Here is a 72089-nt window from a genome sequence, read left to right as displayed (position 1 = left end):
AGAAAAAATTGATATGTTGGGTTTCAGGTGGCTTACGTTTACATTTAAAGGGAGGTCGGCAAGAGGCAAGCTATATGTAGCAAAGAATGGGCCGTCGGTACTTGGTTGGTTCGACCAAAAAAATTTACTTATTATACTGGATCCGAACAGTATAGAGAAGGTACTTATAATGGATGAGAGTAGCAAAGTGAGTGATGTCTTAGTTAAAAGATTCCCGGGAGTATTTGGGAATAATCTAGGAGCCTTGGAAAGGTTTTGAACACAAAATTAAGTTGAAGGAACAAGCGGAGCCTAAAGTGCATAAAGTCAGACCGATACCCATGTTAATAAGAGATGAGGTTAATAAGGAGATTCAAGGATTGTTATCAAAGGGTGTGATCGAAGAGGTGGAGAGTTCGGAATGGGTTTCTCCGGTTGTGATCGCACGTAAGAGCAACGGAAAAATCAGTTTGTGTATTGATTTGCGCCATTTGAATGATAACATTGTCATTGAAAGATTTCCCCTTCCAAAAATCAATGAAATGGTTTCTTCTTTATGTGGGACGAGTTGGTTTTCCACGATTGACTTGTCAGCAGCGTACCACCAGATTATGTTGTCACCTGAATCTAGAAATCTAACGGCTTTTATAACACCATTTGGGTGCTACCAATTTGTACGCATGCCGTTTGGGTTAGCCTCGGCCGCTGCGGTGTTTCAGCGGTTGATGCATAGACTTTTTGGAGAAATGAAGGGAGTAAGTTTCTTTCAGGACGACATCCTGGTGGCGGCAAGGAATGAGGAGGAGCACAACCTTGTTCTGGATAAGGTTTTGAGTATATTACAGGAAGCAGGGTTGAGCGTAGAACTTAGCAAATGTAAGTTTGCACAAAGGAGTGTGTCGTATCTAGGACATGAGATAAGTGAGGAGGGGGTGAAACCCAAACCGTCATTAGTAAAAACCATCAGGGATTTGCCTGCTCCGTGTAGCAAGGATGAAATTAGATCATTCCTGGGGATGGCGGAATATTGTGCAAAGTTTATACCGAATTTTGCTAGTAAAACCTTCAACATACGCTCTCTTCTCAAAAAGAATGTGAAGTTTGCATGGTCAGATGATTGTAGAAAAGAATTTGTGAGGATAAAAGAGGATTTGAAAAATGTTGATGCTTTGGGCAGTTTTGATCCAAATTTAGAGTGTTTGTTAACAACAGACGCAAGTGATAAGGGATTGGGGGCAGTGCTGTCACAGAGGATGAGCAGAGCTCGCTCATAGGGGCAATGAGGGTGTGGTAACCAAGAGGAAAAGGGTTCTCCCTGGGTGGTTGAGTGAGTACGTTAGGAACTAGTTGTACCTTAGTTAGAAGGGGGTCAGGTATTGTGGATTGCTGTTTTTTATTTTGGTTGCTGTTTTTGTTTTGATGTTTTCCTTTTCAAGGGAGGGGGATGTGTGGTGTTCGCTGGTATGTATGTGTACTTCCTTTATGTCTTTTATCTGGAGCGTGGGGTAGAATGTGCATTGTTTATATCCTACATTCCAGCCAGGGCGTCAGTTGCTACTGGAGTCCTGAGCTGAAGGTTGTACTGTCTGGCGCTCACCTGTTTCTGCCAATAAACTTACAATTAAGATTATTCTGGCATTCCCTCATCTTTACAATACATAGATGAACAAAAAATCAAAAGGAGTAATGAATGAAAAGAAACAAACACTAACAATGTAAAGTACTGACCCATGACTTCTAACACTGAAGTCCATTTTTTATGGGATGTGCACAGTTGATCAAGCAAAACACAATCACTCACAGTGCAAGCGTGCCAATGGTTTACCCATTGCCTCATGATGTGCGCTGAGGTAGATGGAAGCACAATGCGAATGACAGATGAAGAGGGCTGATCCAAAGCCACTTTATATTTGCATTTGCATGAATACCAGCAGTGGACAGAGACATGGGGGTGGGTGCCTATCACTCCCAACAGTGGACAGAGACATGGGGGTGGGTGCCTATCACTCCCAGCAGTGGACAGAGACATGGGGGTGGGTGCAGAGGAATACCAGCAGTGGACAGAGACATGGGGGTGGGTGCCTATCACTCCCAGCAGTGGACAGAGACATGGGGTGGGTGCAGAGGAATACCAGCAGTGGACAGAGACATGGGGGGGGTGCAGAGGAATACCAACAGTGGATAGAGACATGGGGGTGGGTGCCTATCACTCCCAGCAGTGGACAGAAACATGGGGGTGGGTGCAGAGGAATACCAGCAGTGGACAGAGACATGGGGGTGGGTGCAGAGGAATACCAGCAGTGGACAGAGACATGGGGGTGGGTGCCTATCACTCCCAGCAGTGGACAGAGACATGGGGGTGGGTGCAGAGGAATACCAGCAGTGGACAGAGACATGGAGGTGTGTGCCTATCACTCCCAGCAGTGGACAGAGACATGCGTGTTATTGCCTATCACTCCCAGCAGTGGACAGAGACATGGGTGTTGTTGCCTATCACTCCCAGCAGTGGACAGAGACATGGGGGTGGGTGCCTATCACTCCCAGCCGTGGACAGAGACATGGGGGTGGGTGCCTATCACTCCCAGCAGTGGACAGAGACATGGGGGTGGGTGCCTATCCCTCCCAGCAGTGGACAGAGACATGGGGGTGGGTGCAGAGGAATACCAGCAGTGGACAGAGACATTGGGGTGGGTGCCTATCACTCCCAGCAGTGGACAGAGACATGGGGGTGGGTGCAGAGGAATACCAGCAGTGGACAGAGACATGGGGATGGGTGCCTATCACTCCCAGGAGTGGACAGAGACATGGGTGTTGTTGCCTATCACTCCCAGCAGTGGACAGAGAGCTGCCAGGAGCTGGCTGGGACCCCACAACAATGTTGCGACACCAGCCCGCCTTTTTTTGTCCCATAGGTAGAATGGGGAAGCTCCTGGAATGTGCTGGAACCTTCTAGAAGGGAGGTGTGGTTTTACTTTTGCCGCCTTGGCTAGAGGTCACCTGACCTAGGGCTACTTAAGTGAGGAGGGGACTTTTTCCAGTCAGTTGGCCAGTGGGGTGAAGCAGAGCTGGAGAATCCATGCAGGAGTTTTAGGCAGTAGGGCCTAGCCAGGGACTTATGCCTCTGAGAGTGACAGGGCTTAGGTGCTGCCTCTTAAGTGAGTGAGGGATCCTGTGAAACCCACTGATCTTGCCCAGCAGTAGGAGCACCCAGGGAACCTCTGCCCAGCCTGACTAGGAAGGACCTAGTAGCCAACTCATCCCCTACCCCCCAAGGAACAAAACCCCAAGGGCGCCAGTATCATCTGCGCCACAAAGACTGAATACGGAAACTGCAAAAGCGGAATCCTGAAACTTCATGCCAAAGCTAAATATTGCAACTTCATGAAACGACTGATTGCCAGACTGCTGTGGATCGACCAGGTACTGGCGCTGTGTCTCCTGCGCTGCCAGACCTGGCCTGGGACCCCCTGCACGGATCTGCCGTCGAGCGCGGAGCTGGCCGAGCCCCCGCTTAACTTGTGACCCCCCCCCTGGTGCGAGGACCCGCAACGCGATCACCGCCGCGGCCCGTAGGCCTCAGGGGCGTGTCAGTGCCAAGTTGGGGCCTGCGGAGAAGCCCAGGGCCCTGCCGCTGCCGTCGCAGCATGAGGAGGAGGAGCGAGTGTCCGTGAGTGTCCCGCGCCGTTGCGCGCATCTGACGAAGGGCCCGGAGCGGAACCGAGCGACGAGACAAAGGTAACCCCCGGGGGCTGGGAGGTAGCGCGGCCGAGTGGCGGCCTGAGACTCGCCCCCCCCCGCTCCCCTGGAGTCGTGGGGAGGCCCGGTGCGCCCCCTGCCGAGTGGGAGCAACACCGCATGCAGAGACTGTGACTTTCCCCTTCCATGGGATTTCCCTCCGTACTGTTGAGTCTCCCCTCCATGGAATTACCCTCTCCTGGGGTCTGCCGTTCGCAGGACTCACCAGTGCTCCATGCGCTCTGTGTCTAAGTAGCGCTGCTCATTCAATTGTATACACCAGTGCTCAATGCGTTCTATGTCTAAGAAGCGCTGCTCATTCAATTGTATTCACCAGTGCTCAATGCGTTCTATGTCTAAGTAGCGCTGATCATTCATTTGTATTCACCAGAGCTCAATGCGTTCTATGTCGAAGTAGCGCTGATCATTCATTTGTATTTACCAGTGCTCAATGCGTTCTATGTAGCAGTAGCGCTGATCTGTCATTTGTATGCATCCGTACTCAATGCGTTCTATCTCTAAGGAGCGCTGACCCCACATGTTGTATTCGCAAGTGCTCAGTGCGTGCTAAGTCCAAATAGCGTGTAACCTCAGTTTGTGGTCTCAAGCGCTCCATTCTCCAGTTGAGGTCCCAAGTGCAAGGCGCTCCGTGTATGAGCGGCGCCTCATCTCTAAAGGTTGTCCAGGAGTGCAGTACGCTCCGTGTACCAATAACGCTTTATCCTCAGGGTAGGCTTGGAAGTGCGCATGGTATTAGGCAGGCGGGTAACGCATTCTCCGTACGATATGCCTAGGAGTGCCTAGTCCTTAAGGTAAACGATCAGCGCTTCAACCTCAAGTTATGCTCAGGGGTTCCTAAGGTTCCAGGTATACAAGAAGAGCTGTAATGCCACGATATGCTCATGTGCCTTTGTTTCTTCGTAGACACCAGTAGCGCCACGTGTGCAGGCCCCGGCCCGCAGCACTAGGGAAGTTCACACTGCAGGGATTGCTGAGGTAACCATAATGAGATGCTGTAATGCAAATGTTAATGTGTACAAGTTAAGATACATTGCCATACAAGAATACCGTGTGTGCTCCTTTGATTAGATAAAAGATGCTGTAATGCAAACGTTAATGTGTACAAAGTTAAGATACATTGCCCTACAAGAATACCGTGTGTGCTCCTTTGATTAGATAAATCTGATTAATTTGCATTCACCTTACTGTGTGGCGTCCCTTATTGTGTGCGTTTACTGCTTCAGAGGATGTGTGTGTTGTATGGTCGCTTAACACATAGGCCTTTGGGTGCCCGGCCATCGTGTCACGTTACCCCCTTAGGGCCTGGAGACCCCAGGTCTTACACTATCACTCCCAGCAGTGGACAGAGACATGGGTGTTGTTGCCTATCACTCCCAGCAGTGGACAGAGACATGGGGATGGGTGCCTATCACTCCCAGCAGTAGACAGAGACATGGGGGTGGGTGCCTATCACTCCCAGCAGTGGACAGAGACATGGGGGTGTGGACATCATCATCAGATGACTACAACTCCATGGGTGTATGTACGCATCCCTAATTTTCAACTATGCTTATAGTGCCATAACAACACATCACTGACAGCAGTGTCCCACTCCCAGGAGGATGGATGTCTTTCCCCCACTGCATGACACACCATATGTGGGTGTGAGGACAAATGACACATGCATATCCACCCCTGGCGGATGCAGCACAATACACACACTGAGATCATGCCACAAGACTGTATAGTCATTGCAATGCCTACTAAACTAAGAGAGCCAAAGGGAACACACACTGTCACGCACATCCCGGGCCTGATAGGAATGTGCAGGTGCTGGGACAGCCACCAAGATGTTGTCACTCATGGAAGGAATAGGATGGAGGTCCCACAGATACAATGCCCACAATTGTGAGTCAGGTGCCCAAATACCATGAAGGCATTTCAACAAACTCAATACACAAGTACAGTGACTAGCAAGGATGGCACAGACGATGCAGCCGGAGACATTGCTGAGCACGCATGGCCATAGTTGAAGGGATCCGTCACCAACAAAGGAAATCTAGACACAGGTCAGCACTCAGCACAACAATTGTGCAACTCTCTGCAGGGAAGATGTCAGGTGCCACAGAGGAAGGGACACTCCTTGGTACAATGTCTCAAAACACAAATAACACACACGACCAAACATACTTTGCAGAGACCTCATGATGGCACGCAGATACCATGGTCCACCTCATGACCATCAGACTAGAACATTTCTCAGAAACATAACACATTACCACAACACCAACTCCTGGAGCCTCAGCACCAACATCAATACCTGAAATGCAATAGTGTTCAAAGGAAAAATAAAATTCTTTATTCAGCATAAAACAAAATTTTGGAAATAACAATATATACAAAGGCCAATGGCCAGTCCAGAATAGAAGTCCTTGGGGGGACACATGGGCACGCGTCTCCCCTAGCTTGCCTGCACAGTGGAACCCTCAGGTTCGTCGACTGGGGGGGGGTCATGTGGGGAAGGACCAGACACCGCAGGGACAGGAGGTGTAAGGGTAGGTGTGGTGGGTGCAGGGCTGGACGCCTCCACCACAGGGGGTGGGGCAGCGCAAAAGGTGGAGATGAGCTTGGCGCTGCACACTTCTGCCAGGTCCTCCAGAGTATCCCCTGCACCGGAAGAAGCCACAGGCACAAAGGAGGGGGGGGGTCCGAGGGATGGGGTGCAGCACTTCTGGGGGAGGGGGTGGACATGGGGGGGACTCAACTCCCCTGCCCGTGGAGTCCCTTGCCCGCTTGTGGGGTGGTGACACAGTGGGGCTGAGGGCCAGCACAGACATGTAGCTTTCCTTGTCTGACTGTGTGGCAGGGGAGCCAAGGGGAGTGCTTTTGGAGGTCCTGGGTCGTGAGGCATGCGGACTCAGACTGTGGCTGCGTGTATGTCTGTGTGCCCCAGACCCAGTGGGTGTGCCTTTATCCCCCTGAGTGTGCGTGCCAGGAGGTGTTTGCTTGCCCTTACTTGGTGGTGTGCTGCCTGTGTCTGGTGGGGTGCGTGCTTGGGAATGTCTGGGTGTGCACGGGACAGGTATGGGAGTGGGAAGTGTGGATGGGGCTGGAGTAGGGGGGGGGACAAAGTGCTGCAGGAGACTCACTGCTGCCGTCAGTGAAGAGTCCGTGGACCGCAGAAACATCCGTTGGTCAGACATCATTGCTGACATGCCCTCCATGAACGACACCATCTGTGTCAGCAGTCTGGTGTGGCCATGGAGGACATTCAGCATCGATGTCTGCCCAACCTGCAACTGCCGCTAGATGTCCACAGACTCTGCAGTGAGGGCAGCAGGGGTGACAGGGGCAGGGGGTGTGGTGCCTGGCTCGAAGGAGACATGGTGGTGCCCTGCACGGACAGAAGGGACCGGAGCAACTGGGAGGGCGGTGATGGGAATTGAGGAGGCAGGAACAGATGTTGGGCTGCTGCCAGGTGTTGTAGCAGCCTCCGCCCCCTCGATGAGGTCAGCCTCGGACCCGTCAGCATCGTAGTTGGGCTCGCCACCAGACAGGTCCTCCGACTGACTCCCCTCGCCCTCCAAGCCACTTGCTACCGCCGACTCGCCAGCACTGGTGCCACCGGTGCTGGATCCCTCCTCCAGGTCCGTGCAGGTGTCTCCCTCGGTTTCCTCTGATGATGCTGTGGGCAAGGTGAAGATACAGAAAAAGAATCAGTCACCAGTATACATCTGACACATGAGTCCAAACAAAAAAAAGCCCAGTGCATATCAGGCAATGCATCATGAGTAACATCTAGATGATTTCGCCCATATGTAAGCCCTGTACTCCCCAGTTGGTTGACCCACCATGCCACTTGGAAACAAGGAAAAATAGGACACTCCAGCCAAAAACTTGTCTGAGAAATATACTGAGAAGCTGGTGTCTGGGAACAGTTGAGCACAGCAATACTATGAAGTCATGCCACCTCTTGTTTACCGGGAATGAAACTGTATTGGTGCACCCAAGGCTAAATATCATACCTCAATGCTAAAGGTGTCCCCACACTCAGGGACCTGTAAGTACTTTGGAAACCCAAACAAAATACATGTTGATCCCTTGGGAATCACACCACTTTACACAATTGACATGTTTAGACTGTGTGAATGTGCCACTTTGTGAACCGAACACACATGTGCCTGTATAAAAGAAGTCTCACAAGGAGGTGCACACCAAACTGCATTTACCTAGTCATCGTATAAGCTGCCAGCCTTATTCAAAGAAATGGTGTTTCAGAAAGTACATATACATGGGACCACGGCGGTCTGGATGATTTGACACTCGTAAGTTGGTATCACCAACAACCAAGGAGTTACACAAATTCCACCACACTGTGGGAACATGAATATGTATAATCTGAAAAACAGTCTTATTCGAACTGTGCCCTTCTTTAAAATGTGCCAGCATGTTCCCTGAAATTGTAAAGGTGGTTTCTTGTGCACTTCCTTGGGAGACATCGGTCATGCAGGCACATTATTGTCCTTCACAACAAAACATCAAACTCAAGCATTGAAAACATGAAGACATGTTGACAAGTGTAGTGAGTGCCAAGGTACAATACTTTTTGACTAACAACTTGAATCATGCCACCTGTCAAATGGCCATCCGTACCATGATGACACAGTTGGCAACACATCTGACCCACTGCCTGTCATGTGGAGTGGCACACATGTCCAAACACAGGTCAATGCATAAGCTAATGGCCCTGCAATTGTGTTGGAATAAGGCATACCTGCACTGAGGAGACACCCCCATGGCAAGCCAGAATGTCCACACAGATGTCAGCACACAAAGACAAACTACGTAGCATCTGGGCCACACACTGGTGCCAAAAATGGATGAGCAGGAATCGTGTATTTAAACTATTGACACATGCTGCAAAGCACAAACATTAAACCCTGCATAACATGACTGGGTCACTGCATGTTGAGTGTCTGTCCAGACAATTATCACACACAGGTCAGACCTGGCAAGGAGAAATAAGGTTTGGACATGTAGGCATCGCCCGCACAAACCCCCCATACCTGAGACAATGTGATTGAGACAGATCAAGAAGTGACACCTCTTAATCAGGGTCTACAAAAATGTGCTGCAAGAATTCCAAAATGTACTCCACATCACCTCGTGAGGCTGCCAACACATATTTGTGACAAACAACCATCAACAGATAGTTGTGAATAGACACATAGGCACTGCCCAGTGTGAGTATGCACAAGCCAAATGGGGTCTCCCTGTACAGTGGACACATGTAGCACACTTTAGATAAATACAAATGAGGCCAGGGAACAATGCCACAGAGGCCAACCTATGCTGAACACACAGAGAATGGGCACAGTGTTGGATGGCACACATGATTACGAGGCAAGGGCGTCTCAGGGGACTGTAGTGGGCACACTGCTCCATGGTCCTGGAATGATCTGACTGTAACATGAGCAACCGTTCTGGCACTATGCATATCTCCCACTCATGCCCATCATGTCTGAGGCCACAACATTGGTCATGCATGCTGCAAGTGTGTTCATTTGAAACCTCACACTCCTATATTGAGACTCATCATCAGTGCCAACAAATAGGGACCCCCAAATGACTGATCAGGACAGGGCACAGGCAAGGTACCAACACATGTCACAGACCACCCCCACACATGATGCAGAAAGCAATATGCACTTGGATTAACTGGCAGCCTAGATGACCATGTGCAATAGTGATTACACACAGACCAGGGAACACATGTCATGGAGGGGAAGGGAGGAATAACAGCACTGGTTGACTTGGGGGAACAGGATATGCACTGCACATATAAACCCTGGCAGTGTATCCAGGCGAATGAGCACTTCCAAAAGCTGGTGACACAGAACAAACACTCATGTACCTACCCCCTCCTTGCTGCTGTCTCTCCTGTAACTGCCTATCCATGTCAGGGAAGACCACCGCCAGGACACGCTTCATCTGGTGAGTCAGGCGTCGGTGCCCGCTGTGGGGGCGTGGAGGTGAGTGCCCCAGCTGGACCCGGGCGATCCTCCAGGTCCAGCACCGGATGTCCTGCCACCGTTTTCGGACTTGGGCTAGGTGCCGACTGCGACCATCCGCTGATCTTACGGCCCTGATGGCCCGCTTCCTGATCTCCCCCTTCTCGTAGGCAGTTACCTGTGAGGATGACAAAGTGAGACAACATCACTACACCTGCTCCATGTCAGAGAGACACACATTTGAACATCTTTGATATGTTGAACAGGGCATAGGATGCTGCCAAGGAATAGCATCTTTGTCAGATGGACATTGTCCTCTGTGGAAGCCCCAATGCACTACATGGCATTGAAAGTACACAGGTGGCATGAGGGTTGCGACACACTCCATGATCATGGCACACACTGTGCATCACAAGCAACACCAGGCTGATGGACAGCACCTCCAAGCAGTTACAGCAGAGTACACAGACACACACAGGCACAGATCAATCACCTGGCATTGGCAACAGCGGGTACAAACCTCACTCTGCACATGTGCCACTTGCCTGTGGGGTGTCACAGGTGTGGGGCTAGCTCAGCAAGTCAGACACACAGCACGGCTTACTTCTCACATCAGATGGGTAGAGCTGTAGCCTCCTCCATGCAGCTGTGGTGCAATACTTCAAATAGACACTCACCCACATGACAAGGAACATTCACACACATCAATGTCCAGGGGGCGTACACATCACTTGGACACTCTCACCACAGCTCCACTCAACTCACACACATCTGTGGGTACAGTCACCTGTCACACCGGGGGGACCCCAGAATCACCTCAGGAATATATAACAAAAATGCCACAAAGGATTAGCCAGGCTGAATGTGTCATGCACTATGCAGTGAATGTCACAGTAAGGACAATGCAAGTGATGAGTGCACACAAGAACTACATCATGCTCTGCATGAGAGACATAAGCCATTCCCCCCCTGGGACCCACTCTAAACAACATTGCATGTCTGTCACACCTGGACACAATGCCAGAAGTGACAGTCACAAAAAAGGTGCACAGTCAAAGGTAGTGGAGACCGCACTCACCTGCTCCCCTGGTCTCCCATACAGGCTGGGGTACTTTGGGAGGATGACATCCACTAATGCCTCATTCTCCTCCTGGGTGAATGGCTGGGCCCTCTCCACAGACCTTGACATGGTGCCAGAGGAAGCACAGACCACAGCAATGTTGTCGACAGGAAAGTTGTGCAGGCAAGTGCCCTCTCATGGGTTCTGGCTGACTTATATCTGTCTTGCTGAGGGGCATTCATTTGGAGGAATACATAGTGATTGGTCAGATTCATTCGCATTTTACGTTTACTCCAATCCCTTTTCACATACACCAGTGACAGCATTTGCATCGTTCAAATTTTGAGCATCATGTCAAGTCAACAACCTCTTTTCAACATTGTATTTTGTGGCCAACTGACTTTTCCAGGACACCTGATGGAAAAATTTGAACTGAAAACTCTGTATCCATGACAACCAGCATGCATTTAGTGCCTAATACTTGTGCCTTATGTGTCCCCTATGTAATTTTCGAATCCACACACAGGTAGGGTGCGTTTTACATGTACCCCTACGGCACCAGTTGCACAGTGCGTTTGACACGTACATGTACGCACTGGTATTACACGTATGTGTCGGCACTGGTAGTACACGTACGTGAAGGCACTGGTAGTACACGTACGTGTAGGCACTGGTAGTACACGTAACCATACGTGTACTACCAGTGCCTACACGTACGTGTACTACCAGTGTGTACCCGTACGTGTACTCCCAGTGCCTACACGTACATGTACTACCAGTGCCTACACGTACGTGTACTACCAGAGCCTACACGTATATGTACTACCAGTGCCTACACCTTCGTGTAGGCACTGGTAGTACACGTACGGGTACGTGTACTACCAGTGCGTACCCGTATGTGTAGGCACTGGTAGTACACGTACGGGTACGTGTACTACCAGTGCCTACACGTACGTGTACTACCAGTGCGTACCCGTACGTGTACTACCAGTGCCTACACGTACGTGTACTACCAGTGGGTACACATACATGTAGGCACTGGTAGTACACGTACCCCTACGTGTACTACCAGTGCCCACACATACGGGTACGCACTGGTAGTACACGTACCCGTATGTGTACTACCAGTGCCTACACGTACATGTAGGCACTGATAGTACACGTACGTGTAGGCTAGGGGTGGGCGGAATTTGCGGAATTGCGTTACGCAAATCTCCGCGAAACGGTAAAAAATCTCCGCGAACACGCAGAAATTTCGCGAACACGCGGAATTGCTTGTTCGCGATGCTTTTTTCCTGTTCACAATTGCTGTTTGCGTGCTCGGGGAGAAATATCTCGCGAACACGCATTTTGAGATCGCGAACAAGCAAAAATTTCGCGAAATCGCGGAAAGCAGACTTTTTAGCAATTTCGCGCTCTCCGCGGAACGCGAAATTACGCAAATTCTGCGAGCGGAACGGAATTTACTGCAAGGCCTAGTGTGGGCACTGGTAGTACAAGTACCCGTATGTGTACTACCAGTGCCTACACGTAAGTGTACTACCAGTGCCTACACGTACGTGTACTACCAGTGCCTACATGTACGTATACTACCAGTGCCTACATGTACGTGTACTACCAGTGCGTACCTGTACGTGTAGGCACTGGTAGTACACGTACGGGTGCGTGTACTACCAGTGCGTACCCATATGTGTAGGTACTGGTAGTACACGTATGGGTACGTGTACTACCAGTGCCTACACGGACGTGTACTACCAGTGCCTACACGTACGTGTACTACCAGTGCGTACACGTACATGTAGGCACTGGTAGTACACGTACGGGTACGTGTACTACCAGTGTGTACCCGTACGTGTAGACACTGGTAGTACATGTATGGGTACGTGTACTACCAGTGCCTACACGTACGTGTATGCACTGGCAGTACACGTATGTGTACTAAGGTTGTACACGTATGTGTGTATGTTCCGTACCACGCGTGCTCCTACAGCACCATTACTATAGTGATACAGACCGTGCTTGTATGGTCCGTACCACGAGTACTCCTTTGGCCCCACAACTCTAGTGATACGGACCGTACACATGCCCTCAGAGCATGTGTACAGTGCGTTTCACACGCGTACACTGGTGATAGGATGTGCACACAAAAGGAATGGAGGTCTCAGACTCGCACTAGGATGTACATCAAGTCATTGTCATTGCAGTCCTACATGTGCAGGGCCTAGGTGTGTCAGGCAGTGATATTGCACATGTCTCCTCATTTATTTGCACAATTGATGTGTGATGACATGTGTACACATGTCATGTGTGATGGGGCACTATGTGGCACACTTCCCCTTCACACTTTGCACATGTGTGCATGTAGTACAAACGTGTCAAGCACAGCATCACTGGTATGGCACAGTCACCACCACCCGCAATTGTCCCCTGATGCCAGGGACAGGGATACTAACAACTGACATTTAACAACCAGCGTGCCCCAATGTGACTATGTCATGTGTGTGTCATGTGTTCCCATGAGCATGCTGTTGGTGTTCCATCAACTGCATCTGCTGTTGCTGCATCCAACATGTGTCTGTGTGTAGATGGGCATGGCACACATCTACGCAAACCATGCCACATGTGGATTCCCACGTAACGTGTGTCTGTATGCATCGAACATGATATTTAGACATGAGGACATACCTGCATCGTCTCAATGTCTGTGTTTTCTGTTTTCACGTGTACCCCTTCATCGCAATCTGTGTGATCTGTACATTTGACATTCCATGTGACCTGTGCATCTAGCTTGCCGTCAGGTGTCTGTGTGAGATGACATCCCTCAAATGCAGATATGTGGATGTATGTCACTCTTGTGATGTCTCTGGCTTTTCACTTACAGTGGCCCACAGCTCGTTTCAGGGCATGTCATGTAGATTTGCCAATCAACGGGTGTAGCTTGCTTTTCGTTGGAGTATCACCTGACTGGCATCCGTGTCTTGGATGTATTGCACAGACCAGACTCTGTATTTAGCAGATGTGTATTAGCAGTTGAGAATGTGCTCAGTTCATTGACATTGATGTTGTTATGTTCTCACTCTTCGTTCTTCATTCCAATTTTCTGAAGGGCACCGCCTGTCCCCAGACCAATGCCAGACTTGGGTGCCATGAGGGAACGTGACTGCATATGACATTACAGATTCACTCAACAGTTGATTGAGGACCTGACAAACAGGCTGGCACCACACCTCCAACCGCGACACAGGTATCCTACTGCGCTGACCCCAAAGATGAAGGTGATGGCAGCCCTACATTTTTTTGCCACAGGTACATTTCAATTTACCATAGCTGATGTTGCTGGCATGTCACAGACGACGTTCAGCCGTGTCCTGCATGATGTTCTAGGAGCCATGTTGGAGCACCTGGATGAATTCATCCATTTTCTGACTCCTGAGGAGTGGACAGGTGTCAAGGGTGATTTCTATGCCCTGGGAGGGAGGCCTATGTAATTGGGTCCATTGATGGGACACATGTGGCTTTGGTACCACCAAAGGCACAGGAGGTAGCCTATCGCAACTGTAAACATTACCACTCTATAAATGCCCTTGTGGTGTGTCTTGCTAACATGCTGATTTCCCATGTCTGTGCACGTTTTCCAGGGTCAGCACATGATGCCTACATTATGAGGCGTAGCAGGGTGCCACAAATGATGCTGCGGCTGCACAACGAACGAGCATGTCTTGTTGGTGGGTATACTCTGTTTGTCGTGTGTTTTGCGGTATCTTTGTATCTTACGACATCTCCTGACCCACTTTTTTACATGATGTTTCCATGTAGGGGAATCTGGCTATCCCAACATGCCATGGCTGATGACACCTCTTCCCAACCCAAGATCAGCTGCAGATCACCGTTACAACAATGCACACGGGCAGACCAGGCGAGTGATTGAGAGGACGTTTGGCCTCCTGAAGAGCTGATTCCGGTGCCTTCACAAGACAGGCGGGTCCCTCCCATATGCACAGGCAAAGGTCTGCAAAATCTTCCTCGCCTGCTGCGTGCTGCACAACATGGCAGTGGAGAAGGCAGTGCCACTCATCCTGGAGCAGGATGAGCAGGAACACCCACCCGTGGAGGATGAAGGGCTTGGTCACGAGGCAAGTGACAAGGAGGAGGAGGAGGAGGATATCCGGAGTCAGCTCATACGCAACTTCTTCTCATAATGGTGAGTCACTGGGTCTGAGTGTGCACGCTTTGATCCTTGTGTGGCATGTGTTGCAATGTGTGTGTCCAGCTGACTGTATGCTAAGTGAGTCAGATGTGTGTTCTGATGTGTCACTCGAGTGATGATGTCATTCCACACATTTTTGCTGAGACACTAAATTTTCAATTCGCATGGTGACAACATTATTTCTGTAGTGTAAATGACCATGTATGCGGATAACAATCTTTTAGCTGACTTCTTGTGTGTCTGTCATCCACAGGTTCTTGCGCATGTTGTCTGGTCATGTCATCGTTGGCCTCCTGCTACTCCTCATGAGTATTGCAACGTGTGCTGAATCAGCGTTCCATGCACGGACATGGGGAAAAGTAATTTAGGGTAAGGATTGCAGCAAGGCATTTTGGGGGTGGTATGTGTTTGGAATGTGTGGGGACTGCTCCTATGCATGTTGTGTTACCATGCATACATGTCGACTCACCATGGGGCACATGACATGTAGCATGACTCCCATGAATTGATAGTCAACCTTCGTGACAGTCCTCTGTAATAGTTTGTGGATTCTGACGAAGGCATCAATGTGTGTAAAACTTCCCTCAGAAACATACGGGATGCTACGGGTGGACATAGTGTGGAACATCCCCATAAGAGGCTCAATGGGGAATTGCAGCCTCTCCGTGTGCAGCAGGGGGTGTTTGGCTCATCCCCTTAACTTGTGTGCCAGTTCATTTGGATTTACAACATCTGTGTTGTGAAGGGGGTGTCCAGTGTAGGTCCCACATGTTCAGCCAAATGACCTGTGAGTCTGTTCATATTGATGCAGTTCCCTTATTGTGAGTCTGAGTAATAAAGGTGTCACTCACCCTCCACGGTGCCTCATCTCTGTCAATGCAGGTCTCTTGCCACTTTGCATGCGGCATCTCTGGCATAGTTGTCAAAGATTGTGCATATGAGTCTATGTGTAGTTTGGCAACATGCATGCAGTTCTTCATGGGTTAGAATCTCTATTGTGCATGAAGTCCATGGTTGTATATGTATTTGGGCATGTTTGTCCCCACAACGGGCCGTCAACGCCTGCTGAGGGTGTGTCTCCTGTGCGCAGCTCGGCCTTCTGTTTCCTGATCCTGTGTCAGTCATCTTTGGTGATTGTGCATCCATTTTCTCTAGGTGTGCCATAGGTAACCGGACACTCCTTCCATTACATACGCCTGTTGCAGTTGTCCTTTCTGACATCCTTGTCTTTGTGTGCTACTTTTGGCATAGTTTCCAGGACATGCTGCCTGCTGCTGCGGCCCCTGCAGCAAAGGCCCACAAAGTTGCCGGATTTGGCAACACACATGCCTCAAGGATGCTCCTCCCTTCCTCCCTCCACCTATTAATTTGGCTGTCATCAGCTTTTCTGTGCCACTGTTGCGGCCACGCGGTGCCAAAGGCAGGACCGCCAGCGCATGCAACATGCACATTGCACGACCCTCATGTCCTTGCATGACCCACATCACACTACAGTCTGATGTTGCAGCCACCCTCCAAGCAATGTCCATCCGAAAATCAACTGCCTGCTCTCAGGCATACCCTAAGCACACACACGACACCTTTGCATGCTGAGTGTGCAACTCCAACTGCCTACACAGCGCTGCCCCGCCTTCCAGGCCCTGTCACAAAAAAACAGGTCATGTCCCTCCTACTCTACACCGGCTCCGTACACCAGCAAGGTGTGGGACTCAAGCCTTCAGTATGTAGTATAGTGGCGTCATTTGGCACATGGCCCAGGGCTCATCTCTCAGCATGTCAATCTTCAATGTGTCCAGGCCCCCCCCTCTCCACCATCACATGCGCACACAACCTCATCATCAGCTCGTATGCCATTGACAGCCAGGTGCTCCTCACCCTCACCAAAGACGCAGCCATTGCCAGTTCAAACATTCAAGAAGGCATGAGGTCCATTGATGAATGGCTGAACATGGCAGGACGTGTACAGGACTGAGGTAATCATCTGAGCATTGTCCCCTTACAGCTGGGTCAACTCCTTGTGTCCCACCCGCCAGGGCCCTACACAGGCAAACAGTGCCCATGCACACAAGATGGTGTGTATCATGGATTTGTCGCTCACATTTGCCATACAAATCACCAGCATCTGTACCTCATGCTGCAACACCCTCTGCATGATGCACATGATCCACAGATAGATCCACTCCAAGGAAAGACAGGCCATCCCCCAGGTCCACGACAACAGCCATGTCAACTACTGCCCCGCCCTCTACGGAGCAAGTACATCCAAACTCACGGTAAACTTGTCCACATCCAGGGTGCATCTGCACACCTCAGCTTCAACATCCTGCACCCCAGCCACATCACCCTCCACCTGAGATAGCTGCAATGGATCACCGTCTGCTGCAGGATGACCTTCAGACTCCTCAACCACACTCAGGAGGCAGTCCACAACCCCAGACCCCAAACAAACCTTGGACGTCTGTCATCCAAGACCCAGTTGTGCCAACTCCGTGCATCCAACCTTGCCCTGGCCACCATTCTTCACATCCTCCGTACTCCAGCATGCAGGACATAGTTCTCCCACCTGGCCAAACATACCTGGTACTCCCTCCCCGGGAACATCCACATGAGCCATGACCTCTAGGCCTTAATGATACTCTTCCAAATTGGTCTGTCCACACAGTATTGCAAGTCCCCCCTCAGCAGCTTGAGGCCATCACGGGTGAGTACCGTGCGCCATGCCTGTATTGGATGATACATTGTGACACATTTGTGTCCTGTACCAGACTCAGTTCCACGGGTATGGATGGCTGGAGTTAGCTCCACACACAGGCATAGTTTGACATTTCCCCACACGTAGGTTGTGTACTCATGCAAAATGACTGCAACATATAATTAAAGAAATTAACTTTTATTCTCGGTGGGGGGGTGTTTAGTGTGGAAAAATAGTAGGGGTGGGCGGAATTTGCGAAAGTGACTTTTGCAAATTATCGTGAAAATTTTAAAAATGTCCGCAAACACGCGGAAATATCGCGAAGATGCGGAAGTTTTTTTCCCGCCCGTTCGCAGTATATTCTGCGTGGTCGCGGCTCCCCCAACTTACCCATGCGGTTGCTCACGGGCGTGGCCATCTTGTTTTCACTCTTCTCGCGGTGCATGATCGCGAGAAGAAAGACGTGATCGCGCGACCAATGACATTACTGCGGGCGCGAACTGTCGCGAGACAGCGCAAATGGCTACCAACAATCCAACATCTCGTGGAGAACGCGACCGGATCGGGAAAACTTGTCGGTGAACGCGGGGATTCAGGTAAGGCGATCGCGCGCGTGCAAGAATGTATTATTTTACAGCGCGAGCAAGAAACAAATTATCGCTAAGCTGCGGAATGCGGACATTTTGACATTTTCACGCTCTCGGCGGAATGCGAAAATGTCAAATTATCGCAATTTCCGCGAGCGGAACGGAAATTTAGCCCAGGCCTAAAAAATAGTTGCTATACAGTGTGCATAGAATCCAAAGTTCACAGGGGGAGATGGGATCCTTGTCATTTGAAGTCATCAGAGTCCAGACCACAGTGTTTGTCATCATTAGTCAGACTGTGACCAGCAAGTCCATGTGGCAGAGAATGTCAGTGGATGAGGTGCTGCTGTTGCACATGAAGGCCAGGTGCCAGGCCAGGTGACCTGGGAGATATGGATGGTCCACTGCCTCTCACGGTCTTTTCCGTGGATGACCCACCTTCCTCGGGGGACCCTCAGATGCAGGCCTTGATGATGCTTGGGACGCTCCGTCGGAAGAATCCTCCTCCTCCTCCCTCCCTGTGGCTGGTGTTGGTCTTCGCCTGGGGGCACAGTGAGGGTTGCCCATGTTGTCGGCGATCCGACGGAGTGAACAGCTTATATCCGTTTGCACCGCCAGGAGCTCAGCCAGTCTTGCCTCCATCTGTCCTTGGTGTTGTTGTTGACTGGCGTGTTGCTCGGCCTGCTGGTTCTTAATCTGTGTGAGGGTCTCCACTACCTGGCTGATGGCCCTGGTGTCACGCCGTATATGTCCAGGATGTGGCGTATGTGTGACATACTGGTCCCTTCAGCTGGCTGGTCAGGTTCTCGCCTCCGCCTGCCTCCACTCCCACCACCCCTGCCCACACAAGCCTGGCCTGCCGTTGTGGGCACATCGGGTCTACAGGACCCCTGAGGGATGGCATTTGCGGGGTTGACTGCCTCCTCCTGGGTGCCCGGAGAACCTTGTCCCTCCAGGTCAGACTGGCTCAGTTGTTCAGTGCGGGCAGGGCTCCTGGGTGTCTCCTGAGATGTGGCAGGAATGGGGGTGGTGTTTGGCACAGATGTACCTGAAGCAGGTGCTGCAGGGGCTTGGGCACCAGAGGGTCCAGGTGGGTTGGGGTCATCCACGGAGTGTTGAGAGTCATCGCTGCCGGTGGGATCAGCTTCCTGCCGAGCCTGGGACTGTGATTCTTCCCCCCATTGTTGGTGGGAGATCCATGATGTTGCCCTGTGTGTGAGAGAGAGACAATGTTAATGCTGTTTCATGCAACATCCATGTTTCATACATATTCAAGTTGGCACAGTTCCTCCAGGTAGTTGTATGTGCCTAGCATTCCTCTAAATGTTCACTTGTGGATGGGTATGTTGCGGGGGACAGATTGATATGTTCTTATGAGTGTTTGCCATGTAGATTTATAGCTGTGATGCTTCTTTGGCTATGGATTGATCTTGTTGTGTCACATGTCTATTGTGAGAGTGGGTAAATCCATTGCCTGCCCCAGGGGTGTGTGCTTGTGTAAGGGGTGTGTGTGACAGGGCCTGCTGTTGGGTGTAGTTTGATTTGGCATTGGGTCTCCCAGGTGATGTGTCTGTCCCCTCATGGAGCATGCTGGCATGACAGTGAGTGTGAGTTCCTGTCCTAGATATCTGAGCTTGTGGTGTTGGTGTTTGAGTTTACAGTGGTCACAGGAGGGCCTTGGGCTGCCTACAGCAGGGCAAAGTGTCAGCTACCTTGTCTGTACTTAGCCAGTCCCTGTGCATTGAGCATGGTGCATGGGTATGTACCTGGGCCATATGGTCTGAGGGCAATGATGTCTGCTTCTGAGTTGAACAGGGTGTTTTTTGAGCCTCACCCTCCCAGCATCACGGACATCCAGTCTTGTGTTTGTGGTTCGTGTAGCCTGGGACATGGCCTTGCTTTCTGAATGGGGCATGCACATGTTAGTGGCATGAGCGTTGTTTTTGAATGTGGTTGTGTCAGGTGAGGGCTTGGGGTAGTTGCGTGCATTTGGTGTAGTTGGGGTGTGGATGCCATTACCCCCATGTTATGTAATGTACCGGTCTGCGGGGCAGCCCACCTCCAGTGATGTTGCTCTGGGCGTAGTCCTCGTTCATTTTGCGCTTGACTGCCCTCCGCAGATCGTACCACCTGGCTTGGCATTCATTCCTGGTCCTTCTGATAGGCGCAACAGCATTTACCGTATCGACGATCCTCTGCCACAGGCGTGATTTTTTGGCTATGCTGGTCTGTCTGACCAATGTTCCAAAGAGCTGTGGCTCGACTCTGATGACTTTGTTGACAAGGATGTCCAGCTCCTCCCTTCTGCACTTTGGATTCTTGTCTGTGGGCATGGTGTGGGGTGAGGGCGTGGATGGTTGTGGGTGTGTGGGTGTGAATGTGATGGTGTGGGTCTCAATGTGAAGAGGGGGTCTGTGTGAAGGAGGTTGTGTGAAGGTGTGTAAGTTAAGGTGTATGGGTGCAGTTGTTTGTGTGTGGTGTCTGTCAGCAGTGGGTCTGTTGCAAAGGCTCATGGTTTGTGTGTGTGGGCCCTTTTTGTTGGTCCATTTGTGGGTGTGGCTGGGTTTGAAATTTTGGTGGGTGTGTTATAAGAGGTGGTTGTGAGTTTGGGCCTCTGTTTGCCTGTTTGGATGTGCCAGGTCAGTCATTAATATGTTTTTTGTACTGTAGACGTATTTTGTGGTGTTGTGCGAGTCGAATTGACCCTCCTTGTGGTGTTTTACAGTGTCCTGGTTCTGTACGAGTCGTTTTCGCGTATGTAAGGTGCATACATACGCGATGTTGTTGTACAGTGCTCACATATGCAATGTTGTTGTACGGTTCGTACATACGCGATGCTGGGGTATGGTGCGTACATGTATGGGGCTGGGGTACGGTGCTAGGGTACGGTGGGTACATGTACGGGCTGGGGTACGGTGTTGGGATACGGTGCACACAAGTATGGGGCTGGGGTATGGTGCTGGGGTACGGTGCGTACAAGTACGGGGCTGGGGTACAGCGCTGGGGTACGGTGCGTACATGTACGGGCTGGGGTATGGTGTTGGGGTACGGTGCGTCCAAGTATGGGGCTGGGGTACGGTGCTGGGGTAGGGTGCGTACAAGTACGGGGCTGGGGTACGGTGCTGGGGTACAGTGCGTACATGTACGGGGCTGGGGTATGGTGCTGGGGTACGGTGCGTACATGTACGGGGCTGGGGTACGGTGTTGGTGTACGGTGTTGGGGTACGGTGCGTACATGTATGGGGCTGGGGTCCGGTGTTAGTGTATGGTGCTGGGGTACGGTGCGTCCAAGTACGGGGCTGGGGTACGGTGTTGGGGTACTGTGCTGGGGTACAGTGCGTACAAGTATGGGGCTGGGGTACGGTGCTGGGGTACGGTGCGTACATGTATGGGGCTGGGGTACGGTGCGTACATGTACGGGGCTGGGGTACGGTGGTGGGGTACGGCGCGTACACGTACGGGGCTGGGGTACAGTGCGGACATGGTGGGGGGTACGGTGCTGACATATGCGGGGAAGGGGGAGGCTGTGTGACTGATATCCCGGGCACAAGTTTACCGGATACGGGTGGTATGGCGTTCGCTCCGTACGGGGCGTTTTCCATGCGCTTGTGTATTCTGAAGGGCGGGACGGATCGTACTTGCGCGCTCGGACTTCAGTTTTATGATTTGTACGTGAAACTGTCCGGCTCCCTCTCGTAGACCTTTTCCCGAAGCGATTCGTATGTATTTTTCACATACGAATCGTACTTCACCGGTTGTACGAGACTTGTATGATTCGTACGTAACAAAATACGGATACGAGTTGTACGGTAATTTTTTTTAATGCATCGGAATCGGCACCATAATGTTAAAATGAGTTAAACATTTACATATAAATTAATATATATACTTACTCCACATATTGCAACATTAGGGAAACCGTTGGATAGCGCCAGGGTAAAAATTACTATTCCCACTATAGTGAGTGCAACAGTAGGGAAAGCGCTGGATAGCGCACGGGTAAAAATTACTATTTCCACTCCAAAGAGTGCAACAGTAGGGAAAGTGCTGGATAGCGTAGGGGAAAAAAAATACTATTCCCACTCCATAGAGTGCAACAGTAGGGAAAGCGCTGGATAGGGTAGCGGTAAAAAATATTATTCCCACTCCAGTGAGTGCAACAGTAGGGAAAGCGCTGGATAGCGTAGGGGTAAAAATTACTATTCCCACTCCAGTGAGTGCAACAGTTGGGAAAGCGCTGGATAGCGTAGGGGTAAAAATTACTATTCCCACTCCAGTGAGTGCAACAGTAGGGAAAGCGTTGGATAGCATAGGGGTAAAAATTACTATTCTCACTCCACAGAGGGCAACAGTAGGGAAAACGCTGGATAGCGTAGGGGTAAAAATTACTATTCCCACTCCAGTGAGTGCAACAGTAGGGAAAGCGCTGGATAGCGTAGGGGAAAAAATGACTGTTCCCACTCCAGTGAGTGCACCAGTAGGGAAAGCGCTGGATAGCGTAGGGGAAAAAATGACTATTCCCACTCCAGTGAGTGCAACAGTAGGGAAAGCGTTGGATAGCGTAGGGGTAAAAATTACTATTCCCACTCCAGAGAGTGCAACAGTAGGGAAAGCGTTGGATAGCGTAGGGGTCAAAATTACTATTCCTACTCCAGTGAGTGCAACAGTAGGGAAAGTGTTGGATAGCGTAGGAGTAAAAATTACTATTCCCACTCCAGAGAGAGCAACAATAGGGAAAGTGTTGGATAGCGTAGGGGTTAAAATTACTATTCCAACTCAAGTGAGTGTAACAGTGTGGGAAATGTAGGATAGCGTAGGGGTTAAATTAACATACTTATCAATTAAATATATATATATTTTTTTAAATAACATATTAATTAATTAATTTACAAAGAAATTATGAATAAATACCAATACATTTAAATTAATATTTACTTAAATACCATTACATTACATCCCACACTATTCCCCGTTTAAAACACAACACACTACACATACAAAAAAACAATTAATTTAATTATCAATTAATAACAATTAATAATAAATTATAATTACTATAATTATACATTAACTAATTAATAAGAATGTGTTTCCAATTAATAATTAATTAACAATAAATTAATAATCAATAACAATAAATAAAAACAAACTCATTAATTAATTTAATTTAATTACTTCCAACCTCATTCCCCTATAAACCCACTACACATAAAAAATCACATAACTAATTTAATTATCAATTAATCACTTAATAAAAATTAATCCCCAGCTAATTATAATTAATATATTTATAAATTAACTAATTAATAAAAATTCATTACCAATTAATAATTAATTAACAATTAATTATTAATAAATACCAATAAATAAAAACATATTAATTAATTAATTATAAATAAATTACTTCCCACCCTATTACCCTATAAACCCACATCCCGCTCTGATACTAAAACGCAAAAATGTACTTTAACAAAATATTAATTACTAAACATTTATTCTTACATTTATGAAAATACATTAAAAAAATGCTTAACATACATATACAATACATACTAAAATACATAACACTAAAAAAAATCTTCGATATTATCGACAACGATATTTTTGCTTACGATATTACTTACTTCGATATTACTGTGGAGACATATTTACATTAATGGATACTTTTTTCTGTGCATCGCTATTACCGGACTATGACGTTTCTGAAAATTGAAGATATTACATGTGATCAGGAAAAGTGCCTTTGTTCCAAATACTATTCATTTTGGATATTTTTAGACTTTGATTTGGGATTGTGTCTGATTTAGCCTTATCTATTGTTGGATCCAAAAGATGGAAGTATTCTAGGGAATGGTAAAATACCTTTCAAGTTCAGAACCTGGTATATGGTCCTTTCTGAATCGTATAAAAGGTAATCAGAAGGGCACAAAAAGGTAATTTTTTAGCACTAAACATCAACCCCAGAAAGACTCACTTCATTGTATCATTTGTTTTTCTCTCACGGTCACTGAACACCTATGTTGTTTTACCTTAAACAATAGCGTTAGGTTGGAAATAAGGAATATTTAGGGTAGCTGTACTTTAAGGGAACAGTGTTATCTTTTAAAGGCCCTGTGTTTGAAGTACCCTATAGTTTATACAATCTGTTTATGTTTTACTAGATACACATATACACCTTCCCTTGGTGACATGAGAGGGAACCTGGGTGAAGTACCTATGATGAACAAAGGACTTTTATCTTCTTTTTTCCAATCCACTTTCCCTGTCCCATGAAGATTAGTGAAGTTTGAATTTTTTGACAGGAGTTGGGTGATGTCAGTGTTTGGGTGGTTTTGGGAACTTGCTTCTAGAATCACATCTCTCTCCTACAAGAGTGAACAACCGAAAGAAGACAAAAACAGGTTAGTGCTCAAGTGTTACAGAATAGCAGGCACAGATATATATTTTTTCCAAGAAAGATGGAGTCTCAGAACTCATCCATAGCAGACACAGTCAACCTACTAATAGCCTTACAGAGCGAGACTAAGGACTTAAAACAAACAGTGCAAGAGCCCCAGGAAGAAACCCGACAATGAACACAGAGATTAGATGAATTGCAAAAGGTTCCAGGCGCTAGTCTTGGCAAAACCATGTTAGGAGGTCCAAGACTAAAAACTCTCACTTAAACCACTTGCCTTCATTCACACAGACTCTTAATCTACACCAGCCAGGGTAAAGGGTGGCGAGTGGGGGAGTAGATACAACTCCAGTAGTTCAGATAATCACGACACATACTGTACTTTTAGCAGCTCCTGAACTGTTCCAATGTGCATTGACTAAATTTGTTACCTTTTTTCAATCAATGCCAACTATATTTTATGTGTAAACCCACTTACATCCCCGATAATTAATCTAGAGTAGCTTTCTTACTCTCCTACTTGGGGGGAGCCAGTTCTTCGTAGTTTATTCCATTAGTAGAAAGGTATGATCCACATTTAGAATAACTACACAAACGTTTGTGTTGAAATGAAAACATCTCTTAGATGAACACACATTTATGCAATCTGTAGATGCAGAACTTTTGCCAAGTCTGGGTGACCACAGAAAAATGGGCTTTGCTCTTTTGTATGGTCTTATTACAGTATGATTTGAAATATGTATTGGCTCAAGTAGTTAATCTTCTAGAGAACTGCCATGAACAAATTGATCTAGGGGTCAAATTGGAACATAGATTAATGTAAAGAATGATGAAACATCATAAAAAGTGGTTGTCATTAGAGAAAAGAAACCTCATTCTAAGGTGGTGATAATCTCATATCATCCATAATTGTCTGCTCCATCCTATCTCACTTACGCCACGCCCATAGCACATGGTGTATCTTAAATTAATTGTAGAGTTGCTCAGAATCCCGAGGAGCTTAACACAATTTTAGTAATGTTGATCATTCGACAAAATGGCACATTTCCCTCCCCTTGAAGGAGTGCCACCTGCTAAAAAGGTAGCAGAGACCTTTACTCATTCTATCAATAATTGGGTTACATTGAATCCCCTTAGCGCTTATTTTAGAATGGGACTCACAGTGTATTTTACAATTCCATGGACCACTCATTGACCTCATTTGTATAGAAGTTAGACTAACTTTCAGTCATCTACCATCAAAGGATGGTCAGACTGAGAGAATAACTTAATGGCTCAAAAATATCTGCAATGTCATAGCTTACAAGATTTCATTATAATAATTCCACCACTTCATTCTCAGGATTTTCTCTAGTTTTCCAAAGTTATGGTTTTTATCCCAAGATGATGAATACAGAAATTCAGACACCCAATTAAGGTTCCGATTCCGATCCGGTAAAAATATTTCCCTTTACGACTCGTATCCGTATTTTTTTACATACGAGTCGTACAAGTCCCGTACAAACGGGCAAGTACGATTCGTACTGTCAAATTACATATGAATTGCCTCGGGAAATGTCTACGAGACATCCCCGGACAGATTTACGTATGAGTCGTAAACTGAAGTCCGAGCGCACAAGTCCGATCCGTACCGGCGTTCCGAATAAACAAGCGTATGGAAAACGTCCCGTACAGAGCGAACTTTGTATGACCACTACCCCGGTACACTTGGGCACGGGATACAAGTCGTATGGACCCCCCACCCCACCCGCGCATGTACATGCCGTACAGCAGCACCCGCGTATGTACGCGCCGTACCCCCCACCCCAGCACCCACGTATGTATGCGCCGTACCCCCCTACCCCAGCACCCGCACATGTATGTGCCGTACCCCCACCCCAGCACCCGCGTATGTATGCACCGTACCCCCCACCCCAGCACCCACACATGTACGTGCCGTACCCCCCTCCCCAGCACCCGCACATGTATGCGCCGTACCCCCACCCCAGCACCCGCGCATGTACACGCCATACCCCAGCACCTGCGTATGGTCGTGCCGTACTCCCCCAACCCCATGACACGCATATGTAAGCGCTGTACTCCCCACCCCAGCCCCGTACTCAGACGCACCGTACCCCAACACCGTACCCCAGCATCCCCCATGTATGCGTCGTACCACAGTACACGCGTATGTAAGCACCGTACCCCCCACCCCAGCCCCGTACTCGGACGCACCGTACCCCAACACCGTAACCCAGCATCCCCCCATGTACGTGCCGTACCCCAGTACACGCGTATGTAAGCGCCGTACCCCCCACCCCAGCCCCGTACTCGGACGCACCGTACCTCAACACTGTAATCCAGCATCACCCATGTACGCGCCGTACCCCAGCACATGCGTATGTAAGCGCCGTACCCCCCACCACAGCACCCGCGTATGTACGCCCCGTACACCCCACCCCAGCCCCGTACTTGGACGCACCGTACCCCAACACCGTACCCCAGCATCGCGTATGTACGAGTCGTACAACACCATTGCACATGTGAACACTGAACAACAACATAGCCATGGACGCACCTTACCTATGCGAAAAAGACTGGTACTGAACCAGGACATTGTAAAACAGCACAAGGACCGTCAATTCGACTCGCACAACACCACAAAAGACGTCTGCAGGACGAAAAAAATACTAAAAGATTGACCTGGCACATCCAAACAGTCAAACAGAGGCCCAAAATCACAACCACCACTTATAACACACCCACCTAAAGTTCAGACACAGCCACACCCACAAATGGACCAATAAAAAGGGCCCACAAACACAAACCATGAGCCTTTGCAACAGACTCACTGCTGACAGACATCACACACAAACAACTGCACCCATACACCTTAACTCACACACCTTCACACAACCTCCTTCACACAGACCCCCTCTACACATACACACACTTACACCTTCACACCCACACACCCACAACCATCCACACCCACACCCCACACCATGCTCACAGACAAGAATCCAAAGTTCACAACGGCGGAGCTGGACATCCTTGTCAACAAAATCATCACAGCTCTTTGGAACATTGGTCAGACAGACCAGCATATCCCAAAAAACTAGCCTGTGGCAGAGGATCGTCGATCGGGTGAATGCTGTTGCGCCCATCAGAAGGACCAGGGAAGAATGTCAAGCCAGGTGGTACGATCTGCGCAGGGCAGTCAAGCGCAAAATGAATGAGGAATACGCCCAGAGTAACATCACAGGAGGTGGGCTGCCCCGCAGACCGGTACATTACCATCCCTGGAAGGAGAAGGTGATGGCCCTGCTTCCGCCGGTGGGAGTACACGGAGTCGAAGGAGTCCGAGAGCCTGGTGAGTACACAAACAACTCACGTAACATGGGGGGAATGGCATCCACACCCCAACTACAACAAATGCACTCACCTACCCCCAAGCCTTCACCTGACACAACCACACTCTAAACAATGCTCAGCCACTAACATGAGTATGCCACATTTACAAAGCAAGGCCATGCCATGTCCCAGCCTACACAAACCACAAACCCAAGACAGGATGTCCAGGATGCTGGGAGGGTGGGGATCATGAAACATATAGTAAAACTCAGAAACAGACACCAATGCCCTCAGCCCATATGGCCCAGGTACATACCCATGCACCATGCGCAATGCACAGGGACTGCTAAAGTATTGACAAGGTAGCTGACACTTGGCCCTGCTGTAGGCAGCACAAGGCCCTCCTGTGACAACTGAAAAATCTAACACAAACACAACCAGCTCAGATAACTAGGACAGGAACTCACACTCACTGACATGGCAGCATGTGCCATGGGGGACAGATACATCCCCTGGGAGACCAACCGCAAAATCACACTACACCCACCAGCAGGCACCGTCAATCAATCAACAATCAATCAGGGTACTTGTAAGGCGCGCAACTTACCTGTGAGGGTTTCAAGGTGCTGAGGGGGGGTTACAATACTGCTCGAAGAGACAGGTTTTGAGGAGACATCAGAAGGCAAGTAGGTCTTGGGTCAGTCGTAGGTGGGTTGGGAGTGTGTTCAAGCTCCTTCCGGCAAGGTCCGAGAAGGATATGCTGCAGGCGGGCGTACGTTGGATGCGGGGGACAGCTGCGAGGGCGAGGATGCCAGGGCGGAGCTTGCGGGTGGGGGTTTAGAAGCTGAGTCTGATGTGCAGGTAGGCATGTCCATGGGTGTGGAGTGCCTTGTGTGCGTGGCTGAGGAGCGTACAGGTGATCCTCTTGTCGATGTGGACCCAGTGCAGGTCTCTCAGGAGGGGGGTGATGTGGCTGTGGCGGGGGCGTTGATGATCTCTTGTGCCGAGGCATTGCAGAAGCGTAGTATCCGCCGTTGGTGTGTGGATGGGAGTGGCGTAGTCCAGTCAGCTGCTGACGAGGGCCTGTGTCACTGTTCTACTTATTTAAGTCGGGATCCACTAGTAGATCCAGCGGAGCGTGCATAGGGTGTTGTAGCAGGAGGAGGAGATGCTGTTGACCTGCTTGGACATGGAGAGGGAGGATGCGAGGATCAATCCTAGGTTGCGTGCGTGTTTGGTGGTTGTCGGTGATGTCCCCAGAGCAATTGGCCACCAGGAGTCGCCTCAGGCTGAGTGTGTGGTTCCCAGGACGAGGACCTCTGTCTTGTCCGAGTTCAGTGTCAGATGGCCACTCCGCATCCAGTCGTCTATGGCCCTCCGACCCTCGCGGATGTGTGTCTTGGCGGTGTGAGGGTGCTTGGTGAGGGAGAGCATGCGCTGGGTGTCGTCGGCGTAGGAGATGTCTTAGAGGTTGTGGTGGCGGACCACTTGTGTGAGGGGGGCCATGTGGATGTTGAACAGCGTCGGGCTGAGTGATGACCACTCACCCCTCACACAAGCACACACCCCCGGGGCAGCCAAGGGAGTCACACACTCTCACAATTGACATGTGACACAACAATATCAAGCCTCAGCCAAAAAAGCATCCAAGGCCAAATGCTACATGTCAAATACCATGGATAACCTTTCAATCTGTCCCCTGCAACATACCCATCCACAAGTGAACATTGATGTGAATGCTAGGCACATACAACTACCTGGAGGAACTGTGGCAACCTGAACATGTATGAAACATGGATGTCGCATGAAAATGCATTAACATTGTCTCCCTCTCACACACAGGGGAACGTCATGGATCTCCCCCCAACACTGGGGGGGAACAATCACAGGCCCAGGCTCGGCAGGAAGATGATCCCACCGGCAGCGACGACTCTCAGCACTCTGTGGATGACCCCAACCAACCTGGACCCTCTGGTGCCCCAGCCCCTGCAGCACCTGCGTCAGGTACATCTGTGCCAACAACCACCCCCATTCTTGCCACATGCCAGGAGACACCCAGGAGCCCTGCCCGCACAGAACAACTGGGCCAGTCTGACCTGGAGGGACAAGGTTCTCCGGCCACCCAGGAGGAGGCAGACAACCCTGCAAATGCCATCCCTCAGGGGTCCGGTAGACCTGATGTGCCCACAACGGCAGGCCAGGCTTGTGTGGGCAGGGGTGGTGGGAGTGGAGGCAGGCGGAGGCGCAAACCTGACCAGCCAGCTGAGGGAACCGGTGTGTCAGACATACGCCACATCTTGGAGACATACCGGCGTGACACCAGGGCCATCAGCCAGATAGTGGGTAGCCTCAGAGAGATGAAGGGGACCCTCAACAAGATGAAGAACCTGCAGGCCGAGCAACTTGCCAGTCAACAACAACACCAAGGACGGATGGAGGCAAGACTGGCTGAGCTCCTGGCGGTGCAAACGTACATAAGCCATTCACTACGTCAGATCGCTGACAACATGGGCAACCCTCCCTGTGCCACCAGGCGAAGACCAGCACCAGCCACAGGGAGGGAGCGTCCCAAGCATCATCAAGGCCTGCATCGGAGGGTCCCCCGAGGAAGGTGGGTCGTCCACGGACCATCCACATCTGCGAGGTCACCTAGCCTGGCACCTGGCCCTCTGGCGCAACAGCATCCAATGACATTCTCTGCCACATGGACTTGCTGGTCACAATCTGACCAACGATGACCAACACTGTGGTCTGGACTCTGATGACTCCAACTTGCAAGGATGCCATCTCCCCCTGTGAACTTTGGATTCCATGCACACTGTATAGCACCTATTTGTCCACACTAAACCTGCCCCCACCGAGAACAAATCTCTTTTTCTACAATTATATGTTGCATTCATTTTGCATGAGTACACAACCTACGTGTGGGGAAATGTCAAACTAGGCATGAGTGTTGAACTAACTCCAGCCATCCATACCCTGGAATCTGTGTCTGGGACAGGACACACATGGGTCACAATGTATCATGCTATACAGACATGGAGAACAATAATCACCCGTGATGGCCTCAAGATGCTGAGGTCGGGCATGCATTACAGTGCGGACAGACCAATTGGGAAGAGTATCCTGAAGGTGTAGCGGTCATGGCTCATGTGGATTTTGCCGGGGGGGGAGTAGCAGGTATGTCTTGCCAGGTGGGAGAACTATGTCCAGCATGCTGGAGTACGGTGGATGTGAAGAATGGTGGCCAGGGCAAGGTTGGATGCACGGAGTTGGCACAACGGGGTCTCGGATGACAGACGGCCAAGGTTGGTGTGGGCTCTGGGGTTGTGTCCTGCCTCCTGAGTGTGGGTGAGGAGTCTGAAGGTCATCCTGCAGCACACAGTGATAAATTGCAGCTATCTCTGGTGGACGGTGAGGTGGCTGGGGCGCATGATGTTGAAGCTGAGGTGTGCACATGCAGGCTGGATGTGGACTGGTTTCCCGGGTGTTGGGATGTACTTGCTCCATAGAGGGCGGGGCAGTAGTTGACACGGCTGGTGTTGTGCTCCTGGGGCATGGTCTGTCTTTCCCTGGAGTGGATCTATCTGTGGATCATGTGCATCATGCAGAGGGTGTTGCACCCTGAGGTACAGATGCTGGTGATTAGCATGGTAAATGTGAGTGACAATTCCATGATGCACACCATCTTGTGTGCGTGGCCACTGGGTGCATGTGCAGGGCTCTTGCGAGTGGGACACAAGGAGTTGAGCCACCTGTAAGGGGACAATCCTCAGATGATTACCTCAGTCCTGTACAAGTTCAGCATCAGGTGGCTGATGTTTAGCCATCCATCAATGGATCTCATGCCTTCTTGAATGTTGGAACTGTCAATGGCTGCGTCTTTGGTGAGGGTGAGGAGCACCTGGCTGTCAATGGCATACGAGCTGATGAAGAGGTGCTGTGTGCATGTGATGCCGGTGAGGGGGACCTGGAAACATTGAGGATTGAAACGCTGAGAGATGATACCTGGGCCATGTGCCAGATTATGCCACTATACTACATGCTGAAGGCATGAGTCCCACTCCCATGGGCTTGCTGGTGTATGGAGCCGGTGGGGATCAGGAGGGACATTACCTGGTTGCTGTGACAGGGCCTGGAAGGCGGGGCAGCCCTGTGTAGGCATTTGGAGTTGCACAATCATCATGCAAAGGTGTTGTGTGTGCGTCTAGGGTATGGCTGAGTGCAGGCGGTAGCTCCTTGGATGGACAATGCTTGGAGGGTGGCTGCAACATCAGACTGTAGTGTGATGTGGGTCATGTAAGGACATGAGGTTTGTGCAATGTGCACGTTGCATGTGCTTAAGGTCCAGCCTTTGGCACCGCGTGTGCGCAACAGTGGCACAGACAAGCTGATGCCGGACAAATGCATGGGTGGAGGGAGGAAGGGAGGAGCATCTTTGAGGTGTGTGTGTTGCCGAATCTGTAAACTCTCAGTGCCCTCGCAGCAGGGGCTGCATCAGCAGGCGGCATGACATGGAAACTATGCCACTAGTTGCACACAAAGACAAGGATGTCAGAAAGGACTACTGCAACAGGCGTATGTAAAGGAGGAGTGTCCGGTTCCCCATGGCACACCCAGAGACAATGGATGCACAATCCCCAAAGATGACTGATACCGGATCATTAAACTGAAGGACGAGCTGCGCACAGGATACACACCCTCAGCAGGTGTTGACGGTCTGTTGTGGCAACCAACATGCTCAAATACATACACAACCATGGATATCATGCACAATGGATATTCTAATCCCTGAAGAACTGCATGCATGTTGCTAAACTACACATAGACTCATATGCCCAATCTTTGACAACTATGCCAGAGATGCCGCATGCAAAGTGGCAAGAGACCAGCATTGACAGAGATGAGGCACCTAGGAGGGTGAGGTACACCTTTATTACTCAGGTTCACACCTAGGGAAATGCAGCAATAGGAACAGACTCACAGGTCATTTGGCATAACATGTGGGACCTACACTGGACACCCCCTTCACAACACAGATGCTGTAAATCCATTGAACTGGCACACAAGTGAAGTGTGTGAGCCTAACACCCCCTGCTGCACACGGAGGGGCTTCAATTCCACATTTATCCTCTCATGGGGATGTCCCACACTATGTCCACCCGTAGCATCCCGTATGTCTCAGAGGGAAGTTGTACACACATTGATGCCTTCATCAGAATCCACTGTCCCATCACAGGTGACTGCTACGAAGGGTGACTATAAATACATGGGAGTCATTCAACATGTCATGTGCCCCATGGTGAGTCGACATGTATGTATAGTAACACAACATGCACAGGAGCAGTGCCCACACATTACAAACACCTACCAACACCAAAATGCCGTGCAGCAATCCTTAACCAAATAGACTTTTCACCATGTCCGTGCATGGGATGCTGATTCAGCACACGTTGCAATACTCATGAGGAATAGCGGGAGCCCAATGATGACATGAGCAGACAGCATGCCAAACAACCTGGGGATGACAGAGACACAAGAAGTCAGGGAAGAGATTGTCATCCGCATGCATGGTAATTTACTCTACAGGAATAAGTCTGTCACCATGCTATATTACAATTGAGTGTCTAAGCTAAAATGTGTGGAAGGACATCATCACTCGTGTGACACATCTGAACACACATCTAAGTCACTTAGCATACAGTCAGCTGGACACACACATTGCAACACATGCCACACAAGGCTCCAGCCGTGCTCACTCAGACCCATGGACTCACCATTATGAGAAGAAATTGCATATGAGCTGACTCCGGATGTCATCCTCCTCTTCCTCCTCCTCATCGTCACTTGCCTCATGACCAAGCCCTTCATCCTCCACGGGTGGATGTTCTTACTCATCCGGATCCAGGATGAGTGGCACAGCCTTCTCCACTGCCATGTTGTGCAGCATGCAGCACACGAGGAAGATCTTGCAGGCCTTCACCGGTGCATATGGGAGGGACCCGCCTGTCTTGTGAAGGCACCGGAATCTGCTCTTCAGGAGGCCAAACGTCCTCTCAATCACTCGCCTGGTCTGCCCATGTGCGTTGTTGTAACGGTGATCTGCAGCGGTTCTGGGGTTGCGGAGTAGTGTCATCAGCCATGGCATGTTGGGATAGCCAGGGTCCCCTACATGGAAACATCATGTAAAGAAGTGGGTCAGGAGATGCCGATAGATAATAAAATAGCGCTAAACAGAGGACAAACAGAGTATACCCACCAACAAGACATGCTCGTTCGTTGTGCAGCCCCAGCCTCATTTCTGGCACCCTGCTACGCCTCATGATGTAGGCATCGTGTGCTGACCCTTGAAAACGTGCACAGACATGGGAAATCAGCATGTTAGCAAGACACACCACAAGGGCATTTATAGAGTGGTAATGTTTACGGCTGCGATAGGCCACCTTCTGTGCCTGTGGTGGTACCAAAGTCACATGTGTCCCATCAATAGACCCTATGACATGGGGCAATCCTCCCAGGGCATAGAACTCACCCTTGACACCTGTCAACTGCTCACGAGTTGGAAAATGGATGACTTCATCCAGGTGCTCCAACATGGCTTCTAAAAAATCATGTAGGACACGGCTGAACGTGGTCTGTGACATGCTACCAACATCAGCTATGGTGAATTGAAACGTACCAGTGGCAAAGAAATGTAGGGCTGCCATCACCTTCATCTTGGGGGTCAGCACAGTAGGATACCTGTGTCGCGGTTGAAGGTGCTGTTCAAGCTCTGCGGTCAAGTCCTCAATCAACTGTTGCAAGAAGCGGTAACGTCTTAGGCAGTCACGTTCCCTCATGGCAGCCAAGTCTGGCATTGGTCGGGGGAGAGGCGGTGCCCTGCAGATAATTGGAAGGAAGAACGAAGAGTGAGTACCTAACAACATCAATGTCAATGAACTGAGCACATGCTCAACTGCTACTACACATCAGCGAAATACAGAGTCAGGTCTGTGCTACACATCCAGGACACGTATGACAGCCAGGTGATACTCCTACGACAAGCCAGCTACACCCGTTGATAGTCACGTTCTACATGACATGGCCCGGAACTAGCTATGGGCCAGTGTAAGTGAACAGCCAGAGACATCACAGGAGTGACATACATCCACAAATCTGCATTGGAAGGATGTCATCTCATACAGACAGCTGGCGGCAAGCTAGACGCACAGGTCACATGTCATTGGAAATGTACAGATCATACACATAGCGATGAAGGGGTACACGTGAAACACGAAAACATAGACATGGATACGGCGCAGATATGTCCTCATGTCATAAAATCATCTTTGAAGCATCCAGACACACGTAACGTGTGAATCCACATGTGGCATGGTGTGCGTATATGTGTGCCATGCCCATCTACACACAGACAGATGTTGGATGCAGCAACAGCAGATGCAGTTGATGGAACAACACCAGCTAGCTCATAGGAACACATGACACACACAGGACATTTTCATATCGGGGCACGCTGTTACTTAGATGTCAGGTGTTAGTGTCCCTGTCCCTGGCATCAGGGGACATTTGCGGGTGTTGGTGACTGTGCCATACCAGTGATGCAGTGCTTGACACATTTGTACTACATGCACACATGTGCATTGTGGGAAGGGGAAGTGTGCCACATACTGCCCCATCACACATGTCATGTGTACACAGGTCCTCACACATCTATTGTGCTAAAACATGAGGAGACGTGTGCCACATCACTGCCTGACACACCTAGGCCCTGCACATGTAGGACTGGAATGACTATGACTTGATGTACAGCCGTGCACGAGTCTGACACCTCCATTCCATTCGTGTGCGCCTCCTATCACCTGTGTAAGCTGTGAAGTGCACCGTACACACGCTCTGAGGGCGTGTGAACAGTCCGTATCATCACACTGTTGTTCCCGCTGGAGTACGGGTGTGTGTACGGGAAATACACACGAACGTGTACGACCAGTGTGTACACCTACGTGTACACACTGGTCGTACACCTACGTGTACACATTGATTGTACACGTACGTGTACGCCCTGGTAGTTCACGTACGTGTACACACTGGTAGTCCATGTACGTGTATCCACGTACGTGGACTACCAGTGTGTACACGTACGTGTACTACCAGTGTGAACACGTACGTGGACTACCAGGGCGTACACGTACGTGTACGACCAGTGTGTACACGTACGTGGACTACCAGTGTGAACATGTACGTGGACTACCAGGGCATACACGTACGTGCACGACCAGTGTGTACACGTACGTGTACTCCCTGGTAGTCCACGTATGTGTACACACTGGTAGTCCACGTATGTGTACAAACTGGTTGTACACGTACACGTACGTGTACACACTGGTAGTCCACGTACGTGTGCGCCCTGGTCGTACACGTATGTGTACACACTGGTAGTCCACGTACGTGTGTGCTCTGGTAGTCCATGTACGTGTACACACTGGTAGTCCACGTACGTGTATCCACGTATGTGGACTACCAGTGTGTACATGTATGTGGACTACCAGGGTGTACACGTACGTGGACTACCTGGGCGTACAAGTACGTGTACACACTGGTCGCACATGTACGTGTACACCCTGGTAGTCCATGTACGTGTTCACACTGGTAGTCCACGTACGTGGATACACATACGTGGACAACCACTGTGTACACGTACATGAACTACCAGTGTGTAAACGTACGTGGACTACCAGGGCATACACGTACGTGTACACACTGGTCGTACACGTACGTGTACGCCCTTGTAGTCCACGTACGTGTTCACACTGGTAGTCCACCTACGTGGACACACTGGTCGTACACGTACGTGTACGCCCTGGTAGTCCATGTATGTGTTCACACTGGTAGTCCACGTACGTGGATACACGTACGTGGACTACCAGTGTGTACATGTACGTGGACTACCAGTGTGTAAACGTACGTGGACTACCAGGGCGTACACGTACATGTACACACTGGTCGTACACGTACGTGTATGCCCTGGTAGTCCACGTACGTGTTCACACTGGTAGTCCACGTACGTGTACACACTGGTCGTACACGTACGTGGCTAACGCAATGTGCAAGTGGTGCGGTAGGAGTACCTATGAAACGCACCGTACCTGTGTGTGGATAGCTAAATTACATAGGGACACATGAGGGACAAGTATTGGGGCCTAAATGCATGCTGGTTGTCATGGATACCGATTTTCAAGTTCAAATTTTCTATCATGTGGCCTGGAATAGGCAGTTGGCAACTAAATACAATGTTGCAAAGTGGTTGTTGACTTCACATCATGCTCAAATTTTGAACCATGCAAAGGCCCTCACTGGGGTATGTTTAAAGGGATTGAAGGAAACATAGGATGCAATTGAGACTGACCCATCACTCTGTACTCCTGTAAATGAAACAGCCCAGCAAGGCAGCTATAAGTCAGCCAGAACCCATGAGAGGGCACTTGCCTGCACTACCTTACACTCAACACCACTGCTGCTGCTTGTGATTCCTCTGGGACCATGTCAGGGACTGTGGAGAGGGCCCAGCCTTTCAGCCATGAGGAGAATGAGGCATTGCTTGATGTCATCCTCCCACAGTACCCCAGCCTGTATGGGAGACCAGGGGAGCAGGTGAGTGCTGACTCCACTAGCTTTGACTGTGCCCCTTTTTTGTGACTGTCACTTCTGGCATTGTGTCCAGGTGTGACAGACATGCAATGTTGTTTAGCGTGGGTCCCGGGGGGGAATGGCTTATGTCTCCCATGCAGAGCATGATGTAGTTCCTGTGTGCACTCCTCACTTGCATTGTGCTTACTGTGAAATTCACTGCATAGTGCATGGCACATTCAGCCTACCCAATCCTTAGGCCGAATTTTGTTCTATTGTCCAGAGGTGATTCCCTGCCCCCCCCGGTGTGACAGGTGACTGTACCCACAGATGTGTGTGAGTTGAGTGGAGCTGTGCTGAGAGTGTCAAAATGATGTGTACGCCCCCTGGACATTGATGTGTGTGAATGTTCCTTATCATGTGGGTGAGTGTCTAAGTGGAGTGTTGCACCCCAGCTGCATTGAGGAGGCAACAGCTCCACCCATCTGAGGGGTTTAAGTAAGCCGTGCAGTGTGTCTGACTTGCTGAGCTAGCACCACACCTATGACACCCCACAGGCAAGTGGCACATGTGCAGAGTGAGGTTTGTATCCGCTGTTGCCAATGGCAGGTGATTGATCTGTGCCTGTGTGTGTCTGTGTACTCTGCTGAGGTTGCGTCAGTGGCCTGCGGCATGTGACTGCTTGGAGGTGCTGTCCATCAGCCTGGAGTTGCATGTGATGCACAGCGTGTGCCATGATCATGGAGTGTGTTGCACCCCTCATGCCACCTGTGTACTTTCAATGCCATGTACTGCTTTGGGGCTTTCACATAGGCTAATGTCCCTATGAGAAAGGTGCAATTGGTTGCCAGCATAATATGCCCTGTTCTAAATATCAAAGATGTTCAAATGAGTGTCTCTGTGACATGGAGCAGGTGTAGTGATGTTGTCTCACTTTGTCTTCCTCACAGGTAACCGCCTACGCCAAGGGGGAGATATGGAAGCAGGCCGTCAAGGCCGTGAGATCTGTGGAGTGTCGCAGTCGGGGCCTCGCCCAGGTGAGGAAATGCTGGCAGGACATCCGGTGCTGGACCTGGAGGATCGCCCGGTGGCAGTTCAAGGACTCACCTCCACACAAGCACGGCGGGAGCTGATGACTGACCCAACAGATGAAGCATGTCCTGGTGGTGTTCTTCCCTGAGTTGGATAGGCGGTTACAGGAGTTGCAGCAGCAGGAAGGGGGTAGGAACATGTATGTTTGTTGTGTGTCACCAGCTTTTGTAAGTGCTCAGTTGCCTGGATACACAGCGAGGGTTAATTTGTGCAGTGCATATCATGTTCCCCAAAGTCAAACGGGGCTGTTCCTCCTCCCTTCCCCTAAATGACATGTGTTCCCTGGTCTGTGTGTAATCACTATTGCACATGGTCATCTAGGCTGCCAGTTAATCCTAGTGCACATTGCTTCCTGCATCATGTGGGGGGGGGTCTGAGATATGTGTTGTTACCTTGCCTGTGCCCTGTCCTGTAAAGTCATTTGGGTGTCCATGTTAGTTGGCATTAATGCTGAGTCTCAACATAGGAGTGTGAGTTTTCAAATGAACAGACTTGCCGCATGCATTAACAATGTTGTGGCCTCAGACATGATGTGCATGAGTGGGAGATATGCATAGTGCAGGGACGGTGGCTCAGGTTACAGTCAGATAATTCCTGGACAATGGAGCTGTGTTCCCACTACAGTCCCCCTAAGACACCCTTGCCTCTGAATCATGTGTGTCATCCAACACTGTGCCCATACTCTGTGTGTTCAGCATAGTTTGGCCTCTGTGGCATAGTTCCCTGCCCTCATTTGTATTTCTCTGAAGTGTGCTACATGTGCCCATTGTACATGCTGACCCCATTTAGCTTGTGCATCCTCGCACTGGGCAGTGCCTGTGTGTCTATGTCAAACTATCTGTTGATGGTTGTTGGTCACAAATATGTGTTGGCAGCCTCACGAGGTGATGTGGAGTACATTTAGGAATTCGTGATGCACATTGGAGTAAACCCAGATTAAGAGGTGTCACTTCTTGATCTGTCTCAATCACATTGTCTCAGGTATGGGGGGTTTGTGCGGGCAAGGCCTACATGTCCAAACCTTATGTCTCCTTGCCGTGTCTGACTTGTGTGTGATAATTGTCTGGACAGACACTCAACATGCAGTGACCCAGTCAGGTTTTGCTGAGTTTAATGTTTGTGATTTGCAGCATGTGTCAAAAATGGAAATACATGGCTCATGCTCATCCATTTTTGCCACCAGTGTGTGGTCGAGATGCTACATAGTTTGGTCTGTGTGTGCTGACATCTGTGTGGACATTCTTGCTTGCCATGAGGGTGTCTCCTCAGTGCAGGTGCTCCTTATCCAGACACATTGCAGGCCCATTAGCTAATGCATTGTCCTGTGTTTGGACATGTGTGCCACTCCACATGACAGGCAGTGGGTCAGATGTGTTGCCAACTGTGTCATCATGGTACGGATGGCCATGTGAAAGGTGGCATGATTCAAGTTTTCAGTCAATAAGTATTGTACCTTGGCACTCACTAAACTTGTCAACATGTCTGCATTTTTCCTATGCTTCTTTTTGCTAGTTGGTTGTGAAGGACAATAATGTGCCTGCATGACAGATGTTTCCCAGGGAAGTGCAAAAGAAAGTACTTTTACACTTTTCGTGGACACGCAGGCACATTTCGCTGGAAGGCACAGTTTGATTACCACTTGTCTTCTGAATATACATATCCATGTTCACACAGTGTGTTTGCATGTGTGTAAGTCCTTGGTTGTTGCTGATACGAACTTACGAGTGTCAAGTCATCCAGACCACTGTGGTGCCATGTATATGTACTTACTTATACATCATTTATTATTTACAGTGGCTTTTTAGAATTCGGCTGCCAGCTCATACAAAGACTGTGTAAAAGTATTTTTGTGTGCACATCATTGTGTGACTTCTGTCATGCAGGCAGATGTGTCTTCTGTTCACAAAGTGGCACTTTCACACATTCTAAACATGTACATTGTGTAAAGTGTTGTGAGTCCCAAGGGTTTGCAATGTTTTTGGCAATGGTTTCCTAAGTACTCGCAGGTCTCAGAGTGTGGGGACACCTTCAGTATTGAGGTGTGTTATTTGGCCTTGGGTGCACCAATACTGTTTCGTTCACAGTGAACAAGAGGTGGCATGGATTAATATTCTTGCTGTGCTCAACTGTCCCCAGACACTAGCTTCTCAGTATAAATCGATATCAAGTTATTTGCTGTTGTGTCATGATCTCCATTGTTTTCAAGTGTCATGGTGGGTCAACCAACTGGGGAGTGCAGGGTTACATATGTGCGGACTATTCTAGATGTTACTCATGATGCATTTCCTGATATGCACTGTGACATTTTAATTGTGACTCATGTGTCTGTTGTATACAGGTGACTGATTATTTTCTGTCTCTTCACCTTGCCCACAGCATCATCGGAGGACACCGAGGGAGACACCTGCACGGACGTGGAGGAGGGATCCAGCACCGCTGCCACCACTGCTGCGGAGTCTGTGGGAGCAAGTGGCACGGAGGGCAAGGGGAGTCAGGCGGAGGACCTGTCTAGTGACAACACTGACTACGACGCAGACGGGTCCGATGCTGAACTCCTCCAGGGGGCGGAGGCTGCTACGACACCTGGCAGCAGCACTACATCTGTCACTGCCCCCACCATTCCCATCACCACCCTCCCAATTGCTCCAGTCCCTTCTGTCCGTGCTAGGCAACACCGTGTCTCCTTCATGCCAGGCACCGCACCCCCTGCCCCTGTCCCCCATGCTGCCCTCACTGCAGAGTCTGTGGACATTCTGCGTCAGTTGCAGGTTGGACAGACATCGCTGCTGAATGTCCTACATGGCCAGACCCGAATGATGACGCAGATGGTGTCGTACATGGAGGGCATGTCATCAGCGATGTCTGACCAACGGATGTTGCTGAGGTCCATGGACTCTTCACTGACAGCAGCAGTGAGTCTCCTGCAGCGCTTCGTCCCCCCCTACCCCTGCACCATCCACACTTCCCACTCCCATACCTGTCCCAAGCACAAACAGACATTCACAAGCACGCACCCCACCAGACACAGCCAGCACACCACCACGTAAGGGCAAGCGCACTCCGCCTGGCACGCACACTCAAGGGGATGAGGGCACACCCACTGGGTCTGGGGCACACAGGCCTACATGCAGCCACAGTCCGAGGCTGCATGGCGCACCTCCAAAGGCACTCCCCTCGGCTCCCCTACCACACCTCCAGAGAAAGAGGCCTACTTGGCTGTGCTGGGCCTCAGCCCCTCCGTCTCTCCAGCCCGCAAACGGGAACTGCACTCCACGGGTAGGGGAGTTGAGCCCCCCCCTGTTCCCCCCTCCCCCAGTAGCGCTGCACCCCATCACTCCGACCCCCCCCTCCTTTGCAGCTGTGTTGTCTTCGGGTGAAGGGGAGATGCTTGACGACCTGGCAGCAGTGTGCAGCGCCGAGCTGACCTCCACCTTTGGCGCTGCCCCACCCCCTGTGGTGGAGGCGTCCGTCCCTGCACCCACCACACCTACCCTTCCACCTCCTGTCCCTGTGGTGCCTGGTCCTTCCCCACATGATGCCCCCCCCAGTCGAGGAACCTGCGGGTTCTAATGTGCAGGCAAGCTAGGGGAGACGCGTGGCTATGTGTCCCCCGCAAGGACTTCAGATCTGGACTGGCCATGTGCCTTTGTTAATAGTGTTGTTAACTACTGTTTCATTTAATGCTGAATAAAGCATTTTGTTTTCCATTTGAACACATTTGCATTTCAGGTATTGATGTAGGTGCTGATGGTCCCGGAGTTGGGGTGGTGGTAATGTCTTATGTGTCAGAAGAAAGTTGTGGTCTGATGCTAATGGGGTGGACCATGGTATCTGCCTGCCATCACAATGTCTCTGCAAGGTATATTTGGCCGTGTGTGCTATTTGTGTTTGGAGTCATTGTCCCAAGGACAGTTCCTTCCTCCGTGGCACCTGACATGTACCCTGCAGGGTGTTGCACATTTGTAGTGCTGACCTGTGTCTAAATTTCCTTTGTTGGTGACGGATCCCTTCAACTATGGCCATGCCTGCTCAGCAATGTCTCCGGCTGCATCCTCTGTGCCATCCTTGCTAGTCACTGTACTTGTGTATTGAGTATGTTGTCATGCCTTAATGGCGACAATCAGCATTTTCCACACTTTGCATGTGTGTTATCCCAGTCTAGCACACATTTTGTACTTGTTCTGCAGGGTATTTGAGCACCTGACTGACAATTGTGGGCATTGTATCTGTGGGAAGTCCACCCTATTCCTTCCATGAGGGGCAACATCTTGGTGGCTGTCCCGGCACCTGTATATTCCTATCAGTCCTGGGATGTGCGTGACAGTGTGTGTTCCCTTTGGCTCTCTTAGTGTAGTGGCCATTGACATGAGTATACAGTCTTGTGGCATGATCTCTGTGTGTGTATTGTGCTGCATCTGCCAGGGGTGGGTATGCATGTGTCATTTGTCCTCACACCCACACGTGTTGTGTCATGCAGTGGGGGAAGGACATCCATCCTCATGGGAGTGGGGCACTGCTGTCAGTGATATGGTGTTATGAAACTATCAACATAGTCGAACATTAGGGATGCGTATATACACCCATGGAGTTGTGCTCATCTGATCATGATGTACACACACCCATGACTCTGTCCACTGCTGGGAGCACTCTGCACCCACCCCTCACATGTCTCTGTCCATTGCTGGGAGTCCTCTGCACCCACCCCTCACATGTGTCTGTCCACTGCTGGGAGTCCTCTGCACCCACCCCTCACATGTCTCTGGCCACTGCTGGGAGTGATATACACCCACCCCTCATATGTCTGGGCACTGCTGGGAGTGATCTGCACCCACCCCTCACATGTCTCTGGGCACTGCTGGTATTCCTCTGCACCCACCCCTCACATGTCTCTGTCCACTGCTGGGAGTCCTCTGCACCCACCCCTCACATGTGTCTGTCCACTGCTGGGAGTCCTCTGCACCCACCCCTCACATGTCTCTGGCCACTGCTGGGAGTGATATGCACCCACCCCTCATATGTCTGGGCACTGCTGGGAGTCCTCTGCATCCACCCCTCACATGTCTCTGTCCACTGCTGGGAGTGATATGCACCCACCCCACATATGTCTGGGCACTACTGGGAGTCCTCTGCACCCACCCCTCACATGTCTCTGTCCGCTGCTGGGAGTCCTCTGCACCCACCCCTCACATGTCTCTGGCCACTGCTGGGAGTGATATGCACCCACCCCTCATATGTCTGGGCACTGCTGGGAGTCCTCTGCACCCACCCCTCACATGTCTCTTGCCACTGCTGGGAGTGATATGCACCCACCCCTCATATGTCTGGGCACTGCTGGGAGTGATCTGCACCCACTCCTCACATGTCTCTGGGCACTGCTGGTATTCATCTGCACCCACCCTTCACATGTCTCTGTCCACTGCTGGGAGTCCTCTGCACCCACCCCTCACATGTGTCTGTCCACTGCTGGGAGTCCTCTGCACCCACCCCTCACATGTCTCTGTCCACTGCTGGGAGTGATATGCACCCACCCCTCATATGTCTGGGCACTGCTGGGAGTCCTCTGCACCCAACCCTCACATGTGTCTGTCCACTGCTGGGAGTCCTCTGCACCCACCCCTCACATGTCTCTGTCCACTGCTGGGAGTGATATGCACCCACCCCTCATATGTCTGGGCACTTCTGGGAGTCCTCTGCACCCACCCCTCACATGTCTCTGTCCACTGCTGGGAGTGATATGCACCCACCCCTCAGATGTCTGTTCACTGCTGGGAGTCCTCTGCACCCACCCCACACATGTCTATGTCCACTGCTGGGACTCCTTGTCAGACTAGCACCCACCCAACTGCACCCTTGGTGCTGGACACTGCTGTCCTGGCCATGTACACACCCCAATATACTGGTTATATGCTGCACCAGGCCCTAAGCCAACAATTGTGACGTGTGTACGCCTTGTATCACTAATGTACTGGTGCCCTAGAGGTACGGGTGATGCGGACCGTACCCCGCACTGAGGCCTTGGGTACAGCCCGTACCACCATTAGAGTGGTGATGTAGGGGTACGCGTGGTACGGGCCGTACCCACGCTCTGAGTGCATGGGTACGGCCCATACCACCATTGGAGTGGTGATGTAGGGGTACAAGTGGTACGCGCCGTACCCATGCCCTCAGAGCGTGGGTACGGCCCGTACCACCATTAGAGTGGCGATGTAGGGGTACGTGTGGTACGGGCCGTACCGACGCCCTGAGGGCGTGGGTACGGCCCGTACCCCTATTTCACCACTACAATGGTGGTACGGGCCGTACCCACGCACTGAGGGCGTGGGTACGGCGTGTACCCCTACATCACCACTCCAATGGTGGTACGGGCCGTACCCACGCTCAGAGGGCATGAGTACAGCACGTACCACACGTACCCCTACATCACCACTCCAATGGTGGTATGGGCTGTACCCACGCTCTGAGGGCATGGGTACGGCACGTACCAGGCGTACCCCTACATCACCACTCCAATGGTTGTATGGGCCGTACCCACGCCCTCAGAGCATGGGTACGGCCCGTACCACCATTTGAGTGGTGATGTAGGGGTATGCGCCGTACCCACGCCCTCAGAGCGTGGGTTCGGCCCGTACCACGCGTACACCTACTTCACCACTCCAATGGTGGTACGAGCCGTACCCACGCCCTCAGAGCATGGGTACAGCCCGTACCACACGTACCCCTACATCGCCACTCCAATGGTGGTACGGGCCGTACCCACGCTCTGAGGGTGTGGGTACAGCACGTACCACGTGTATCCCTGCATCACCACTCCAATGGTGGTATGGGCCGTACCCACGCCCTCAGAGCGTGGGTACGGCCCGTACCAACATTGGAGTGGTGATGTAGGGGTATGCGCCATACCCACGCCCTCAGAGCGTGGGTACGGCCCGTACCACCATTGTAGTGGTGATGTAGGGGTACGCACCGTACCCACGCCCTCAGAGCGTGGGTACGGCCCGTACCACGCATACCCCTACATCGCCACTCCAATGGTGGTACGGGCCATACCCACGCTCTGAGGTCGTGGTTACGGCACGTACCACCATTGTAGTGGTGACGGGTACGCGTACGCGGGGATTGGTGGACACACCCCCCAAAGTGACCAGACCCTGGAGGTAATGTTAGGACAGTATATGGTATTTAACAAATTTGGTGAAGGTTATGTTTCCTGCCCCTCGCCCCCCCTTTGCCCCTGGGTGTTGTGCTGACCTTCTGCGGCGTCTGCGTTGGTTTCTGTGCACCAGGTCGTAGGCTAGGAGGGCCGGGATGACATGTAGGATGGGGTCCATGGCTGTCCGTCGCGTCCCGCAGCTCCTTCTTCGCTTGTCCTCACTTTCCCGGGAGTTTTTGGCTGCTGTAAAAAATTATCCGTGCAGAGTGACGTAGGCACGAATCGTGCTTGCTGGTCCATAGAACGCTGCCTGACTCCGCCCGGACATCACGTACGCGATGTCCCAGATCGGAATTGTGGGTATTTTTTCGTCGCACGTAGTTTTTTACGATTCGTACTGAAATGGTATTTCTGTACAAATCGGACTTGCTGGTTTGTAAGGTGCATTTCCCAAGTATGAGTCGTACGGAGAATACGCTCTGAACGATCATTCATACCCAGGTTTTACCGGATCGGAATCGGCACCTTAGTTTTGGAAGTTCATGAGTTCTATGAGCACCTCATAGACATTCAAAGAAATACTCATGGCAATCTGGAACAACAAATAAAAGGTATGGAATTTGCAGTCAAACAAAGAAAACCTGAAAGGGTGTACAATATTGGGGAAAAGGTATCGCTATCTACAAAATATGTATGCCTTAAGGGGACACACCAAATTTAAACCCAAATTTGTTAGACCTTTTAAGATTCTTAAAGGGATTAACCCTGTTGCTGTAAAGTTACACCTAACCACCACACTAACAGTACATCCAGTCTTTCATGATTCCCTGATCAAGTCAGTGATTGAAGTAAATTATTTAACAGCAATACCACCTCCTGTGGAAATAGTGGGTCGTGCTGAGTAGAAAGTTAACTCAATACTAGACTCTAAGAGGGTGTGAGGATGGCTAATATACCTCGTTGATTGAAAAGGTTATGGTCCTGGGAGTCTTTCCTGGGAACCTGTGAGTCACATACATGCTCTTCAATTGTTAAGAAGGTTTCAATTGCAAAAAACAGCTAAACTCAAACCGGTGTGGATGACCTTAGGAGGGGTGTACTGTCACGGCTGCTGCAGCTCCATGGGGAGTGTGCTGGCATGCAGAACGCGGTCCAGTTCTTGCAGCAGTGTCCTGTACGTCGGAGGCCTCATCCGTCCTGGAAATCCGTGCAGTTCGTGGTCAGGGTTTTCAGATGTGGCAGAGCATAAACCCTGCATCTGAGAGCCTCACAGCTGTCTGGTATTGCGGCCTGCCTGATTTGAATACTTACCATGCCAAAGTATTCATGAATCCAATTCCTCTCCAGCAGCACCTCTTTACTGTAACGCACTGGAGTCTTGGTGCCTGCTATTTTCAGCTGCTGTCTGCCATACACCCTGCATCACTGCTCCTCAGAAAGACGCTGGGAACATGTACAATAAAAGTAAAAGCCCTTGCCAACAAAGGCCAGTTGCTACAAGGTGGAAAGCTACAAATTATAAGTGTTGTGTGGAGAAATACTTAACTTAATAGATATCTATTTTCTGTACCTAGCTATTCCTGAAGTTCCTGAAAAGCGAAGACTTTATATGCGATTAGGAAATGTGTCTTTGTTCCAAAGAAGATTGCCTGATATTTTCTTTTCAGATATTTGGAGAGTGTGATTTGAATTTCCTCTGATCCAGCCTAACGTTGACCACAAAGTTAGAATTGTTTTAGGGAATGATCAAATAATTCCAAAGTTCAGATTATGGTATATGATCCTTCCTGAGTTGTATAACAATTACTCAGGAGGGCCCTAAAAGAGTAATTATTATACACTAAACATTGTCCCTAGAAAGGGTCACTTGATTGTGTTATTTGGTTTTCTCTAGCTGTCACTGAGTGCATACGTTGTTTTCTTTTAAACCAGAGCCTCAGGGCCTGATTACGATGGCAGTGGTACTGCCACCGTGAGGCCATCGGTGGCGGTCCCACCGCCATCTGCCCCTGCAGGTTCGCCAACCACATTACAATGGCGGGCGGATGGTGGGCTGGCAGAGAGACCGAGCACCAGGCATCCGATGGGCTCAAGGAGCCTGTCAGAGCATCGTAGGGACTGCAGTCCCTACAATAGTGGCTGTGCCTGCTCAGGCACCATAGAAGGGATTACAATGTACCTTTCGGCCAGCCGTTTCATGGCAGTTAACCCGCCATGAAAAGGCAGGTGGAAAGAGACTTTGGGGACCCTTTGGTTGGCCCACCTTCCCCCCTGGCCATCCGCAATGGGCCACCCTAAACATCCCTGCACCATGTGGAACCCGAAGGTGCCTGGCACATAGTGCAGGGATGTTTCAAATGCTCGCAGCACACGCCGCAATCCAAAATATACACATTGCGACCGCCGTGAAGGAAGTTGCATCGCAATTTGGTCAGCGGGACCATCGACTCCTAGTAAGGCAGTCCTGCTTCCTCGTCGGTGTCAGGCAGTCCACCCGACATCATAATCAGGTCCATTGGTGGGAGAGGGGGAAAGTTTTAGGTAAGCTGGACATTAAAGGGACAGTTTCATAATTTAAAGACCCTGTTTTCTAAGTACCCTATATGTTATCAAATTTCTTTTTGTTTTATTAGATACACATATACACATTCCATTAGCAGCCAAACAAGAAACCAGTGGAAGTACCTGCCCCAAACAGGGACCAGGCGGAACAGAGGACGTTTTTCTTCTTTTACAATCTGCTTCTTGTTTCCCCTGAGAACTGATGGAGTTTAAATCTTTTGACAGAATTCAGGCAATGTCAGTGATTGGGGGGCATTAAGAGCCTGCTTCTGGAACCACATCTCACTCTTACAAGATCACACAAGATTTCGATGGAAATGCAGGTTAGCGCTCAGGGGTTAAAATAACTTCACTAACTTGAAAGGTACCTGGGTAAGGCCATCCCATGCATAGTTGAGGTGTAAAGGGACACCTAGGGAAGAGAAGCCTTTGTTCCCTTGGCCAACTGTACCCAGCTTGTCTCTAGCCCCATCGGAGCGTAAGCTTTTCCCAGAGCCATGTTGGTGTGGTTCAGAAGGAGGGGACTAATTGTTTCCCTTGACCATGGCAGAGACACAAACCACCTCCAAGGGCAGAGGGGCTCTGCCATGTTGGCTTTACTCCAGAAGGGTGAATGTTTGGATAGGTAACAGTACGGTACCATAAAGGGGAAAAAGAAAGGGTAAGCACAAGATCTATACTATTTAATTATCACAGTACATAGCTTGAATCTTAACTAGAAGTAATACATACGAATGAGTGCATGTGAGAGAAGCATGTACACAAGACTAAGGAAAATTATTTTTATTACAAAAGATATTTATTATTTTTAATCTTTCCATCATATTTTTCTCTTATTCCTTTTTCTTTTTATATATATTGATATATTCAATGATTGTTATTAAACACAGATAGAGCTACATTTATATTACATAGACACAAACACATATGTACAAAGACGCAAAATATTGTACCAAACACAATAAAGTACAGTGCTATACAAACAATTATTTTAAAAAAATAGGAGAAGGAGTTGGTGTGTTGGCAAATAATTCAAAGGCTGGCGGTCGTTGAGAACACGACGCGCGTTTCGGCATGTAAGCCTTCATCAGGGGAACCGTCTCAACTTTCTCTATAATAAAGTGCAAAATAAACACAATATAAAACATACAAAAGCACTCTAAGCCTGGAACAATGATCGTGATACAAATATGAGCACTAAATGCTTCATGACTTTGATGTCTATGCCAAATGTTGACAGATCCATAATAAGATTTAGTGTTGAAACACAAATTTTTTATTTTGTGAAACTAACACCCAGGAAATAGAAAAGGAGAAGGGGCTTAGCCTTATGTCTCCTTGGAAAAAGAGAGATAAATAAAGTCACCCGTGCAAGAGAATAGTGTTTGGGAAAAACAGACGTGCTTTGAAAATCTTTTGTTAGTTAAAGAAAAGAGTCTCTTATGCAGTGACTATCTATAGTCATTTGATAGCTATTTACACCCAGTGTACCAAAGTTGTTGTTAATTAAGAGGTGACCTTGTAGACAAGGCACATACCTATGTTCCTAGGCTGGGACACTGATTTCCAATTTACAGCAGCAACAATTAATGTTAATCATGAGTGTGAAGGCGTCACCCGAGTTCCTGTTAGTCTACAGGGATATATAACAGGAAAATGAGATACTAATTATACCTGTCCATTATGTAGCTCACATAGCGATTTGTCAGAAAAAGTTTGACAACAATGGCATAGTATATACCTTATTTTGGGGGACAACTGGATGTCCAAATTGGAATTTGGAATCATTTATGCATCATAAAGACTTCCCAATCTTTAGAAACACATTGAGGTTATCCATGTTTGATCACTAATTTATTATTTGAACAGAGCAAAGAGACCATATGTCTCTCCTATTTAGGTTTTTTAGTTAGCTCAAAGAGAGTAATTCAGTTCTCGCCAACCATGTGGGAAAAAGGGGAGATGGAGCAGAGTTATAGTACTTACAGTAGAGATATATAATGATGTTCATCCATGCGAAAAAATTGATTAAAATGCGAGTGTTGTTCTTCAAGGAAGGGGCAACTGATGTGAATAACTACAAAGAGTGAGAGATGTATGTACAGATTTTTAATCAGATTTCAATGGATAATGACCCATATTTTCATTATTCTATGGTCAATTGAGTTCTACTTACTTAGGGTTTATATACGATGGAGGCACCATCAATAAAACTTTTTGTGTTGATACAGCAAAATTTTATCCCCCTTCACTGAATTTTTTCTGAAATTATAAATACATATAGGTATACATTAGTCCACACCAATGTTCACAAATATTGTGAGTAAAATTATAATATGTTGTCATTCGATTGGAATAGTAGAGAGTTAGAATTTTAACTTTCAGATGCCCACTGTTCTATTTTGCGGGATAATATAGTCATAATTTCTACGGAATCTGATAGTTGTGTATAAGTGCCAATAATTATATGATTCTCCGTCATAAAGAAACTAGAAAGTACGGAGAACCTATATTTATCCGACATGGTAAGGACAACATATTTTATCCTACTGGTCCCAAACTCATGAATTTTTCTTATCTTACTCGAATGTCTTCTCTATAAACAGAGCCTCCCCTGCATTTTCTCAGTATGGGGTATATACCCATAGCTTAAACATAAAGATCGAAACATCGCTCACCGCAATTGATATTGAAAACCCAGCACGAAAAGTAATCTTCTTGGTGAAAGGCATCGAGGATTGCCGATAAGATTTAATGTTTTTATAGCAAGTGTGCCGTGTCTGAATGGTGTCTGACATCATCAGAAATGGACCGGTATTAGACCTGCAACCTACGCTAATGGTTTATAGAAAAGAGATCCCTTATGAAAAGTAATGTAAAGCGACCTAAAGCACTTTCTTGCATTAATGTCTTGCAGCTTTCCAGTGCAAACAAGTTTTGCCCTGTAAAATAAATTCCAAATAAGCATTTTGTGCTGGATTTATTAATTATGTGATGCAATTGTGGAGAAAAATGTTAATAAATCTTACGCTTACTTCTATAGGTGGAAGGGGCCCCATGTGGCAATTCAGTGGGAAAGCCGGTGTCTCAGGTAAGTGGAGCTCTGCCTATTCCAGGCTAATACATAGTATGCTTATATAGCCAAGTGCACAATGAGAGGTGTTGTTAATAAGGAGTTCCTGTAATGATGATCTGCATATATTTCGGGTTGTGAGTTAAGGTTATTTTACACTGCTGGCATTCACAGCTCATGTTCACAGACGTATTCATTATGACAACTGTGGATCCACTTTTAGAAACAGCCCACTAGGGTATTTTTCAAAGATCCACCCTTGATGTCAAACAAAGAATGGGCAGTGCTGGCTTTAGGGTGGTGCGACTTGCTTAGCCACACCAGATACCACAATTGGGGTGCACCATTTGTGCTTTGACAGAAATGAGCATCATACTCTATATTTCATTTCCATGTGGTCTGTTGCTGTCCAGCTAAAACAAGTGGTGCCCATGTGTTTGCTGGTAACATTCAAAGCTGCCAAATTGGGCTATTTCTGAACAAGTGGACAAGATATTTTCAATTTCTGCTAGAAAGACCTCAACTGGCAGATGGTTTTCTTTTGGGTTTAATTGAGTCCAGTGCATTTGAATTTTATATGTGAGGCGGCATCTTCGTTTAAGTTAAATGACATGGACTATTCCACTGCACTGAAGCAGCTGTTATCGCTTCCACTCTCTATGTGAGCCAATACCTGCATCACCTGTGGCTGCACCCCTCACCACATGCCAGCCCCAAGCAGCAGAGAAAGAGAGACATGTGTGGATATGTGTGTGTTTCACAGATGCACACATGTGAGGCGATTGACATGCACACTTCTGTTATTTTATTGCAGTACTTGGATGATTATTGGCATCAACCTCATTGCTATTACTGGTCGTTGAGCCTTCAAAGTAATCTAGTGCAATAGTGCTACCAAGGAAAAAACAGTTTGAATTGTACTGCGTGCTCCCACACAATAGTCTACAGTGCTGTCAGTAACTCACTTAACTCCAGGCACTTTCTCAACCAGGCCAGAGTCTGGCAACCAGAATATTCCACAAAGGAGAGGAATCACTGTCAGAGGAGGCAAGAGAGAATTAGGCCAGTGGGAGGAGGGAAGAAGAGAAGGAGTCTCAAAGTCCTAGACAGATCCCAGACGTCCTTCTGGCTCTCCAGCTCTTTGTGCAGGACAGTTCAACCGGTCTGTGCTCTAACCTGCCCCTCACCCACACAATATGTCACCACCCACCATTACCAGTAACTTCATTGACCACTATTTGTGACCCAACACTGGCAATCATGCAACTAGTTGCATTAAAGTGGAATAATTTTGTCCTGAGTAAGTCACTGCATGGTGAGGCAGAAGACGTTTATCTATATAATTTATTTGCAGGCTTAAATATTTGAGTCACACCCTATGAGAGTGATGTATTTGAACCAATGGGGCAGTGGCAGTGCAGAACACATAAACAGAATACCCCCTATGTTACCCACATATCACAAGAAAAGTAGTATCTTATAGTCAAAAATCAAACTGCTCACATCATACATCACAAATATTCTCTTTAAATAGCAAATATATTTCATGTTTTAATGTATACACTAATAAAAAGCATTTAAAAATAAATACTACAACATATTCAAAAAGCATATATTCACATATATTGTTTTTAAACCACAAACCACAACACCAAAAAACACGCGATGGGCCAAAGCGTGATGAGGAAATCAGCGATAAGCAGCACCAGCCCCGCATCACACACCTGGCAGGCTGAAAAAATCACCATAAAAGTAGAAAAACACCCACACCCAAACTGACCTACACCCAAGCACTATGGAGGCAGACGTAGCAGGTGCAGAGGACGAGTGCAACCCCACAAGCACCCTGGATGACCAGCCTGGGACCTCGGGGACAGGGAAGGGCAAGAACAAGAAAACGAGGAAGACGAAGCTCATTCCGCAGGCGAACACGATCATAGTCACGGAGGTGATGGAACACCATCAACAACTCTTCGTCACCTCCAACGTGTCATTGGGCACCAAAACTGGAATATGGCAGAACATCGTCGACAATGTGAATGCCGTCGGAGTGCACAAGCGGACAATGGACAATGTCAAGAGGCGATGGAATGACATCAAGTGGAAGACCAAGGAGAAAATCTCTGCCAACCAGAAGTCAGCAATGCAGACCGGAGGTGGGGGCCAGGCACCACAGCTTGTGCTGGATGGCATGGAGGAGCTCGTGTCGACAGTCATCAGTGTGGATACTGGGGCCGGAGTCGGGGGACCGGACACTGCTCGACAGGACACAACACAACTGCAACAGGGTGAGTGACCACCAGGTATTGGGGGGACGGGTGGAGATGGTCATGATGGCACACATGCACAATCAAGCAGGGCACAGTACACACACACAATGGCCCTGGCACGTCGCCCAGACCCACAGACTGTCACAATGTTCAATGCCATGCTGTCAGAATGTCAACCTGTACCATGCGGCTACATACATGTGGACACATTGTAACACACCATCTCCCCTTCACATCGCATGGGCATCGTCAACACCTCCTGCAGAGCAGGCCCAGCCAGTCACTGATGATGAGGAGGACAACAACAGCATCGATGCATAATCCCTCCTAGACATCATTGACCTCATCCGTGACTCACCTCCAGGATCAGGGCAGCCCAGCTACATCGAGGAAGCCCCACCAGCCACCCAAACCACCCAGCAGGAGGCACCCACAGCCCCAGCACGCTCCCAAGTCCCCCAGGAACAACAAATGGCCTTCCGACGCTGTGTGCTCGAGGGCCAGAGGGAGACGGCTGAGCAGGTGCAGGTGGGGTTCGAACTCATGGCTGCCAAACTGGACGCCATCCTTGGGTGTCTATGTCTGTCCCATGCTCTCCAATGAGCCCTGACTGACAACGATGGAGTCATGATGCGGAGAGTAGAACAGCTGTCCACTCAGTGTGGCTCCAGCGATACCAGCCATGAGTTGGCACACATGCGGAGGCTCATGGAGGACATGGTGCGTATGGAGGCGTATGGAGGCAGAAAGGATGGCAGTCACCGCTGCACATCATCAAAATGTGGCTGGGATCTATCATGCCCTGCAGACCTCCATCATGGCATTTCCGCTACAAGGCGTGGCGCTGATGAAGGCTGCAGCCCCCACACCATCCACTTCCATGCCCCCTGGTGTGTGAGTGCCTCACAGTGCGGCAGGCATATCCACTCAGGCACCAGATGTGTCAGTGACACACAGTGCTGCCGAAAATCCCCCTCCGGCCCCTGATGTGTCAGTGGCACACAGTGCTGCAGCCGGTACTGCAACAACCACAGGTGGGGACCGAGCACACATCTGGGGACACGGACGTGAATGGGTTTGTGATCAGGGGACACTAGCATTAATTTCCATCACCTGGCCTGGTTCTGCTTGGTGCCGCACATGGCCTCATGACCTTCCACTAACCCCCGAAACACTCCGATGCACTCACCTTGAACAGCGACATGGACTGCCACATCCTATTCGATGACCAATGACACGGCGGACAGACTGCGGAATGTACCCTTCCTCTTCCGCAGTACATGTCATCCCCGGATGGACTCCACGGGCCCATATTGTGTAGTGTGCTCGGCATTGCCCTGTACCGCTCCAGCTGCATAACTGCACTGGATGTACAAATAAACCTCCAGTGACGCACTGCTGTGTCATGTCTTACATCATTCAGGTATGGATGTGTGGATGAATGTGGGGACAGTGCCTTCCCTTGCGTCAAGGATGTTCATCCTGTGGGATGCGAGTCAGAGGGTGCGACATTGCATTTTGTGTACCTGGTCCCGTGAACACTACAGCAGGGACACACGCATCAGTCACTTCCTTGTCCGGATATGGACTGGACCACGCCCCAAGCCCACGAGTCATTGTGGCAAGCCCTGCGCTGGTCCGGCGAATGGCAGGCCAGACCACTCTGATGACGCACTGAGGGGGGCTATCATTGCTACCCATCGCAGGTGTACTCGCTGGTGGTGTGCAGGTCACTGGTCTAGTCATCAGCATGTCACAGCCACTCCCTGAGGGCAGGTTTACACACACACCCCACCCATCCAGCACAGGCGTCACTGGCCATGTGACTCCGCCAATATAAGGGGCCGACGACTTCACATTCCCCTCTTCGGGTGGTGACTGGATGATGGCCGCTCCACGCTTCTCATTAATAAAGGGCCCATGAATTGTCATGCACAGGGTTGGTGGCATCCGAGGCCTGGCGCACTGCACAGGCCTGCCGCCACGTGGTGCAGACTGGGGTTCACATGGTTAGTGGCAACTGAGGCCTGGCGCACGGCATGGGCCTACCGCCACGTGGCGCAGACTGGGGTTGCACAGGGTTAGTGGCATCCGAGGCCTTGCGGACGACACAGGCACCCCGCCACGGGACAGTGACTTTGGGTGCACTGAGTCAGCGGCACCTTAAGCTGCTGAGCGGCTGTGCAGCCTGCGCTGATGCCCCGTCCCGGCGGTCCGGACAGCTCAGGTTTAGTGTGCCCTACTGGACCGCAGTGTAGATCAGAGCCAGCGGGCAGTGCGGGCCTACCGCCATGTGGCATTGCTTCCGGGATCCCAGAGTTAGTGGCACCTATTGGGCTGAGTGGGTGTGCAGCCTGCGATGGTGCCGGGTGCACTGGTATGTCCTCTGTCATGGTGTAATCAAGACCCTGCAACAAATGTGAGACCTGTTGGCCTGCGGAGCGTGGCTGCATGGTGTGGAGGGTGCCATGTCTGTGGGCCCCAGCCTTGTGGCTTGCAGCAGCACGTGGTGGGACCTGCTGTCTACGCGCCAGTGGTGGAAGGTGAGCAGTAAGGCCTGGGTGTGCATGGGCGGGCATGCTCCGATAGGCAGCAGGAGGGGTTTGGGTGCCTCTGCCTGGGTGTGCATGGGCGGGCAGGTGATGTTGTCTTGTGCAGGTGTGTGTACTGTGCCAGTCATGTGTCTGGACTTTGTTTCAGCTGACAGCTCTGACTTAGTTGTGTGACCTGCTGAACTGCGATACATACCGGCATATGGTTGGAGACACGTCAGTGGCAGCAGGTGAGCAGTGTGGCCTGGGTGCGCAGGGGTGGCACTCTCTCTCTCCCCTTCTCTTCGTCTCTCTCTCTCTCTCCCTCTCTTCTTCTCTCTCTCTCTCCCTCTCTTCTTCTCTCTCTCTCTCTCGCTCTCTCACCCCCTCTCTTCTTCTCTCTCTCTTACTCTCTTCTTCTCTCTCTCTCTCTCTCTCTCTCTCCCCCTCTCTTCTTCTCTCTCTCTCCCTCTCTTCTTCTCACTCTCTCTCTCTCTCTCTCTCTCCCCCTCTCTTCTTCTCTCTCTCTTCCCCCTCTCTTCTTCTCTCTCTCCCCCTTTCTTCTTCTCTCTCTCTCTCTCCCCCTCTCTCCCTCTCTCTCCCCTTCGCTCTCTCTGTCCTTTGATGTGCGCAGGACACACCTTCTCATCATGTTTTTTGTCTTGCAGGATGGGACCTACGGATTGTCCCGAGGGGAGTGGCCGTGTGTCTTCATTTTATTTCAGTGTTCATTTTAATAAAATTTCATTTGTTGCTTCGAAAGTAAATGTGTGCTGCTCATTTCTGTGTCGACACATGCATGTCACCAGTTGTGATTGTGCAACATCAGGCGGATTATTGGGTGCATGTTTAGGTGAAGCTGATGTGGCATGTCTTTGGTAGGGGGTGCCAGGGAGGTGTGGTCCTGAGGGTGGTGTTGGTGGGTGTTGTGGCCCTCTTGGGTGTCTGGGCCGCATGATGGGTGGCTCCATGGCATCTGTTGCCCTTCCGATGTGGCCCTGGGCTGTGCTCCCTTTTGTTGTGCAGGCTGCCATCCGACTTTACACCAGGTCAGAGCAGGTGTAGATTTACTGGAGCTAACGCGCCTTTTCACCTGTTTTATGTTTTTATTGCAGTTCTGTCTGGTCATTGAGAATGTTGAGGAGTGATTTTGTAGCGGCTTTTGGTACAGGAACGCCCGCTCTGCATCTCATTAGCGATAGTTGCGGGGGGACTCTGTGTCGATGTTTTTTGCGGCTGCTATCGCGGGTAAATTGGTGCTGTGGGCTGTTAACACTAGCTTGTGAATGGAGCAATAGATTTATCGCAACTTTGACTGCAATAAAGTGTTGTTGACTCGGCGATTGTTCCTTGTGAATATGCCCCATAGTCTTCTGATTTAAACTTTTACAAATAGTTTATAATCACGGTGCCATATTTCATCTATATTTAAACCACTAAAAGCAAAACATAAGGCACAGATTATTGTACACACAATGCACAGTATCAATTTAATCACATGAATTCACCTTATAAAACATTACTTTCTATAATACATTTGGAATCTCCCCTTTCTTTAAAACCAGTAGTTATCATATATTTGATTGGCAAGGTTCTTAGCAGTCAGGGCAAGGGTTATCTATTTTTGCTATAATTTCCCACAATACTTACCTTTAGCCCATAGACGAAAAGGATAACAACCATTCTCAATATCCCATTATATGTGCTGGGTAATTTGCGCAATCCTATCATTTTGTTTCATTACAAACTCGTTTCTCACTACAATTATCCCCCATTTTATTTACCTGCATTTATTCTGAAAGCCCTACCAAACACATTTAAAGACAATCAGTTTTCGAGTTATATGGGCCAAAATGTACTAAAATACCTGAAACACATCTTGGATACATGGATTAATTCTTGCTATTGCCAATGTTGTTAACTAGTACATACCAATATATCAAGTTATAACCTATTATCAAAGTCTTATGTCAGTAGTAGCAGGTTCAATCCCCTAGTCATCCGTTATAAATTGGTATTATGCATTTTCGAAATAATCCACTTTATTTGTAATGGATCCTGAAACTGGTTTAAACACTGCATTAAATGTAATCAAAACTTATTACGAGTAATATCTTTCCATCCCATAATACTGACCAATGTTTCTCCTTTACCTCAAACTCTAACCTATGTCCACTTCATCATTCAAAGAAAATTTGCACTAAAGTACCCACTGGTCACTGAGTTTCTCCATGTACTAAGGCAACACAACTAGGCTTGGGTGAAATTTAAATTACTCTTGCGTAGTTTATGTAAATTCAAGAATCCTGTGTTCTTATGCAAAATTGCCGAAATTATGTAATTATGCCATTTTGCGTAATTATGGGCCATTTACAGTGAATGCACCATAAGCTGTAAAAATGTACTGCAAATGCATAGGAATAACCATATTCTAGCGACTGTTGTCCGAGGTGCTTTCAATTTTTTTGCAGATTTTTACAACAAAAAGCGTTCCTGCATCCGAAATTGATAGTGTACACATTTTGCGCTAAAATATATCACTGAATAAGGGATTCACATTCTGCGGATCTGTGCATAATTTTGTGCCATTTTACCGAAATTGCACATAATTACAGTAAGGCAAATTAGAATTACACACATTTTGCAAGCCCTATACAAAAGCAATACGTTCGTGCTTCTGGCGCTCGGATTCCACTGCTGTCAGTTGTCTCTGTGCTGGTAGGAGGGAAGCCACGTACACGGCAGGTTGCAAATAAAGTTCAGTCTCTTCCTCTCAGGATTGTTGTTGAAGTCATCACTACAATTTGGCGATGATTTGTCAGCACACAGCCTTCCTTGTGGCCTCAGAATCAATTTGAGTTTAGTGAAGACAGAAGGCATCACTTGAACAAAGTCAAACACAGCCTGACAGCTGCTTTCACTATGTGCTGCCACCCTATGCTGCAGTGCCAGCCTTTTGTTAACATACGAGTAGAATTAGGAATGTGTTATTTTTAAGGAATCACCTCAATGATATCTATATTAGACAGAATAAAACATTTTTAAAAGGTCATCTTGTTACTGGCAAGTGTGAGCCAGCCAAGCGCGAAACCCGCCCAGCCTGTCACGAGCAAGTGTGCATCACAGCCCGTACCATCTGTGTAACTCACTCGCAGCTCTGCACTTCCCTCTGCGGCCTTGGCGCCATTCTATTGAACGACCGGCAAGAACGTTTTGGACAACGTCTACTTGATTTTCCCTAATAAAACTGAAAATTTAATCAATAATAGACAGTAGTTTACCAGCGCTCAGCTCAGCCTTTACCTCTTCTTTTGTTGGTCTCCAATGACTGTTTGTGGGAGCAATAGTATACAGGAAGTTAAAGGCAAAGCCTCTGATGGGGATTTCTCCTTACATTTTTGGCAGTGGTTCTAGATGCTGTGACTCATCCTAAACAAGATGTTTACAAAGAAGCAAAATTACACCTGGAACGTAGGTTCGATAAAGAGACAAATACAGCAATGACAAGATATAAGTTCTATACCCACCCCCAATGACCAGAAGAATACATTCACAACTTTGTCTCGAGATCGAAAGAGTTATCTATGAAGTGCCAATTTGGTCTGATGACCAATAGGAGATCAATTGATAGTATATGTCTAAAAAAACAAATTCAGGAGAGGTATTGGCAGGGAAAAATCCTTCTTTGAAGCATGCTATTAAATTGCCAAAGTAGTGGAAGAAATGTTTGTGTGCGTGAGATGAGTCAGAGGGAACTAGCAGAAGGAGTAGCTGGAGTGTTCATACTTCACAAGGAAGAAGGGGACAAGAAAAATTTAGGCTTTTTGAATAACTATGGTAAAAGTTAAAGAAATATAAAAAAAAAAACAGTTGCGCAAAAAATTCCTGAGAATATGTGTTTTAGGTGTGGGGTAGTAGTTTCCATTTATGAGATTCCAAATCCTGTTTTCTGCCAACACAGAATGTTTGAAGTTTGGATGTTGGGGGCACTTGCACTGGTGTGCAAGAGTAATGTCAAATCTAGAGTAGCAGTGATGGAAATGGGGGAGTTCCCTCAAAATAATAGTGATGATCGCATTTTGATCATGGAGCATGATAGTGTGGATTGTGTGGGCAGGAAATTGCGCTCCATAGCTATGTTTCAGGTCATGGTAGAGAGAGGTTGAACTAATGGTGAATTCAGGTTCCATGTTTACCATCAATCCAAAAATATTATTTTTGGAGAAATGGCCTGAGATTGTTCTGTCTCCCAAATACATCAATCCTATGGGATATCAAGGAAAAACTATTGGCATTCTTGGATATAAAATTTGAGTTGAGTAAGGTGTTAGGAAAAATATACGTGGTCGAAGAGGTTCCGCCGATCTTAGAGTGGGTTCATTAATATAACCTACATATAATCATACATTCCAGGTCACCCAACCAAGTTATGGTGGTGGGGGAAGTTGGTATTAAAAGTATACTTGATGAACCCAAAGATGTATTCAGAGAGGAATTAGGTTAATTGAAAGGGTATGTGCATGAGATTGTGCTGTAGGAAGGGAGCCATACCAGTCAAACACAAAGTTTGAAGAGTGTCAGTAGGAATAAGAAATTGAGTAAGGAAAATGCTTGATGACATGCTCAGTGAGAGAATAATTGAGCAGGTGGTAGGCTCAAGTTGTGTGTCACCTTTGGTGATCACTAAGAAGGCTGACAGTCATTTGAGCTTTTGTGTGGATCTGAGAAGTGTGAACCATGAAAAAATTACTGACAGTTTCCCTTTAGCTAATAGAAACTAAATTATCTTGTCATTGAATGGGGGGAGAATGTTCTCCAAACTATGCCTCAAGAGCGCTTATAATCAGGTTAATCTTCATGAGATATCAAAGAATCTTACAGCATTCATAACTATGGAGGGAACATTTCAATTCACCAGGATGACATTTGGTCTTTTCTTGGCTGCCAGTGATTTTCAACGAATGATGTCAGAGGTGTTCGGGGGAGTGAAGAATTTCATATATTTCCAAGATGATAGTCTGTTTTTTGAGAAGACTGAGGAAGAACACAATTTCTTTTGTATGCAACCTTTGTGAAATTTATTTGAGGCAGACCTCACATTAAGGAAGGATAAATGTTAATTCCTGGTACAAGAAAGAGAATATTTATGGCATACAATAACGAGTGAAGGTGTCCGGCCAAAAGATGTTCTTCTCAAAAGCATAAGAATGGTTCCCATTCCATGAGATAAAGATCAATTCCATTCCATTCCAGAAAACTTTATTTTGGTCAATATAGACCATAAAAAGTACAACATAAAAAACTGCTTGCACAGATGGACACACACATCATAGAAAAATACAGGTAAAACACACATATGGAAAGTTTAAATTTAGCGGCATTAAAATACATCATAATAAGCAAAGGGTGGGAGGATCAAGGGGTTCAGGCCTTCACCCCATCCGCACCCTGCTGTCCTGTCAATTGCAGTCTTATCAGTATATATTTACAATTCATCACAATTCTTAATCGTTAAAACATAGAAAAAAGTTAAAAAGATTAAAAAATTTAAAAAGAAGGGAGACTGCATGCACTATGGAATTTTTATCAATGTGGTGCCATGTTTATCAACCTCCTACAGGTGTGCTGCATTGAGTTTAAAAATCGGGATAAAGCAAAAACAATGGGTGGGTGGGAGATAAAGATTAATTGCATTTTGTTGGATCTGGGGGTCTCTAGTTTGCAGAGGTAGGTACCACTGTCCAAATAGGGACCCTTACTTCTAGTCAGGGTAAGGGGGATACACTCATTAGATAACCCCTGCTCACCCCCTTGGTAGCTTGGCACGAGCAGACAAGCTTATCAAAGGCAATGTATAAAGTATTTGTACCAACACTCACAGTAACCCAGTGAAAAAACCACAAATGGACTCCACAGCAGTGTAGATAAATAAAGTACTTTTATATAAACTACAGAAGACCAAAACGACAAAAATCCAACATACACAGTTCAAGAATATGGTTTCAAAAGAGTTCTTAGCTTAGCGACAAAATAATCCACATTAGCGTAGATTTTAGCGAACAGTACCTGGTGATGCGATAAATGTTCCTAGCGGCGCTCATGTGTCGAAAAACAAGCAATAGCATCAGTCCTGAGACCCTGGGGAGGCGATGCGACAACACCGCTGCACGCAGCGGGCGTGTGAGACGAATCTGGTCTGTATGGAGAGTGAGGTGATACTTGTATGGTTTCCAAAGCTTAGCTTCTCCTGTAGAAATTTACTCGCAAAGGCACAATGCGATGATCTTCGATGGTTCTGCGACGATGTCCGCAGTGGCGAAATACTGCCCGCTAACGAGCGGTGCGATGATCTTCGATGGCTCTGCGACGATGTTCGCAGCGACGAAATGCAGCCCGCTAACGAGCGGTGCGACAATCTCACTCAGCGGCGGCGGGCTCCGTGACGATACTCGCAGCGAGGGGAATCTTCCCGCTCCGGGGGCTATGCGCTCCGAAGATGAATGCGGCATTGACGTTGCAGCGGCGACAGGCGCTGCAACGATCTTCGCAGCGATGGAAATTTTCTCGCTAAGCCGGCGGTGCGTGAAAAAGTTGCAGATCTTTTACTTATTTTCTCTTGGTCAGCTTCCCAACAGCAGGCACCACTTCCAGAGGCCCCACTATTGGATCAAGCACTCTAGAAAGGGCAGAACTCACACAGCAGAGTTCAGGTGGAAGCTGGGGGTGAAGTCTTTTTATTCCTGGGACTTCTTAACAGGAGGCCAGCTCTACTCAGGCCCTTGGAAGATTCCTTCAAGCCAGGGGACACAGCACACAGCAAAGTCCTTCCCCTCTCCTTGGCAGTAAAGCAACTGCAGGTCAGCCTTACAGCAGGTGAGTCCTTCTTCTTCAGTCTTCCAGCTTTCTCCTTGGCAGAAGTTCCTTCTTGATTCCAGGATGATCTCATTTCTTGGGATCAGGGTCCCAATATTTATACCCCCAAATCCTGTGTCCTCTGAGGGCAGAGGGGCCTTTGCTCAGTCCAAACCAGTTCTGAAGCACTCTGTTTACATGACTCCTTCTTTCCTTTCACAGTGCAGGGCAGAAACATCAGACACCCCACAGGATGTGGAGCCAGCATTGTGGAGGGAAAGCACAGCCCTGGAGCACTTTGTTGACATGATTTCTTCTCTCCTTTCACAGTGCAGGGCAGAGACATCAGACGCACCACAGGGGGTGGAGCCAGCACTGTGGGGGGCAAGTACTGTCCTATTCAGGTCCCAGGTGCAATTCCTCCCCCCCATCTACATGGAGATCTCTCTATTCAGCCCTGTGCCGACTCACCCTGTCTCCGGGAATTCCCCAGCCCCCTGGAATTCACCAGCCCCTGTCACTCAAACTCCAGACAAGAAATACACAACCTAGCAGAGGCAGGTTTGAATGGTTAGACAAGACAATACCTACTTTCTAAAAGTGGTATTTTCAAACACATAATGTTAAAACCAACTTCACTAAAATATATTTTTTATCATTCTGAGTTCAGGCATACTAAACTTTAATTTTTCATCTTGCTCCTATGGGAAGATATGCAGGTAAACATTATACTCAGCATTCCCCATTATAGCCTATGGGCAAGATAGCCTTTCAATATTGAAAAATGAAAATGGCTGTAATTCACTACCAGAGCATGTCACCTACGCCAGTACATGCTCTACCTTTCACATACACTGCTCCATGCCCAGGGGGGTACCGAGTGCCTTCTATAGGGGTGTCCAATGTGTACAGAAAGGGAATGGTTAGGCATGGCCAGTGTGGACACTGGTCAGGTCAGCATGGCAGTGCCCAGGCACTGCGGTGGCAGGCCTGTGACACCATTTTAGGTCTACTCCTGTGGGTGGCACAATCAGTGCTGCAGGCCCACTAGTAGCATTTGAATCATCAACCCTGGCACACTCAGTGCACTTTACTAGGGGCTAAGAGGTGAAACAAATATTCCAATCATGGATAACCAATCAATGTAACAATTTACCTAGGGAGTACTTGCACTTTGACACCGATCAGCAGTGGCAAAATGCCCAAAGCATCTAAACCAGCAAAAACGAAATCCAGCACAGCATCAAAAATACAGGAGGTAGAGGCAAAAAGTCAGGGGAAACCACGCCAAAGATGCCAGGTCTAACACGTGTCCCCTCCAGCTGAAAGTGGGGAGAACTACCCACCCTCTTGGGAGTTCTCATCGCTATGGCGGAAAAACCTGGACAGACCATCAGCATTGGCCTGTTGTGTACCGGGACGGTGTTCCACCGTAAAGTCCATTCCCTGTAGGGAGATGGACCACCTCAACAGTTTTGGGTTCTCACCCCTCATTTGCATTAACCATCTGAGGTGCCTGTGGTCTGTCTGAACCCGGAAGTGAGTCCCAAACAAGTAGGGCCTCAGCTTCTTCAGGGCCCAGACTACAGCAAAAGCTTCCCTTTCAATCGCACTCCACCTCTGTTCCCTGGGAAGTAGCCTCCTACTAATAAAAGCTGCAGGTTGGTCCAAGCCCTCGTCATTGATCTGTGAGAGTACTGCTCCCACACCATGCTCTGAAGCATCTGTCTGCACTACAAACTCACTGGAGAAATCAGGCGCCTTGACCACAGGTGCTGTGCACATGGCAGTCTTCAGGGCATCAAAAGCAGTTTGGCAGGCTTCGGTCCAATTCACTCTCCTGGGCTGCTTCCTTGAAGTCAGCTCTGTCAAGGGGGCAACAATGGTGCCATATCCCTTGACAAATCGGCGATAATACCCGGTGAGTCTTAGGAAGGCTCTGACCTCTGTCTGGGTCTTGGGGGGTTCCCAAGCCAGAATGGTATCAATCTTCGATTGGAGGTACGCCACCTGGGTGCTTCCTACCTGGTGTCCCAAGTACACCACAGAACCCTGCCCTTTCTGGCACTTACTGGCCTTGATAGTGAGGCCTGCCCTTTGCAGAGCCTTCAACACTTCACAGAGGTGCTGCAAGTGTTCCTCCCACATGGAGCTGAACACAGCAATGTCATCCAGGTATGCGGTGCTGAATTCCTCCAGCCCGGACAGTACCTGGTTGACCAATCTCTGGAATGTGGCAGCGGCGTTCTTCAACCCAAAGGGCATAACTCGGAACTGGAAGTGCCCCTCTGGCGTTGAAAACGCAGACCTCTCCTTGGCCCCCTCAGTTAAGGCAATCTGCCAGTACCCAGATGTTAAATCAAACGTACTGAGGTACTGGGCAGCTCCCAACCGATCCACGAGCTCATCAGCTCTGGGGATGGGGTGCGCGTCAGTCTTGGTGACCGCATTGAGCCCATGGTAGTCTACACAAAACCGGAGTTCTGGGGTGGCACTGGGCGCAGCAGCTTTTTGGAACTAAGACCAGTGGGCTAGCCCAAAGGGGCTGCTGGAGGGCTCAATTACACCTAGCGCCAACATCTTGGAAACCTCTTCCTTGATGCTGGCCCTGACCTTGTCTGCTACCCTGTAGAATTTCTGCTTTACAGGTAGACTATCTCCAGTGTCCACATCATGGACACACCAGTTGGTGACACCTGGGGTCAGGGAGAACAGGGAGGAAAACTGACCCAACACCTGGCGACAGTCCCTCTACTGTTCTAGGGTCAGGGTGGGCGAGAAGACCACACCATCCACTGACCCATCTTGCTCCTTGGTTGCCAGGAGGTCAGGAAGAGGGTCACTGTCCTCTTCCATTCCAGCATCTGTAGCCAGGAGCATGGTTACATCAGACCTCTCGAAGTGGGGTTTGAGGCGGTTCACATGTAAGACCCTCAGGGGCTGCCTGGGAGTCTGCAAGTTAACCAGGTAGGTTACTTCGCTCTTGCACTCCACCACCTCATATGGCCCAGTCTACTTGTCCTTGAGCGCACAAGGCTCCACTGGCGCCATTACCCACACTTTCTGCCCAGGTTGAAATTCGACCAGAGTGGCATTCTGGTTGTACCATCCTTTCATTTCTTCCTGGTTGGCTTCTAGGTTCTCTTGGGCGAGCTTCCTGAAGCGCAGTGTCTGGTTGCGGAAGGCCAGCATATAGCTGAACACATCCTGGGGGGTTTTCCCGGGGGATTTCTCCCACCCCTCCTTCACCAGAGTGAGAGGTCCTCTAACAGGGTGCCATACAGAAGCTCAAAGGGACTGAACCCTAAAGACTTCTGAGGCACCTCCCTGTAGGCAAACAACAGGCATGGTAAGAAGAGGACATCCCACTACCGTCTCATGGGCTCCGCAAGGCCCATAATCATACCGTTCAGGGTTTGGTTGAACCTTTCAACCAACCCATTTCCTTGAGGGTGATAAGGAGTGGTGAACTTATAAGTTACTCCACACTCCTCCCACAGAGACTTCATGTAACTAAAGATGAAGTTGGTACCTCGGTCAGAGACCACCTCTCTGGGGAACCCCACACGGGAAAAGATCCCCATCAATGCACGTCCCACCACGGGTGCTGTGATTGTCCTGAGAGGGACTGCTTCCGGGTACTGGGTGGCGTGGTCCTCCAAGACAAGGATGAACCTGTTGCCTAAGGCTGTCCTGGGGTCAAGTGGCCCCACAATATCGATGCCCACCTGCTCGAAAGAGGTGCTCAACACAGGAAAGGGTTGGAGGGGTGCCTTGCACTTCCCTCCGATCTTCCCACTTGCCTGACAAGTCTGGCAAGTCCTACAGAATGTCCAGACGTGCTTCTTCATCTGGGGCCAGAAGAAGTGGGTGACAAGCCTTTGGAAGGTCTTGTCTTGCCCCAGATGTCCTGCGAGAGGCACGTCATGAGCCAGACCCTGTAGGAAGTCCCTGAAGCGCTCGGGTACCACCAGCACACGGGCTGCACCGGGCTCAGCAAACTTAGGCTCACTATAAAGCAACCCATCCTCCCAGTAAATGAGATGATCCTTGGCCGCTCCACCTGCTGCCTGGTCAGCAGCCTACTGCCGCATACCAATGAGGAAAGGGCATTCCTTCTATGCCCTGCAGAACTCCTCCCTGGAAGGGCCACCCTCTTGCTGCCAATGGGTCAGCTCAGGTAGGTCCCCCAGTTCGGCCACCTGTTCCCCTGTAAGTTCCAGGGCATCCCCCTCAGGTTCTGCTCCTTCCTGGACTGTGGGAACGGTGGGGCCTGGTTTCCCATGCCCTCTGCTCCTTCTCCTCTGGGCAGGTACCTGGGCCACTGTTTCAGGCTCCAGGTCTGCTTAATCACCCCTACTGACTGCCATAGACCGAGTGGTCACACAGATCCACTCAGGCAAACCAACATCTCCATGTGAGCCTGGCGTTCCACCTCCTTCCTTGGGGAACTCTCCAGGTCATTACCTAGCAGACAGTCTACAGCCATGGATAGACTCACAACAACCTTCAAGAGACCTGAGACCCCCACTCCACTCAAAGGGAACCTGTGCCACTTTACAGAGGCGCACTGAGTTGTCAGCTGCAACTACTGGGTGAAGTACATTGGGAATGACCTGCTCTTCAGACACCCACTGACACCTCACAGATGTCATGCTGGCTCCTGTGTCTCTCAGAGCCTCCACCCTCCTCCCATTGATGGTCACCCACTGCCCATATTTCTAAGTGTTATCAGGCAGGTAGGTTTCCTGGACCATCTCTTGGTCTCCTAAAGAGACAACGGTCATAACTGCTGGTCCCTCCCCTTCACTAGAAATTAAATCTGGTTTAGGAGCACCAGTGTGTGCTGGAGGTTTCTTGGGGCAACTAGGGGCAATGTGCCCCACCTCTTTGCAGTGATAGCAGGTAGGTGGGCCCCTGGGGTCCCACCTGCCCCTAGGGGGCTAGATCGGTTTGGGCTTGGGGGGTTGGGACTCCTTTCCTTGGGAACTGTTTTGGGGCTCTTGAGAGAACTCCTTCTGGTTACCCTTGTCCCCCCACTCCTTTGCTGGGGACCCTGCCCACCTTTGGCTGTGGTACCCACTATTCCTCTGTGGACCCTGGTACTGGTTCAGCGGTCCGCCTCCTTAGCAAGCTCCATGGGATCCGTCAGCTTACAGTCTAAAAGATACTGGCACAGCTCTGGAACACATAGACTACTCAAGTGCTCCCAACTAATTAAATGCAACAACCCCTTGTAATCAGTTACTTTGCTGCCCTTCATCCAACCTTCCAGTGCACACGAGCACAGATTCACACACTCCATCCAAGTCTCAAACTCTTTCTTCTTGGAGTTCCTAAACTGCAGTCTATACTGCTCTGGAGTAAGTCCATACCTGAGAAATAGGGCCTCCTTCATATTGGGGTAGGTCATGGCACCTGCTAATTCTAAGGGCTCTACAGCACTCCTCCCAGAAGCCTCAAAATGTTTCCACAGGCCTGCCCCCCAATGCTGATCAGGCACACCATTCATCCTCAATGCAATCTCATACGAGTTAAACCAGGCATAGATATCCTCACTCCTATTATAATTCTGCACCAAATCTTTGGCGATATATACTTTACCCCCTTGCACTGGCTGTGCGCTGCCACCATTGGAACTGATCTCCACCTGTTTGGCTCTGATGTCCAGTTCCCTCATGCTCAACTCATGAGCCAAAGGCAATATTTTCTCTTCTTTCTCTACTTCCAATTGCTTCATCTTCATTCGCATGATTTCCAATTCATGCTCTCTCACCCTTTGGTTCTCCTCTAACTCTTCTGGGGTGAAGTACCTACTGGAATGGTTGCTGCCAGCCCTTGAAACTGGTCTGCCCACGGGCAGAACTTGGGGAACAAAACCATTCTCTTCACCTGCATCATCGTCCTCTTGGGCCTCCCACCAGGCCTTCAAGACTCTTTGTAGCACATCCTTTCTAGATCCGCTTTTCACAGGGCAACCAAGGTCTTTGCAGAATTGCTTGAGCTCCTCAACTTTGAACGAATACAGATCCTCAATGGAAAACTCCAATCCTGCCCTCTCACTTGTTGCCACCTGAGACATGATGCTCTAGAAGAGTTACTCAAAAATAGAACCAAAAACACAGTATGTGGTTGCGTAGTGGTCTGCACTTAAACTAGTGATGTACACCAATTACTGTGGGTCAAGTACAAATACAAGTTCTAATCCTCACTGCTGACCACCAATGTTACATCTGGGGGTCCCTACTTGTCAGGGGTAGGTACCACTATCCAAATAGGGACCCTTGCTTCTAGTCAGGGTAAGGGGGATACACTCTTTAGGTAACCCCTGCTCACCCCCTTGGTAGCTTGGCACGAGCAGACAGGCTTATCAAAGGCAATGTGTAAAGTATTTGTACCAACACTCACAGTAACCCAGTGAAAACACCACAAATGGACTCCACACCAGTGTAGATAAATAAAGTACTTTTATATAAACTACACAAGACCAAAACGACACAAATCCAACATACACAGTTCAAGAATATAGGGGCATATTTACAACGAGGCGATAAAAAATTATCGCCGCTTTAGAGGCCGTTTTCAGCCGAAAAGCGGCGATAATTTTATCGCTATATTAGCAAGCTCACGCTAACGCGTGAAACCTTGCTTTAGCGTGGGGATTTCTAACGCCCAGCTTTGCATCTCTAATAAGATGCAAAGTGGGCATTCCTGACCTGACATGATAGGAGAAATGTCGCTAAGCGACATTTCTCCTATCATCAAGCCCCACGCTATGAAGCATAGCGTCAGAAAAAGTAGCGATAACACCTGTTATCGCTACTTTCCTAACACCTGCTTCAGGACTGAATTAGCCATGATATCCTATGGAAGGAGGATATCATGGCTAAGTTTGTGAGTCCCTATCAACTAGCTAACGTGAGATTATCGCTGGGTTTCCTGCGATAATCTCACGTTAACCAGTTAGCGCTAGGATTTTTATCGCTGATGAGATAAGCGTTGCTAATAGCACGCTATCTCAGCGATAAAAATCGGCGCTAGCCGGCGATAATTATCCGAGCGCTAAGTGCGCTCAGAGATAATTATCGCCGGCTATTGTTGATATGCCCCTTTTTTTCAAAAGAGCTCTTAGCTTAGCGACAAAATAATCCACATTAGCATTGATATTAGCCAACAGTACCTGGTGATGCGATAAATGTTCCTAGCGGCGCTCAGGCGTCGAAAAACAAGTAAACAGCGTCAGTCCTGAGAGGGAGGCGATGCGACAACCCCGCTGCATGCAGCGGGCGTGTGCGACGAATCCGGTCTGTATGGGGAGTGAGGCGATACTTGTATGGTTTCCAAGGCGTAGCTTCTCCGGTAGAAATTTACTCGCAAAGGCACGATGCGACGATCTTCGATGGTTCTGTGACAATGTCTGCAGCAACGAAATACGGCCCACTAACGAGCGGTGCGATGATCTTCGATGGCTCTACGACGATGTTCGCAGCGACGAAATGTGGCCCGCTAACGAGCGGTGCGACGATCTCACTCAGCGGCGGCAGGCTCTGCAACGATACTCGCAGCGAGGGGAATCTTCCTGCTCCGGGGGCGATGCGGTCCGAAGATGAACACGGCGTTGACGTTGCAGCGGCGACAGGCACTGCGACGATCTTCGCTGCAACGGAAATTTTCTCGCTAAGCCGGAGGTGAGTGAAAAAGTTGCAGATCTTTTACTTCTTTCCTCTTGGTCAGCTTCCCAACAGCAGGCACCGCTTCCAGAGGCCCCACAATTTGATCAAGCACTCTAGGAAGGGCAGAACTCACACAGCAGAGTTCAGGGGGAAGCTGGGGGTGAAGCCTTTTTATTCCTGGGACTTCTTAACAGGAGGCCAGCTCTACTCAGGCCCTTGGAGATTCCTTCAAGTCAGGGGACACAGCACACAGCAAAGCCCTTTCCCTCTCCTTGGCAGTAAAGCAACTGCAGGTCAGCCTTACAGCAGGTCAGTCCTTCTTCTTCAGTCTTCCAGCCTTCTCCTTGGCAGAGGTTCCTTCTTGATTCCAGGATGATCTCATTTCTTGGGATCAGGATCCCAATATTTATACCCCCAAATCCTTTGTCCTCTGAGGGCAGAGGGGCCTTTGCTCAGTCCAAACCAGTTCTGGAGCACACTGTTTATATGACTCCTTCTTTCCTTTCACAGTGCAGGGCAGAAACATCAGACGCCCCACAGGAGGTGGCGCCAGCATTGTGGAGGGAAAGCACAGCCCTGGAGCACTTTGTTGACATGATTTCTTCTCTCCTTTCACCGTGCAGGGCAGAGACATCAGATGCACCACAGGGGTGGAGCCCGCACTGTGGGGGGCAGGCACTGTCCTATTCAGGTCCCAGGTGCAACTCCTCCCACCCATCTACATAGAGATCTCTCTATTCAGCCCGGTGCTGACTCACCCTGTCTCCGGGAATTCCCCAGCCCCCTGGAATTCCTCAGCCCCTGTCACTCAAACTCCAGACAATAAACTCATAACCTAGCAGAGGCAGGTTTGAATGGTTAGACAAGACAATACCTACTTTCTAAAAGTGGTATTTTCAAACAGACATTACCTACTTTCTAAAAGTGGTATTTTCAAACACAGAATGTTAAAACCAACTTCACTAAAAGATATATTTTATCATTCTGAGTTCAGGCATACTAAACTTTAATTTTCTATCTTGCTCCTATGGGAAGATATGCAGGTAAACATTATACTCAGCATTCCCCATTATAGCCTATAGACAAGATAGCCTTTCAATAGTGAAAAAGAAAATGGCTGTAATTCACTACCAGAGCATGTCACCTACACCAGTACATGCTCTACCTTTCACATACACTGCACCCTGCCCAGGGGGGTACCTAGGGCCTTCCATAGGGGTGTCCAATGTGTACAGAAAGGGAAGGGTTAGGCCGGGCCGGT

This window comes from Triturus cristatus, chromosome 11 (genome assembly GCF_964204655.1).
Source record: "Triturus cristatus chromosome 11, aTriCri1.1, whole genome shotgun sequence".
Taxonomy (NCBI): domain Eukaryota; kingdom Metazoa; phylum Chordata; class Amphibia; order Caudata; family Salamandridae; genus Triturus; species Triturus cristatus.
Note: the sequence above shows the minus strand (reverse complement) of the source record.